Source organism: Carya illinoinensis, chromosome 7 (genome assembly GCF_018687715.1).
Source record: "Carya illinoinensis cultivar Pawnee chromosome 7, C.illinoinensisPawnee_v1, whole genome shotgun sequence".
NCBI lineage: Eukaryota > Viridiplantae > Streptophyta > Magnoliopsida > Fagales > Juglandaceae > Carya > Carya illinoinensis.
This window is the reverse complement of record NC_056758.1, coordinates 7,519,470-7,591,558: the sequence shown is the minus strand read 5'-3', so window position 1 is coordinate 7,591,558 and position 72,089 is coordinate 7,519,470. Positions and strand designations below refer to the sequence as shown.

Below are 72,089 nucleotides of genomic sequence, written 5' to 3'. Positions count from 1 at the left end.
ACTTTTTAAAACCCATACCTCCCCATAACTTCCTGACACACATTTTGTTTCAGCTCAACTAAATGTATTCTCCTCTCGTTTTCCTTTTGTCCCCACTAAAACTGAGCCATTATATCCTCCAATTCTACACACAAGCTTGAGGGGAGAAGAAAAAAACCCATAGTATATGAAGGTATTAAAAGGGCAACAACCTTTAACAACACTTCCTTACCCCCTGTGAAAGCAGCTTTTCCTTCTAAGTTTGTAATTATTGCCAAACTCTTTTTTTATAGAATGAAACGCTTGAGCTCTAGACCTTCTTATGACTAGTGGAAGACCAAGGTACTTTTCATACTACTGTATATCTGAATTTTTTCACAAATTTTTAATCTCCTCTCGAACCCCCTAGACACATTGCCACTAAACACCATGGCTGTTTTTTCACGATTAATTCTTTGACCTGAAACCTTCATACTTCTCTAAAAGAGCTTGAACCCTCCTATTCTCCTCTATCTCGACCTTGCAGAAAACCAAACTATCATCTGCAAAAGGCAGATGAGTAATATTTGGGGCCCCTGTACTGATTTTTATACCTGAAATGTTCTTTCTCAACCTAGCATCCTTCAATAGAGTAGTTAGCCCCTCAGTACATAGAAGAAATAGATAAGGAGACAATGAATCCTCTTGTCTAAGTCCTCTAGATGGAATGATGGGACCCTTAGGCTCACCATTAATAAGCACATGAAAAGACACAGAGCTAACACATAGCATGATCATCCTAACAAAATCCTAGCTGAACCCCATCACCTCCATAATAGATTTCAGAAAACCCCACTAAATTCTATCGTATGCCTTACTCATATCTAATTTCAAATACATAAAACTCTTCTTCCCTTTTTTCTTAAGCTTCAAATAATGCATTAACTCATAGGCAATCAGTACATTATCAATAATTAAACGCCTAGCACAAATGCACTTTGAATTTTCCCAATATTAGCAGATAAAACCATTTTCAGCTTATTTACAAGAACTTTGTTAATTAATTTATAGGTCACGTTACACAAACTTATCGATCTATAATCAGCAACTCTAAGGGGACACTTCTTTTTTGGGATCAAGGTAATAAAAGTGTGGTTCAAAGATGAGGGGAAAGAACATGAATTTAGAGTATGCAAAATAGTTGCAGTGACAGAACTCCCTACCACATGCCAATATTTTTGGAAAAATATCAGAGACATGCCATTTGGGCCTGGAGCTTTAGAAGGATTCATTTGCTGCAATGCTTCCCTGACATCATCTTCAATATACACTCTACTTAAATCTTCATTCATTTTTTATGTGACTTTGCTCCTCAGAACATTCAGAAACTCCAAAGACTCACTCAGATTAGTAGCATTGAATAAATCTCTAAACTAGTCGAGAATCACATTGTCTTTACTGGACCCTTCATGCCACTGCCCACTATTATCCTGAATCCTCACCAATCTATTCTTTTTTCTCCTTTGCGAGGCTTTCGCATAAAAGTATCTAGAGTTTTGGTCTCATTCTTTAAACCACAAAGCCTTTGACCCATGTTGCCATACTGCCTCATCCCTCTCTAACTAGATCATTAGCTCTTCTCTAGCCAATTTCAGAGCTGAAATATCAATTACATGGTTATCCTCATATAGCTTTTTTAATTGCAATTTTGGTTGCTGAATTTTATTATGAACATGACCAAATCTATTTCTATTCCATGTATTCAGGTTTGCCCCACACTCCTGAATCATAACCACTGGCCACTAAATCCTCCATATTCGTTATTGTTCTTTTATAATAGCTTCACAATCCTTATTTTTCACCCACATTTCGTCTAATCAAAATGACCTTTCTACTTTAGGAGGCTCAGTGTCACCCTCCAACTCAACCCAAATGGGTAAATTGTCTGAATATGCTACAAACTCATGACAAACTATTGCATTTGGAAAAGAATTTCACCAAACTGAATTGGCAAGAAACCTATCAAGTAATTGTAATTAATCTAGAACTCTAAATCCACATGGTGTGTAGTAGGACATGTGAATGTGGGCATCCATTGGTCCTAGCCATGGTGGAGTAATGCCTGATCGAGCTTTTCTTTGTGATTTGTTGTGAACATGATGATCCTCTCGTCGCTACAACTCGACAAAAGCCCATCAACGAAATTTCTATAATATTTAGACTCAAGAGTAATATTGTCACTACAAAAGTAGTTGGAGGACATTTTTTTGGACTAGAAATGCTTTAATTAAAAAAAAAAATTTACAAAATAAATTCACAAATTATTTTACCTTAATATATATGGTGTGTTAAATTGTAAAACTACTTTTATTGTAACGTAGATTTAACATACCATACAAAATCAAGTGATCAGTTTGTGAAGTTACTATTGTGAGATCTTTTTGTGACTGTTAATTTTCTCAAACACAAAAAGGACAACTCTAAGAGCCGATTGAATTGATTGAGACCCTTTTGCAATTTCTTGACCAAACTAAATAATTCCATATAATGATAGTTACAATATTAAATGTTTATATGAGATTTATACTATCTAAAAGTCTTCTACGAAGAGCATTAAATGTTGCAACACTTCTATGTAATTGTTTCTTTCCATTTAAAATTAATGTGTGGTTTAGATAGTGAGTTGAGATAAAAGTTGAAAGTTAAATAAAATATTATTAGAATATTATTTTTTAATATTATTATTGTTTTAAAATTTTAAAAAATTGAATTATTATTTATTATATTTTGTATAAAAATCTGAAAAAATTGTAATAATAAAATGAGATAGATGAAACACTTTTTATATCCAAACTGGCCTTAAGTATTTCTAATTTAGTGACATAATTAGAGACCATTTAATCAAGCCAACAAGTAATTGATATTTCATGCATGAGTAATGGTAGATATAATATTAGAGTTAGGCCTACAACCCGTCCATGTTTTTGGCTTGACCCAACCTAGATGTTGAAGGTTTCTAATCAGACCCCCAACCAAATTAATTCGAGTCAGGTCAAACACTTTTTTTTTTAATTTATTAATTTTTTATTATTATTATTTTTTTAGATGAAAATAATTTCTTTGTGACTCATTATTACACCGATTTTTCTAATATGTGTAAAATTAAATCATCTTACAATTTACTTATAATTCATGAGTTGAATGAATATATGCAGTTTCAAATTAAAAAATGTCTATAAAGGAAAGATATCAGTTAATTTCTACAAATGAAGTTTCAGATTTAGGATTTTTTTTATTCTTTTCTCCTTTGCTTTCTCCTCTTTATTTTTTCTTTGATCTTTTTGCTATAGTTTACTTCTTTAAATGCAATAAAAATAGTAAAAAACTCAGTGAAATGAATGGAAGTATGAAACACCAAAATGCAAAGAATGAAAATGCTAAAACTTAGTGAAAATTAATTTGATTACTAACAAGATTTCATGTGGGGGCCAGCCATGTTGCCTGACCAAAATGCAACTTGAATATGCTCAGAAAACAAACTTGTAAAAGAAAAGGAAAAGTTAAGGTTCTCTTAATCTAATAATAGCTACCAATGCTTTCATTTACAGATTATTATGATAAAAAAAAGAAGAAAAACAAATCATAATTAGAGAAAATAAATGCAAACCACCAAATAACTATGAACCACACTAAAATCGATAATTTCAGGATTGCGACCAAACAACCTGTCCCATGAAATCAAGAACAAGAACCGTGAATCACATTGAGTAAAAAGACCCTGAAAACCTATAAATGCATGACAAAAGTTTGCCAAGAAAGACACCATCAATATTGACCTTATTGAAACATGAGCAATTATCGATCTAATAAATGCACAAGCATGCTAGTATTCTATCATGATTATCCAATCGCACAGATCAAAAGCAAAAATTCTTATAAAACAAACTGCAAGCCACGAAGTTAAAGAAGGAATCACTGCAAATGGTTTAAATACCAGAATTTTCCTGTTCTAGTCAGCTCATCTTGAAACAAGATATCAACTTCATAAACACGAACGTACTGGACTAAATTATATTGTACATCATCCACAAGTATTTACTATTGTTCTAATCCTGGATTAAAGTCTAAAGATCATGAAGATCACTTGAAATTTATGTGGAAATCTAAAAGCTAAAGTAAGAAGGACTTATAAAATCTATCTTTTTCTCCTTATTTTAGAATTTGGTCCAAAATATAAAAATATTTGTTTAATTGGTTGGCATATGATCAAGGATGCATGTGAAAGTGCCTCCTTTCCTTGATCTTTGCATCATTCTTTGAGTCTTTTTAGGCTAAAGAACCTCTCTTTTAATTAAAAAGGTAGAAGCACAACAATGGAAAGTGCCTCTACACTCACATGTGCATGTCATACAAATACAGAATACGGTAAAGCAAAATTGGGTTCAAAATTCTAAATCTATATCTACAAAATCAATTCATAATCCTACAAAATCAAATTGAACCAAACCATGTTGTCTATTATAATATTTTGAAGTAAAATTAATAAATAAATTACACAATGCATAGTACCCACGGAAACCTTGAGTACACTTAACACCAATATTTTCTAGATCAAGGCATGTACACTTTATCTAGCATTACTTAGCAATTCAACATATTAACAAAAGAACCATCCTGTAGATGGTGATAGTTGAAGCTCTAAATAAATAGCATGCAACTATTGAAAAGGAAAAAAGAAACAAGTTTTATCCTTGTTAAACGACATCAAGAAAAAATGTATTTCATGAGCAAGAAGAAAACTGCCAATTAAGTATGATCGTTGTTTTCATACGCGAGATGTTCAGATTAAGCATGTGTAACAAAGCAAGAAGACCCATCTTTCAATGTATCATCGTCTTATTCAAAATGTAACGAGGTGAAATAAATTAATTTCTAAGAGTTTTAACAAAACCCTAATATCAATGAAATTAAAACCCAGAAAAAGGAAACGAGGTAAAAAATAAAGGAAACACAGAGACAAAAATACTAAAAATTGAACATCGAAAGGAGGAGAAGAGAAAAGAAGAGAAGTGGATGCAAATCGAGTGATGCAAACAAAACGATCCATTGTTTCTCTCCAAGTAAAACTTGTAGCTTTCGCTACATGTTATTTGTTACTAAGGACTCTCAAGTAGTGGATGATGGCGTTGTGGCGAAAAGAAGTGGGGGGAGGGGGGGTGGGTGGGGGGACGGAAGCTTGCTAAGGTTTCACTTTCATGTGCGCAAAGTGTAGGTGTTTTAAGAGGTATATTGCTTGAAATTTATGGGTTGTACGGGTCGATCACAAAATGTAGTTAAAATTGATTTTTTTAGTGTGGGTTGAGTTGGCCAAGCTGTTTTTTGTACAAGCCTAATTAGTGTTTAAATTTTGTATATATATATTTTTTAAAAATAAGATTTATTATTAAAAAAATTAATTTATTCAAATAAATCGTATATTTATTTATTTTTTTAAAAAAATTTTTAAAAATCTTTTATATTGTATAATTGTGTGGATAAGAAACTACAAGTACTAGCATCGTGAAAGGAAGCAAAAAAGGCCCGATGATTGGCTTGCAGCATGTGTATGTTTTGGTAATGCCAATCCCTGTCAGGTAAAATGTGCTCTTTACACCTACACCTGCAGCCAATTTCAAGTAAGTTGGATGTTTTTATCATCTGGGGCTGAAAATAATGGCAAAAGCCGAGTTCCATTAGTTAGAGTGTCGGATCTTGCCACCTGTGTTCCTGATTGACCCACCATCTGAGTGATTCTGACTCATCACAAATCGCCAGATGACAAAAGTCCGTACCTAAATCGAACCTAACCCTAATTTATTTATTTATTTTAACCCATCTTAGAGACGTTGGGAGTCGAAAAGGTCCTCGACAAATTAATTAGAAGCTTTCATCAACCAACCATAGACAAGGAATCTTTCATAAATTATTTGTATTTTACCATGAAACGCGTATGTCTTGTCTTCCCGTTTAATTAAAAAACTCTCTTTTACCTTTAAAAAAAGAATTTTGTTACCTAAATTACTTTCAGGTATTCTTTATATATTTAATTGATTTATATATTTAATTGATGTGGTGATTATGTCAATTTTTTTTAAATATACAATTAATTATATTAATGAATTGGTAAAAAAAAGGTAAAAATAATTATATATAAAATTTTTATTAAAAAAAGCAAGGCTTGAAAGATGAATGGGTATAGCTGCATGCATGTCCAACTGCTAGCTAGGAGGGTCTATATTATATAGACATCATAGATATTTTTATTTAGAAAAACCACGTTGTATATATAGAATGAACCTTAGGATAAGGTGATAAGGTCATGCAAGGGAGACCACAGAGGGCCACGGCATGATAGCAGCTCTAAGCATGTAACCGATTAAGAAAAAATACAACTAGATCTTTAATTCTCATATATAGAGGGGATATCACTTTCAGGCGACCAATAAGCTAAAATTATTAACTTAATTGAGGAGCATGCAGCATTGTTTATGCCACCATATATTGTTTCATTTAGCTATCATTCAGCGATGATTTTTAGGATTAACATTAACACATACTTTGATGTCATCCTTTTTTTTTTTTTTTTTTTAAAGTCAAATTTGACTTGTAATTTTATTCCATCAAAGCATCAGAACAATCATTACAATTCTTTTCCCTAAAAAATGAACAAAGAACTTGGTTAGGACATTCCTCAATCTATAAACTCTCTTCACATATGGTTAAAGCTAACTTTGCAAGTGTGTGAACCATTGAATTTGTCTATTTATGGATGAAGTTCAACCTCCATTGTTCCCTATCAAGCAGCATCCTCGTAGCATCTTCTATATATCAACACACCATCTTGAGTGCATATGTCTTCCTTACTTGTTATAGCTTTGATAATAACCTAGGCATCTGCCTCCAGACACACTTGTGTCATTCCCAACTCAATGCAATAGCTTCTGCAACTGTTGGCTTTGAACAATAATTGACAATTTCACATAGACAAGCCAAAACATCACCATATGCATTTCTTATGATAATTCCAATACTTGCCTTTCTTTCCTTAATATATACAGCTCCATCTCAATTGGCCATCACATACTTTCCCGTTGGTTTCTTCCATTTGACCTTTTGTCTCACTGTAACCTTGTTTTGTGTATCACCTTGCACCTTATCTTGAGCTTACTGGAAGTCTAATAATCTTTATTTTGCATACCTGTATAATTGCCTTGGATTCTCAAAACTGTCATCGTAAATAAGAGAATTTCTCCTTAGCCATAACCTCCTCATCACACATGCCACCACTTCAACTTCATCAATCGTCAGTTTCTCAGTAATCTTTTTCCACAAACTCATAAAATCTACCCCATTTGTTGAGAGCTTCTATATAGGTTTAGAAGTTTCAATCCATACATCTGTTGCAATGAGGCAATTTCGCAATACATGAATTGTAGTTTCTTCTTCTCTTTGACGTAGAGGATATAAATTTGTGTCAATAATCCTCTTCTTACATATGTTACTTCTAGTTGGCAGAATTTTATTAGCAGCCTTCCATATAAAGTGCTTAATTGACCTAAGCACCCTTAGGTTCCATATTAACTTCCAATCTATTTGTTCTTCATAATATCTCGAGGGCTCCCCTTTTACCATTCTATCTCTATTCCATTCAACATGATAAGCATTCTTTACTGAAAAAAATACCTTTTGCACTTGGACCCCATATTATAATATCTTTAGCTCCAGTCATACTCAGTGGAATGTTCCTTATAGCTTTAGCCTCTTCATTGCTAAATATTTCATTCACTAGACTAACATTCCTTTGCCTTGTCCCTTCATCTATCAGTTCACATACCCTTACCCTTCCAAAGATCACACAGTTGTCAGTGAACAATAAATGATTGAGTCTTGTGCCCCTCTTGTAATAGCAACTCCTTTTGTGTCTCCATTTCTTTCTTATGCCTTTATTAGTGAACTTAGCTTCAACACACAAAATAAAAAGGTAAGGGGAACTAGGAACCCCTTGCCTTAAACCCTTGATGGTTTGAACTCCTCTCTAGGCTGCCCATTCACCAATATAGAATATGATATAGAAGTAACACACTCCATGATCAAAGCTATCCATTTATCACCAAACCCAAGCTTTCTCAATATTGCCTCCAAGAATCTCCACTTAATTATGTCAAAAGCTTTTGACATATCAAGTTTAAGTGCCATGCTTCCTCTCTTGGACTTCCGTCTGCTCTTCATTGTGTGTAGAGTCTCATAAGCAAGTATAATGTTATCCATGATAAGCTTTCTTGGGATAAAAATACTTTGGCTATAGAAGGCAGGATCTTTTTAACCTGTTTGCTTACACTTTCGATACAATTTTGTAAAGTACATTACATAAGTTTATTGGCCTAAATTCACTAACAACAGTAGGACATTTAACCTTAGGAATTAAAGCTCGATAGGTAAAATTAATTCCCATGTCTAACTTCCCCCGAATTTAAAATACTTAAAGTAGCTTGACATACCTCCCCACCTACTATGTTCCTGTAGGTTTGATGAAAACAAACTTCATATCCATCAGGTCCAGAAGACTTTAGTGGTGACATCTGCTTCAAGGCGGCCTCCACCTCTTTTGTTGCAAATTCTTTAACTATAAGGGGACAGAGGACAAAGGGTCCTCTTGTCTAATTCCCCTTAATAGTTGAAATGGCTGTTGAGGAGTTCCATTAACTAGCAAGGAGTTCCATTCCGTTCTGCTTTTATACATTCCTCATATATATACGATATCGTATCATATTAAAGATGCTTACTGAAATTATATCGAACAATAGCGTATCATTTATTCTACTTGCATGTCAACATCTTATTAAAACGACAACATTCATATAACTCATAGATGCTGTATCACTTCCACTTTTAATGAACTAAACCACCATCCTTCTCTTGCATTTCTTCTCACGATCAGCAAACCATCTCCTTTTCAATCAATATTTCTCTTTTGCCATTGCTTCCCAACACATGACATACACCTCTCCTTTAAACTTTTCTTCTGCGGTGTTGCAAGATTGCTTGAGGCACAGGCATAACCTCATCGTGAAGACCTATTGGGGGTAAGTTGAAAAGTGGAGAAACATGATAACCAGCCTTCTTCTTCAAACATGAAACATGGAAGACAAGATGCAATTGAGACTGTAGGGGAAGATTCAATTTATAGGCCACTTGGCCAATTTTATCCACTATTTGAAATGGACAAAAAAATCTAGATGACAGCTTCAGATTTCTCCTTACTACCAACGACCTCTGTCTATAAGGTTAAAGCCTTAAATAAACCCAATCCTCCACTGCAAATACTCTTTTGGTGTGCTGTTTATCAAACTGCAGTTTCATCCTTTCTTGTGCCACTACCAAATTATGCTTCAATATATCCAATATTTGCTCACGATTCTTTAGTGACTCCTTAATAGCTTGATTAGAAGAAAGTCCCGAGATGTATACTTGTAATCGAGTAGGTGGTACACCATAAACAACTTCATATGGTGTAAGCTTGGTAGACTCATGGAAGGTGGTATTATACCTTTATTCTACCAAACGTAACCATTCAACCCACAGCCTTGGTTTGTCACCTGAAAAACACCTCAGAAAGTGTCCCTTACAGCCTTAGTTTGACCATTACTCTGAGGATGGTAAGCTCAGGAATAGGAAAGATTAACTTCTTACAACTTAAAGAATTCCCTCCAAAAGGAATTAGTGAAAGTAGCGCCTCTATCATATACAATTCTCTTAGGCCTGCCATGTAGCCTTAAAATATTATCTAAAAATAAGGAAGCCACTTTGGATGCTGTGAAATGATGCTTCAAGGCTAAGAAGTGAGCATACTTAGACAACTTGCCAACCACCACCATGACGACATAATAGCCCTTCGAGATAGGCAAACCCTCCACAAAATCCATTGATCAATTTGTCCAAATTCACTTAGGAATTGGCAAAAGTTGTATCAACTCAGCTGGATGCACATTTTCAACCTTGTTTTTCTGACAAACCTCACTCTCCTTAATAAATCGCTTGACTTCAATCCTTATATTAGGCTAATAAAAATATGATCTGGCTCTATGCAAGGACTTGTGTGATCTTGACTGACCTGCACCAGCGTTGGCATGCACAAAATGCAGTATCTTAGCTTTCAACTCTGCATAGTTAGGGATGTAGATCCTTCCCTTTTTAAATAGTACACCATATCTCAAGGCAAAAGTTTTACTTGCTAAAGGATCTTGTTGCAAAGCAGCAATTTGTTGCTGAACTACCTAGTCCTGTTCATAACCTCTTTTAATTTCTTTCAGCTAAGTGGGATTTGGTATAGTAATAGCTGATAAAACCCCATCACCTTCATCTATTTCTTTCTTAGACAAGGCATCTACCGCCATATTCTCGATGCCTTTCTTGTACTCAATATAAAAATCATATCCTAACAGCTTCGACAACCAATTCTATTGAGCAGGTGTGCTAGCTTTTTGCTCCAATATACTTCAAGCTGTGGTGGTTAGTTTTGACAATGAAAGAGTTCCACACAAGTAAGGCCTCCACTTCTTGACTCCTATCACCAATGCTAAAAATTCTCTCTCATATGCTGACATCTGCAAATTCTTCACTTTCAATGCTTGACTAAAAAAAGCCAAGGGTCTTTCTCCCTGCATTAACATAGTTCCCACACCATTAAGACAATCATCACATTCAATTGTTTGAGTAAAATCAGGTAATGACAAAACTGGTGGGTTTGGTCACAACTTGCTTAAGCTGTTCAAATCCCTTTGTTGCTTCCCCATTCCACACAAAAGGCATACTTCATCAATAAAGCTGTTAATGGGGCAACTATCATGCCATAATTCCTAATGAACTTTCTGTAGTACCCAGCCAAACCCCCTTAGTGCTTTCATAAATTTGGGAATTGGCCAATTGATCATGGAGCTCAACTTCTTTGGATTTTCCTTCACCCCCTCTTTGGATATAAGATGACCTAAGTACTTAATCTCAGCACATGCAAAGTGACATTTAGATATCTTAGCATACAAATGGTGACTCTCTGAAGTGTGTAACATAGCAACCAAATGCTCTAAATGAGACTAGAAATCCTTGCTATAAATTAGTATATAATCGAAGAAAATAATGACAAAATTCCTCAAGGGTCTAACTACATCATGCATAAAATCCTAAAAAGTGGAGAGTGCATTAATGAGTCTAAATGGCATTACAAGGAACTCACACCCTCATGTATTCTAAATGCTGTCTTAGAAATATCATTTTTCGTCATTCTAATATGATGGTAGTCTGATATGAGATCAAGCTTAGAAAAGATAGCTGAACCAAAAACCTCATCGTGTAATTCATCTACAACAGGTATAGGATACCTATCCTTCACTGTAGCTTCGTTCAATACCTTATAATTTATACACATTCTTTAAGAGCCATCTCCTTTTCTCACCAAAAGCACATGTGAAGAGAAAGGGGACTGACTTGGTCGAATTACACCAGATTTTAGCAACTCTTTAATTATCTTTTCAATTTTAGTCTTTTGGTAGTATAGATATCTGTATGGTCTAACATTAACTGATATTGTCTCTTTCTTTAGAAGAGTTTGATGATCATGAGATCTCTGTGTTGGTAGGCCTCTTGGCTTATAAAAAACCCTTTGGAATTTGTTTAACATATTCAAGATATTCTAAGGTATATCTTGCAACACATTCTGAGACTGAATAGGCATTACTTGTAATAATAACCCTTTATGCTCCACTGTAGAGAGTTTAGCAATCTCAGCATCATCAATTAAATTGCTAGGTATAGAGGACAATGCCTTCAAACATATCAAACTGCCTTGATATGTAAACTACATATGTAACTTACAAAAGTCCCAAAGAATAGGCCCTAGTGACAAAAGCCATTACACCCCAACACCAAATCATAACCTCCTAAATCTAAAGTAAGTAAACCAGTTACAAAAGTCGTACCTTGTATGTGCAAAGCAACATCATTACGTTTCCCTTCACTTCTCACAACATCACCATTTCCAATTCTTGCCTACATAGGCTGAAACTTCTGTACAGATAATCCACATTTTAGTTGTATTATAGTATCTACAAAATTGTGAGTACTACTAGTATCCACTAACACAGTGACTCTTCTTTTCTTTATCTGTCCAAGAATCCTCATAGTCTTGGGGCTTGGTGCTCCTACCAATGCTTGTATTGAAATTGATGCAACTCCAACACAATCTTGTATATCAACTTTCCCAAAATTTGTCAATTTTGGCATCACTTTTTGATTCCAATGTCTCAACCTCAAGTAACTCCATTCATTTGAGTAAATATAACTTTAGCTTAAGGCACTTATAGCCTTGGTACCACTTCTCCTAAGAGAAATAACTTTTTTCCTTCTATATTGCATATGTGCTTCTAAGACCCTCTGATAATATACTTTAGCAGCAAGTTGTACTTTAGGAGTACCCAAAATAGAAGGAGCTTGGCCAAGTCTATTCAAATTTAGCCCTGATGATTGAGAACTCAAGTCAAAAGACCCACTCTTCCATGCTTTTCTTGTACTCCAAACATATTGTTCTTGGACCTTTCCAATCTAAATGCATCATTCAAATTTGTGGGGTTTAGCATTCTAATAGGGAGTCTTACCTCATCTCTTAGCTCACTTAAAAAAAAAACTTGGTTTGTTCTTTTCATATATGCCACAAATTCTATTGGAAAGAAGTTCAAACTCAACTTTATATGCAGTCACAAAACCAACATGTTTAAGCCGAGTGAGTGCCTTAATATGATCATTATATGGAGATGATCCAAACCTTATTTGGACAGCCTGAACAAATTCTTCCCATGAATGAAAAGTTCCCCTTCACTGGCATCTTGGAACCACACTAACGCTTCCTCATCCATGTGAAATGATGCTATGAAGATCCTTGGCACATGAGGAACTTGGTGATACAAGAAATATTGATTTGCCCGATAGATCCAGGTTGCTAGATTCTTGCCTCCAAATCTTGAAAATTCAATGCTGATGCCCTTAAGAAAACCTTTGTCACATTTTTATGATGAACTTCACCTACACCCTCATTCATATCAACATTCTAAGCAAAAGTTTGGGCTTCATGAAAATTCCTTCCCACCTGATCATTACCTACAGACCCATTAAGTGAAATCCTTGAAATCTTTGTTGAACCATTTCATTAAATCTTCGTTGAACCATTTCATTAAATCTTCTTTCTTAATTTCTTTCTCCACATGAGCATTTTCTTGTTGCTACACAAGAATGACAATCTTATTTTCTAATTGCTTTTGCTGCCTTTCCTGTTTCTGCTTCAATGGGTTCACAAAATCAAAAACCTATGCTTAAGACCTTGTACCCTCTACTATAGTGTTGGCTCTAAATTCTAATTGTAATGGACCCTTCTTACCAATGATTGCATTTGAGATAGTTAGTCTCTAAGAAGATGAGAGAGAGAGAATTAAGAAAGAGAAAGAAAACATAATTGTATAATCTTTGTTTTTAATCTTCTTCTTTCGTTCTACTTTTATACATTCCTCGTATCTATACGACATCGTATCATATTAAAGATGCATATTGAAATTACATTGAACGACAGTGTATTTCTTATTCTACTTACATGACAACAACTCTTATTAAAATGATAACGTTCCTTTAACCCATAACCCAGAGGTCTTAGGATCGGAGCCTGACTCTAATACCAACTATAATAGACCATTCTTACCAATGACTATATTCAAGATAGTTAGTCTCCAAGGAGGTGTGTGTGTGTGTGTGTGTGTGTGTGTGAGAGAGAGAGAGAGAGAGAGAGAGAGAGAGAGAGAGAGAGAGAGAGAGAGAATTAAGAGAGAGAAAACTGAATTGTGTAATCTTTGTTGTTATTTTTCTTCTTCCGTTTTGCTTTTATACATTCCTCATATCTATACAATATCGTATCATATTAAACATGCCTACTGAAATTACATTGAACGACATCGTATCACTTATTCTACTTTTGTTTTTTTCCTAATCAAGCATGCATATATTAATAAAATATAACATATTACAAACTATCTGGTGGGTCTTTTCCACTATCTAAAAGCAAGATACTAGGAGGGATAAAATCTAATGGAATGCTACCAAACAAAAAGTTCGTAGTTGCCCATTGCGTAATTGAGTGCGCAAGTCGATTTTGAGATCGATCTATCTTGTTAAAGCACCATCTAGAATGCAACTTTAGAGAATTTGCAATGTTCTCAGAGATTGTGGATATTTGCCAAATTACCTCTGTTTTTGAAATAGAGGAAATTACCAACTGGGAGTCTCCTTCTAATGAAACTTGAGGAAAGTTGTGAATTCAGCCATTTTGATAACTACTTGTGTAGCAATAGCTACAGCGATGACTGGAGTTATAGTAGGATGCTTCTCAGTCCAGACTTCAATAACATCACCTTTTGAGTTTCTACAAACTGCTGCAGCCAAAGAATAAGAGTTTCTAACCGCTGCATCAAAAGATATGCAAATATGATTTGTTGGAAGATTTTGCCACTTTTTTCCAGGTTTGAAGATGGTATGTTCTTTCTAAGCCTGCAGATTTTCTTTATAAGAGATTTAGCTGAGAAGAGAGTTTTTGGAGCGAAAATCCATTTTGGTTATGAACTGAATCATTTCGAAGGCGCCAAATAAAATCCAAGATCAAGCCAGCGAAAATCTTGAAAGGATGCTCTTCTTGGGATGAAAGTCTCAACTTTTGCAAGAGATATAAGATGAGCTGTATCACTTATTCTACTTACATGACAACCTCTCTTATTAAAATGACAACGTTCTTTTAACTCATACAACGTCATATTAGTTCCACTTTTAATCAACTAAACTACCATCCTTCCCTTGCATTTCTTCTCACGATCACATCAGTAGACTAACGCCTTGTCAATCACTACTTCTCTTCTGCCATTGCTTCCCAACACATGACACATTAATCTTAGAAAGTAAGCCACCACCGGCGAGTGATGACAGTGTTATTATAATTCTTTCAAATTTATTTGTCCCGGATTTTTTAAGAAACTAGAAGGCTAGCCAAGAGGGAAATAAATGTTTCATGTTCTGTATTAATCAAAGTTAATTCATTCTGAATCCAAAATTGGTGATTTATGGAGGAATAGACGGCTAATGAGTTTACAACAATCTGGGCTGGGTCCAAGAACAAGGAGATTCTATCATGAATGTGGACTATGTGATATGCTCCTCTCTGGAGCGGAAGTATAAATGTATTATGTGTACGTATAAGAAAGTTTATGAGGTTAAAGTAGGTCCAAGCTGTAGATGATGTATTTAGACTTCGTTACTAATATCAAGACTCTTAATGGAATTTGCTTCCATATGTCTCCTCTTGGAACTGTAACTGTGGCTTGATTCATCTTCACCTGTACTCCTAATTGAGGCCTTCTCCATGTGCCTTCTCTTAGAGCTACTTTTGACATCCTCTTCCTTTTCGTCTATAAATGTAAGAAATGTCTGAACACGTCCAGATCCCGAGCTTCTACCAGAAGGCTCGAGTTCCTCTGAGTGCCTGCTGAACTGGCGCAACATCAGAATTAAGTATATACAGAGAGCGAGCAAGCAAGCAAACCCACATGTCACAAAAAGACCCCAAAAGCTCTTGAGCTGAAGACGATCCACTTCAAGCTTTGTGCCTTGTTGTGTGCATGCACTCCTCGTAAGCCATTTGTCATGCATTCTCTGGAGGTCTCCGCTCTCAGACAATCTTAAAATCGCAGTTGACATGTCAACTGCTAAAGGTGAGTCCCGTGGGAATGCCTGATGAGAATAGAAGAACAAAACCATGCACGTTGTTACTGGCCAACAGCACTAGGGAATGAAATGTACGATTAATTAAACGCTTCCTTATCTGTCTAGAGCCACCTACAGTTTACTCTTTGGTGAAAACACGTGAATAAACCACTTAGAAGACATTTATATGTGTTCAAAGAACGTTGAAGAGGAGAAAACAGATCAATCTAAAACCGAGCAGTGCAGGGGAGTATGGTTTCATTGATAAAATCAGATACTTACAAATCCCCACCCGGCTTTAGTGAACTGTTGACCAATGATGCTGAATTCACATCGAGTTGAGAGGAAGAGGTCTACGTATGCACGCTCATCTACAACTGCAGCAACACCTCCCCCATGGGGACCGTCTTTTAAGGCTCTAGCATACTCTTCAGGAGAGTTAAGAGGAATGAGTCTGGACTCGCGGATGCCAAGTTCCTCCACTAAGTAGTCTCGTGCAAATGAACCTTGCTGGTGGCCAATCGGATCATTGCTGCTAATTAGAGTTTCAATCCCTTTGACGGGAGAAGAAAGTTGCTGCACTGTAAGGATTGAGGTCAAACTTGCAGTATAGCTCGAGTTGATTATAAGAACCACAAATAGCCATATAATTAGCACCAGGCGGCCAAGGGTGCTGATCGTATTTTGCTCTGCAAAGTAACAGAAAAAGGTAACCTAAGCTATACTCGTGCTGCCACTATCATCTATGGCTATGAGAAATTAGAATCAAACTAGAGCCGATTCACTTACTATGGGCAAAAAACAAAGTTGAAAGGCTAAACCTACAGATCAAACAAAGCACAAACGTGAGTGATTGGTGAATTACACCAAGATGATGCAATACAAACATGATTAATTCATCAGAGACACATTATGCTAGAAAGAAAAAAATTCCTAACAAAACGATCTCGATGCAGTTTTCAATAACTCTTAGTGGTTTGCACTTGTGTCATCATAAACGAAAACCCCATCGAAAATTCCTAATAAATTGCAATTTTCACATTAGTACTTTGATCTCTAGATCTCTGCAGCAAAGAAGAGTAAGGAGTTCTCTTCCCTAAATCAGATCGAAAAGATTGCTAGTCATTTTCGTCATCATGATTTTATGTCCACAAAGAAGGAACAGAAAAAAGAACTTCAAAGCAAATTGATGATAATATGTTTACACTAATCATGTAGTAAATCTAGTAGGAAGAAACTTATCTTGGTGGGTTTACACTAAGCAAAACAGAAAGCATTAGGCGGTTTTCAGTTTTCATAAATTTGATATGTTCAAGACCTCACCATAGAACAGTGACGACTTGTTTTTTAGGGGGACCCCGGAAATCATCATTGATTCTATGCTCCAAAATCCAAACTACTACTCCAACAATGAGGAAAAATATAGCTGTAACGCACCACAATCCTGGAGTAAATGGCCTTAAAAATGCCCATGCACTAGAGTTTGATTTCCTAACAGGGGCCACTACTACTAGCCCAGATTCAATGTATGGTTGTGTAAAATCCACCATTCTGGTCCGGTTAGTGATGATTGCGATGTCACCTATTGCTGCATCATACACCTACATGGTTGAAGAAAACCAGAGAATCAGAAAATTAAAAGAAATTCTTGGGAGTTGTTAGCAAGATTGTTTTGTTAATACTTACACCCGTTGTGATCAAACGCACAAGTTCAGTGTCACTTGGGTTATTACGACCATCACCAAATGGGACTAATTTATATGGGACTGCATATGGCAACAAGTTCACTGCGGCAGTAAATACATCAATGCAGTACCCCTTGAATGTGTCAGTGCCTTCTACTTGTGAGACAATTTCAAGATAACTAACTCTTTTAGGCACTCCAATTCTCAATTGCCTTCCATTGTTTGGGAAAGCCCACCCACGAGGCCGATCTGTTGTTTGTCCAGGCCAAATCACGCTGTTTAGTCGTTGGTTTGCACTGGAACGATTGGGTGGTTTCGTGTAAAGTATTTCCGGAGGCAGGACAGATAGCCCAGAATAGTTAGACCAATACCCAATCCTCCTATATCCTACGCCAATGACATTGATTACTTCAAATGCAGGATGAATGAAGTTCCTATCTGATGTAAAATTAATGGATCCTGTTACACCGGTCATATTGACCTGTAAGATGTTCTTAAGCAATAGGTTCCCTCCATTAAAGATGCTCAAAGCATCAAGATTCATGCTTCCTCCTTTTAGCTCAGTTAACCTTGAATCATTTGAGAATGAGATGATTCCCCCCTGATTGAAAAATGCATCAATTGCATGAGCGAGAAGCCAAACAGTGTCATAGGCATATAGTCCATAGGTACTTAGTCCAAAAGCGCCATTGATACTCTTTCCACTAGACAAGTTACTCCACCTAGAAACGAATTTTCTTTTGAGTTCTGAATCTGGTGTGTACATACGCAAAGTAATAATTCCTTCAAAGTTTTCCGTTGCATCTGAGGTGAGCTGAGGATCTGTATCCAGGTTAGTAGAGAGCCAGTTAGTAGCTATCCACACATACCCAACTCCCATCATCCCAAGAGACTCTGCAACCTTGATAACATCTGGACCAGAACCGGCATAAGTGTGAAGAACAATAATCCTAGACTCACTTAAAGCAACTTTAACCAGTACATCAGTTATTTGATCCCGGTTCACTTCAGCAGGCATAGGTGCCTTGAATGAGATCTTACAACGTCTCTCGGCAAGCTTATCCCCCAATGCAGCAATTCCATTTCTGCCATGGTCATCGTCAACGTAGACTGCAATAACCTCTTTCCATCCATAGTAGTCCACAATTTCTGCTATCGCAGCCATCTGAAAAAGGTCACTCTGGGCAGTTCTAACAAAGAAAGGGAACTGAAGTGGAGACAGGGTGGGGTCTGTCGCTGAATATGATAATAGAGGGACTTGAAGCTCATTAGCAATATGAGATATTACGTGAGCTGTTACAGAGAGTTGAGGGCCAATTATGGCCACAGTGTCTTTCTCCATGAATTGTAAGGCTGTTGTGACATTAAAAACATAGAAAATCATAACCCATTTCCGATTCTTAGTAACGTACTACATGAGAAGTTGACAAATGGAAACAACAAAGAGAGGATGATTAATGAAAAAACAAACAATGGATATAAGGAATAAACATACCCTCAACAATGCCCAGAAATCCGCTGTAGTTGGAGTCCTGCATCGTAAGATTTATCTTGGTTCCAGCAAGAACATCTGGGTCAGAGTTCACATCTTCAACTGCAGCTTCTATGGCTACTTTCGCAACCTTGCCAATAATAGAGAGGTGAGAGAGAATAGCCCCAACATTTACAACATCCGGTCTGTTAGAAACATTAGTAACAACCCCATTTGAGGAGGTCCCATGGTAGAAAACTATCAGTACGAGAAGCCACAACATAGCCATGGTACAGAGCACCCTTTTTAATCACAAATCCCTACCCAAATTATCACCTTTATCTGCAAAAAATTAAAAAAAAAAAAAAAAAATCAAGGAACGATAAAACTGCATGGCAACCATATTTCCAAACACATACACTCCAAAAAGATGTTAGATTTAAGGAACACCTGAAAGTATGTCTAAGCAACATATGAATGAATCATCGCAGAAGATGAATTAAGGAGTGGTGATATAGAATTTGCGGATTTAAGCTCAAATTTTTAAACTTTTGCGATGAAAAGAAAGCCGATAAATTGAAAAAAAAAAAAAAAATTGTCTAGATATAAAAATGATACTAAAAATAAGAAGCATGGAATCACGGACTGACATGATCACAGAAACATGTGTGTTTTCTGCTCAATTATCAAGACCTAACAAGACCCCGGATAAGTAACAATAAAAATCCAACCAGGCATAAAACATGACAAAACAAGTAGCAACCTCCAGAGCCAAGGAAAGAAAAAAGTAACAACCGTTAAGAGCAGCAGAAGGAAGCAGGGACAAAAGTTTAGTAGGAGGGGAAAATCGACGAAAAAAGAAACTCCGATTCCAAACAATTAAAAACAATAGGCAGGATATACATGTGGGGTTACAAAAAGTGCTGATTTTACAGAAAATAAGGAGATAAGGGAATCTCGAGAAGTGATAAGGGAAATCTCGAGAAGTTTAATACTATGGGTGAAGGATAAAGGTTTTAACTTACAAAGTAGCATATTTAGCAGTCAATTATAACGCGTTACAACTATGCTTATAACCCTGGATATATATATATATTTTAAATTTTTGTGGAAAAGAACATGAGGAACTGCAGAGAAAGAACAAACAACGAAGGAGAAATTAAGGAGGTCGTGGTCTTAAACTGATATATACAGTGAATATAAATTAAGTGTAACCAGTTGGTATGCAACTTGCAACTGTCATGCTCATGCCGTTCGATCAGCGAGGCGGCCGGATATCATATCCGGATTGTCGTCGGTATGCTCATGTACACGCATGTGATGCGGTGGATACATGGACTTTTAACAAGAGAGACAGAAATTAAAAAGAGAATTTGGTGGAATCTGGGAATGATGGTGGTGGTGGGGGTGATGTCCAGTGCTCAAGTGGTTGGCAGTGGTCATTTCTCTTTCTATTATATCGGTCGCAATCACAAGAGGCGCATAATTTTCATGTGGATGAAACAGAGAAAAAGGTGCTTACCTTAGCTAAGGCAATGATGCTTACCTTAACAGATCCCTTCTTGTTTTCAGATGACAAACAATAACGTTTGATCTATTTCATTCTCATTAGTTAATCTATTAATTGATTATATTTAGTTAAAATAATTATAATAATAATGAGAAAAAAAGGAAGTACCGTTAGAACGTGACAACCCCGGAGTCCATAAATAAATGAACTATTGGTCCCATATATATTACCTACATAGTGTACGAGGAATGAAGGAACAAAATATGTAGGACCCCCTTGCATGCTTAATTTTGTCTTTGTTTCTGTTGGCCGGAGGACCACCCATATTGCATTATTATATATATATACATACTATATGAGTGGTCTCTGTAGTCATCCCTGCCAATAAAAACGTTGTAACTTTATGCTTTTATATATGACCAGGACGTTCTTTTTGGACAATATATATATATATATAATAGCCACTTCCAAACTAAAAGAAAATTTTAAAATTTTGAGGAACAAATAGAAAAAACACTTTTGCGTATGTCCATTAGATCGAATAAGATAATCTCCATTCTCCACCACATGAGATATATATATAATAATAATAATAATAATAATAATAATAATAATAATAATAACATGAGCAGTATATATACTTGTATGCATATATATATATATATATATATTGATGATCACGTCCAGCTTGTACGTATAACGTACATATAATATCCATTATTATACATGACTTTGTAGAGACCCAACGTCATTATCACGTCACGCAGATAGCTAGGGAAAGTTAAAAAGTTATTAATTAATAGCTAGAGCTAGTTTGATCCAGAAGTAGTAAAAGGAAGTAATTAAGCTACATATATATATATCCAGCATAAAATTTAAAAACTAACATGCATGGGAACCGTTTACTAAGGAGCCATCATGATCTCTCCATGCACTCTTCCATTACTGTGGACCCTCTGATCCCTAGTTGGCCTTGAGCTTTTGGACTTTTCCCTTCTGCTTCCTCATGATGATGATCTTCCTTTTCTTTAACAAATGAAAGGAAGGATCGGAGACGCCCAGATTGGGGGCTGATCTGCCTGGAATGCCTCGTGTACTCACGTATCATCTTGATGAGATAAAAAAGGAGAGCAAGAAGACAAACGGAGCCACAGAGTATGAAGAGTCCCCAGAAGCTTTGGAGTTGTAGGCGATCGACGCCTTGCTTTGTACCTTCAGAGCTGCATGCACTTCTTGTGAGCCATTTGTCGTGAAGCCTCTGTAGAACCCCGTTCTCTGACAGTGTTAGGATCGCTGTTGACATGTCAATTGCTAGTGGCGAGTCTCGTGGAAATGCCTAATTAACCACATGATCGCTTTATATATAAGAATGCATGGCATATTATATTCTTAATTATAAGAGTGCATGCATACATGGCCTTATATATATATATATATAAAAGAAATTATATTTGAGAGAAAAAATTAATAATTAATATGTGGATCGATATTCATGTATTGTGCTGAACATGATGCAAATTCTATAAGCACTCATGCATGATGGTCATGAACGATTAATTAATGCTGACATGGAGATCCGATCCCGTTTTGTGTGGTTCTCCTGGTTTGCAATATTCACTACTGCATGATCGAGTTAGCGACTCAAAGTAATTGGATATATACCACTACTAGTAATATTAATAAATCCTTCCACTTGTGTGCAGGTTAATTAATTGAAAATGCATGCGCATTAATTCCTGCACTTCATGATCAATGTTTTCTGCAGTATGCCGCGCTTGTTAGTAGCTCAACCAAGTAATGATGCAGAGTAGTTCATGCGCGCAGCACAAAGCTATATATTATATATATATAGGTTTATAAATAACTAGCTAGCTAGATTATTATTATATATATATATATATATGTATGGAAAATTCTATACTTACAAAACCCCAGCCCATTTTGGTGAACTCTTGACCAACTATACCAAATTCGCATCTGGTGGAAAGGAAGAGCTCCATATATGCACGCTCGTCAACCACTGCAGCAACTCCACCCTTACTGGGACCGTCCCTCAATGCTTTCTCATATTCTGCTATCGAATTCAGAGGAACTAGTCTGGACTTGTGTATGTTGAGCTCGTCTGTTAAATAATTTTCAGAAAATGAACCTCTCTGGAAGCCGATTGGTTCACTGCTTGTTACTAAACTTTCGATCCCTTTCACTGGGGATGATAGCCGTTCCACTGTCAGGATTGATGTCATGCTTGCTGTGTAACTCGAGTTCAGTATTAGGACTACAAACAGCCATATTATCAGCACGAACCGACCCAGAGTGCTCGCGATCCTCTCTTCTACGAACGTACATGTATATATAATATATTAATTATGTATAATATATAGCTAGCTAGATGATCAGCTGGCTGCTAGCTAGAGCATTATAATAAATAATCGCTACTTACTGTGAGAGAAAAACAATGTTGAAAAGCTAAACCTGCAAATTAAGTACACCATGCACCAGATTAGAATTTGGCCGGGGGATCATATATATATATTAGATCAAGATCAAGATTCATGAAGACTATACATATGAGTACTCTATTTTGTATCCAAACTAGCATCACCAATTAATGAAGGAATTTTAATTTCTTGACCTTTCATTTTATATATACAGCTTCACAATATCTATCCATCGTCAAGATCATGCATGATATACAAGTGGAGGAATATATATATTTATATATATATATGGACTCACCATATGATGGTGACAAATTGTCTTCTGGGAGGTCCCCTAAACTCATCATTCGTCCTGCGCTCCAAGATCCATAGAACTGCTCCCACAAGAAGGAAATATACACCTGTGGCACACCACATCATTGGAGTAAATGGTCTCAGAAAAGCCCAAGCGCTAGAGTTCAACTTCCAAACTGGGGCCACTACTACTAGCCCAGACTCGATAAATGGCTGCGTAAAATCCACCATCTTTGTCCGGTTTGTGGTAATTGTAATGTCGCCAACCACAGCATCCAAGGCCTAAATATATATATATATATATATGTGGAGTTCATTAAAAAGATCATCAGGAAATTAAACCAGTGAAATAGCAACACAGCTAGAGCTTCATACACATGATCTATATCTATATCTATATGTATATAACAAATTAAGCTAAAGAAACTTCTTGTCATATATTAATTAATTTCTACTTACACCAGTTGTGATCATGTGCAAAAGATCCGAGGTTACTGGATTCTTATGTCCATCCCCATATGGAACGAACTTATATTGGACTGCATATGGTAATTCTTCCTTTGCAGCATTAAATACATCAATGCAAAAGCCACCATACGAATTATCAGAATTCTCTATCTGCGAGACAAACTCAGGATAATTAATACGGTTTGGCACTCCAACGCGAAGTTGCCTTCCGTTGTTGTTTGAGAAAGCCCACCCACGAGGCTTTTGAGTGGTTTGGCCAGGCCAGATTACGCCATATAGTTGCTGTTTTGAGTTGGCATTGTGTTTGTCTGGATCAGAAAAATTAACTGATAAGCCTGAAGAATTGGACCAATAACCAATTGTCCTAATTCCTGTGCCAATGACATTGATGACTTCGTATGCAGGGTGAACAAGGTCCCCCTCCGAAGTGAACTCTAGTTTTCCAGCTACACCTGTTGTATTAACCCTTGAAATGATATCACGCAACTTGTTCCCTCCATCAAAGATACTCATAGCATCAAACTGCAATCTTCCTCCCTGAAACTCGGTCAAACTTGTATCGTTTGAAAAGGATATGTTCCCCCCCTGATTTAGAAATTCATCAAGTGAATGAGCAAGAAGCCAAACAGTGTCATAGGCGTACATACCATAAGTATTTAGTCCAAAACGACTGTTTTCTGTATAATTTGATGCAGTCAAAATATTGTTCCACCTAGAAAAAAGTTTTTTCTTGGGTTCTGAATCCGGAATATGCATGCGTAACGTAAGAACCCCTTGAATACTGTCCATTGCCGCTGAAGTCAGGGAAGATTCCGTGTCAAGTACTGTGGAGAGCCAATCGGTGGCTATCCACACATATTCTCTTCGCATCATATTCATTTCCCGGGCCGCATTTATAAGTACTTCTAGACCCCAGGTAGCAGAAATGTGGAGGATAAAAACCCGAGAATCCATTGAATTAACCTTCACAAGTGTTCTGGTGATTTCTACACTACTTAATTTGGGGCTCATAGGTGCTTTGTAAGAGATTTTACAACGCTTCTCGGCTAGCTTGTCCCCTAATGCAGAAACCCCATTTCTGCCATGATCATCATCAATATAGATTGCTATTACATCTCGCCATTCGTAGTAGCCAACAATATCTGCCACGGCTGCCATCTGGAAGCCATCACTCTGAGTTGTTCGAACAAAGTAAGGGAACTGAAGTGAATTCAGAGTGGGGTCTGTTGCGGCAAAGGATAATAGAGGGACTTGGAGCTCATTCGCAATATGCGAAATTACATGAGCCATAACTGAGTGCTGGGGGCCAATTATAGCGACTGTTTCATTCTCCATAAACCGCGAAGCTGTAGAAGAAAAGAAAAGAAAAATTCTGAATCAGATGCTCTGACAGCTTGTCTAAAAGAAGTAATGAAAAATTATTAACAACAAACGCGCGCGCGAGATGCACGCTGAAGATCAGGATGCACCCTCAACGATTCCCAGAAACCCGCTAGATAGTTTTGTATCCTGCATCTTAAGATTCAGCTTAGTTCCATTAAGAACCGCTGGATTGGAATTCACATCTTCAACTGCAGTTTCTAATGCAACTTTTGCCACTTTGCCGATGGAAGAATTGTAGGACAAAAGAGCTCCAATGTTAACAACATCTGGTCTTGTAGAAACAGTGCTACTAGTACCAGTTCTAATGAAAGGCCAATTGCAGAAAAGCATTGCCAGAAGCCACAACATATTCCTGGTGGATTTCACTGTAGCATGCCAAGACACCATTTAAGCATCGATTTTAGCCATAAGAGATGAAAATATGCGGCATATATATATATATATATAATAAATTGGAGACTGATCAATGACATGAACTAATTAAGTTCATGTATATTATTGTGATGTCTGCATTATCATGAATAAGTTATAAATTAATCCCCACCGTTCATACAGGTTCTGAAAATCTTGTACTGATCTTCCTTTCTTTTAATTTCCTTTTCATCAAATTCGCTAGCTATCTTATAATATATATGAATGTAATAGAAAGTGGTAGCATAAATATCAATTGATCGCCAGTACTCCAATGGAATGGACAGTAATATTAGTGTTTCGAATGTTGAAAGTAAGTCCCTAGCTAGCTTATACATATAAGATCCGAAACTCTAAAATCGATCGAAAGGCAACCGTCATGTACTGGCCGGCCGGAAAGAATTATGCATCGATCATGAACGAATTACTAAAATACAGTATTAATGAATTATTAATACCAAGTACCTGTATTTGGCCGGTGGGGAATTAATATTGGTACGTAAGGAGCTGAAGAGCAAGGAAATCTAGGAGGTCGCCGTCGATTCATGATATAATACGCAAGACGAAGGCTGATGATGATGATCAATACTGCCTGTTATGCTCGTAATATAAGTATTTCTTCTGCATGCAATATTAATACTGGCAATAAATTAGCTAGCTGCCCGTTAGCTCATGGTCCTACACTCATGTAATGAACTTGCGTAGGCATGCATGCAGCTGGGTCCTTTCAAATGTTCCTGTGGCTGTGCTTGGTTTATTTTTCATGATTGACAGTACCACTATTAATTAGTAGTGGATATCTATGTTGCTGAATGCTATCCTCCCATTCAAAGGTCACATTAATACATATGAAGGTAGGTCAAGGTCCTGAATCTCCTTATCTCCAAATTAATTACTCACAGATATATGTCAGTTTGCTTTCAATGCTTTATTGTCGATATATGTGTTTGTGGTTGGGGATCAGGTCATGTGGATAAGACTAGAGCTGCGTTTGCGCTCGCTAGCTGAATGCCGATCAAGACGTGTATCCGGAAACGTCTATTTCCGAAGACGTGTGATCGATGTATATATAATTTAGAGTATGAATTCCGAATTTAAAGTTAAGAAATGATGCATGCAACAAGCTGATCATTATATATATATATATAAATATATATAACCATTCATGATTAATTCAATTAATATATAGCAATGAATCGTGATCAGCAGATATGGCAAAACGTGCCCTGCATGTGGTACTTTATATGCTTTCATGATGAGTTGTTGTGATATTCTATATTGGAAGGACAGAAATACCCAAGTGATCATCAAAATCTCCATCATCGGTTCCTAATAATTAAAGGATTAATCAAAAAGTAGTACGTGTGATCGATGTTAGAAAGGAAATTGACAAGAAATTCTTACATAATATTGATCACCGCAATTAATTAATCCATCTCATCCGCTAGCTCTTTTATTTCCAAATTACCAAAATTATAAATTTGCAGCCTACATAAATAAACCATTTACACGTACGCTGATCGGTTAATTAAGATCGATCTAACGTAAATTAGACTCATGATCATGTGCATGCATGCAATCCGTAGGCTAGCTAGAATTTGATCTTTTACTTTTGGGCTTGGACGAGTCATGTATGTTGGAGGAATTTTTTCCAAGGCCCAGGAGGACTGGCCGATTAGACATACGGGGAGTTCCTCACAACCCAGAGGACTCGAAAAACCTGGCACATGAAACACGCATTCTCTCAGCGACCGGGACCTGTGACCCGCGTAAGTTGAGCATGTTTGGTTGGGTTAGAATGGAAAGTTAGTTATACAAAGAGCGCGGAAAACTAAACCAAGGGAAAGAAAATGAAACACGCTACAGGAAAGGGACGTCTCTTTTTTTTTTTTTTAAATTTATTTATTTATTTTATTTTATATTTTTATTTTTTAAAATCATCATGGGCACGTGCACCAATAATATTGGTGATATTTGGTAATTGAATTCCAACGTCAGCTAGCTAGCAGGCTGCAGGTTGCACTTCTTTTTCTTTTTCAGAGATTAATTGTGTGAACTCGCACCAATAAACAAGATAAATATATAATTCAGGGCAATGCATGCCAATTAGCTGCACTCACATTATTATCTCCTACAAATGAAAATATTTTATAAATCTTTATTATTGGTAAGCTTCACCTATCTATATATATAGTTGCTACCATTATTATACATACGTTCGATCACTCTAATATAATAACATAATAATAACATAATTAACATAAGCATTCGTTAATTTATATAGGAAACTTCACGTCCTCGTGACTCGATTGCAATTCGATGTAACTACGAGGCAGGCCTACCTGTCGAGACCCCAACAAAAGTTGCCCTATGACATGGTCCTAGACATGTATGGACATCCGAAATTGGACCTCATATGGGGTCAAGCCTAGCTTTAGAGGACTTCTCTAGGAGTCTAGTGCAGACTCTAGGGAGATTGCAGGAATGGCACGGGTCAATTGGAAGATGATTCACATCTTCCCATTTGAATAAGCCATGACTCAGCCCCAATAGTCCATTGACATTCTTGTTGGCATGCCCTGACAGCCCTACGGGCCTTGCATTGACACTGTCACTGACATGCCTCGACAGCCCTGTGGGCCACCAGCATGGCCAGCACCAACCACTCCTCAGCACGCCCACAGGCATGCCACGACCCCAGCCTTGGCACGCCCCTGACAGCACCACCATCATGCCATGGCTCCTGCCATGCCACATGCATGATGGACCCACAAATAGGCCATGGCCCCCACCATGGCACGCACTTGACAGCATCGCTAGCATGCCATAGCCCATTGCCATGGCACACTCATGTCAGCCGCACAGACATGCCGTAGGCATGCCATGGCACGCCCAGGACATCCCAGCTAGTATGCCATGGCACGCCCAGGACAGTCACATGGCTAGCTTGCTTGCATGCCTTGGCTCATGCCTTGACACGCAGCAAGCACCCATGGAGACTACTGGCAGCGTGCACACCATGCATGTAGGCCTACGCACTCCCTTGAGTGAGCACCTGCGCGCATGCATGCGCGCCCCAGCACCACTTAGCAAGGATAGTAGCATGCCCTCACAGGCACACCATCTAGCGCACGGCTCCAGCCCGTGCCTTGTAGGCAAGGCTAGTGGCATGCCCACCAGGCATGCCATCCAGCACACGGCTCCAGCCCATGCCTTCCAGCCCTAGCGCCCAGACCATCAGCTTGGGCCATGCATGCTCATCACCTAGGCCACCAGCCTGGGCCATGCAAGACCACCGCCCAAGCCACCTGACTGGGCCTCACAGCAGTAGCTCGGCATCACCCTGTGCCCACCATCAGGCCAAGGCTTGGCACCATGCCGTGCCCACCATCATCAGGCCATGCATAGCACCATGCCATGCCCACCACAAGACCAACGCATGGCCCATGCAATGCCATGCAGTCGTGCCACACGACAGCCCATGCGTGACACCATGCCACGCCCAACAACAAGCCATGCACGGCCCCAAGCCGTGCCACCCATCGAGTCATACACGACACCATGCCGTGCACATCATGAGCCACCATGGCCCATCCATGGGCCATGGCATGCCACGGGCCACCATGGCCCATCCATCACTATCTTATTGCTTTTAGTTTATTTCTTAAATTATTTATTTAATTTATTGTGCTAGGGGCCTTTTGGGAGTTTCCAAGTTGTAAGCTCTATAAATAGGACCCTTAGGCATTTCATTTGGATCTTTGATCATTTGGCATATTTTCCTTTGTGGAACGGTTTGGTGTGTTCTTATGAACACTTTTGGTGCTTTTGCACTTGGGCTCTTTTGGGTGCAATTCGTGAATCCCAAGGAGAGGATTAATACCTTGCAATTCGTGAATAGGTGTTGTCCATTTATCTATCTTTGATTCATCATCTTGCAATTCGTGAATAGATGTTGAATCTCTTTATCTATCTATCGTTGTTCTTGTTTATTTTCCATTCAATCTTCATATCATCCATTTATCCATCTTTTGCATGTTTCCATTCTCTATTCAAAAATCTAAAAATACTTTTATGTTCTTATATTTTCTAGTTGTCATATTGTTCGTGTGTTCTTCGTGTTCTTCCATCGTGTTTATCATTTCTCTAGCTTTAATCTATTTTCCAAACACCACATGCCTACCACCTTGTTTCCCATAGTCCATATTCGGCCAACACTTTCCAAAACACCCTCCTTCCATTCTCACAAGCCCTAGCCGAACCACCAAGATCCCCACAAGATATTTCCTACATTTTAGGAATCCTCATCTCATCTTCCAAATCCCATCATATCCCGACATCTCCATTTTCGGCCAACCACTTTCCCAAATTCAAACTCAAATCCAATCCCAACATTTCAGGAAATCCAATCCCTAAACTCCCTCAATCATCTCTATCTTTTCAAAACCTACCAAATACCCTCATCCGCTTGCCATATCAAATCCCTTCATTCTAGGAACTACCCAAGACTCACTCAAACTTTAAATCCCTCACTCCACTCTTGCCTTAGCCAAACTACCCTAATCCCTAAATCATTTCCTACCTTGTAGAAACTCATCTTCCATCTTCCAATCCATCCAAATTCGAAATTCATACTTTGCCTTAGTCAAACTTCAAGTTCTAAACAACTCCCATCGATCTTATCATTTAGGATCGCACCCTAGCCACCTTATCCATCATACAAACCCTATCTCCCATCTCCAAATCCCTAAACTCTAGGAACAACCCGAGACTTATTCAAACACCATCCAACTTCATCCTCTTACCATATTCAAATCCTACCTTCCTCATCTTACCTTAGCCAATCACTAAAGTCAAGGAGTAACCCTAGACTCTTTCAAACATCTTCCAAACCTTAGCCACCCATCCTAGACTCCAACCCTAATACACCACTTCCCAAGTTCGTAATCCCCTTTAGCCACCACCCAAAACCCTAGCTACACTTCATCATACCAACCCCAAGCACCTTCCAAGTGGCGCCAACATCAAGGGCAACCATCAAGTCGTTCCACATTGCATCAAACACACAAACTCACCACTTAGATCACCCGAACTCATCATCATCATCAAATCCATCACTAAACACCATACCTTCATTAACCTAGGAACCCTTCATTGCCATATCCTAGCCGAGTCTAAGCAAGACGACAAGGAACATTCGGTCATTATAAGGCGACACGAGACCTGTGGACCCTTAATGTTTGGGGACTAGACCGAGGTCCCCAACACTACCATCGTAATCACACTGCATAGTGGACCTCATTCACATTGCCACTACAAACAGAAGCATGATCAGAATCGTTTATAGATTCATCTAATTCACGCACTCTTCCAGTTGAGACTATCTTTCTTCGCCATCTCTTGGACCCACTCTGTCCATCCTCTAATTCCATTCTATTATCATCCTCTTCTTTTTCTTTAACAAAAGCTAGAAATGATTGAATAGCTGCAGATTACGATTGTGAGATTTGCCCAGAACGCCTCATGTACTGGCGGACCATCTTGATGATATACAAAACCAGAGCAAGCAAGCAAGCTGACACGCAGAGTAGAAAGAGTCCCCAGAAGCTTTTAAGCAGAAGGCGATCTACATCTTGCTTTGCACCTTCTAAACTGCAAGCTTTTCTTGTAAGCCACTTGTCATGAATCTTTTGTAATTCCCAATTCTCAGACAGTTTCAAGATGGCTGTTGACAGGTCAACGGCCAGTGGCGACTCCCTTGGAAATGCCTATTCAATCAAAAATGTATATCAAATCTTGTATGCTATCCCTCTCTAATCAATCTCAAGTAAAGCAGTCCAAACCTAATTATATATTTGTATGTATATATATATAGCTAAATTCTGATCGCATAAGAATACACTAATGTCGAATGCCTTAAAAGAGAATCATAGATGAGCAAGAAAAGATGCATAGACATGATTTTGTCCTTAGCGTTGTTTCAGAGGTGTGATTATGCACAAATGCTAATTAAGATGGAGGATTCCCTTTCTATGTTTCATTTGGTTTGCATTCTCATATTGTTTGAAATCAAGCAAGCATTCCTGCTCTATGTTTTCAATTATGTGCCGCACGAGTAGCTCCATAAATGGTCAGTGAAAGACCCACAAAAGCATTTCACAACAGGGGATATTTTTTTTTATACCACCAAAGTCAGGAAAAGATTAATGAGATCGAAAGGAAAGATACTCACAAAACCCCACCCCATTTTGGTGAACTCTTGACCTACTATGCTGAACTCGCATCTGGTGGACAGGAAGAGCTCCATATATGCACGCATGTCAAGAATTGCAGAGACCCCACCCTTCTGAGGACCATCCTTCAAGGCTTTCTTGTATTCTTCTACCAAGTTGAGAGGAACAAGTCAGGACTTCTGTTGCGCACTCCAACCTTTCCAAAATTACAAAAGACGATATTTAAATGGTTCAACAAATTACCTACGTCTACTAGAGCCTCTTTTACTGAATTTGTATGAGATTACAAAACTTTACAAATTCTCTCTCTCACGTCCTCTCCTTCTCTCTCTGTTTTCCCCCCTCACACTCTACACAACTGAGCTCTCTCTTTTATAGGAGAGAGTAGATACAATTTCGGAGGAATTCAGTGCAGCAATTTGCTATAGATTTTGGAGCATCATTTGCTGTAGAAATTGTGGGTGGGTAGTGCCTAATACTCCAAAATAGAGAACGGTGCTGAGTTTGGGGGGGTTGGTTTCACACTTAGGGTGGTTTAACAATCACCCCCACCCAAGTGTGCCATACCAGACTGCTTAAAAACTGATTCATTTTTCAAATGAACGCACCTTATTCTTTTATATGAGAGACTTTCGCTATCGAATATGTTCCAATGCGCTCGAGGGTGCTCAGCAATGTACAATATTGATCAAGTCCAAACAATGTTGAAACTTGATCCCTGTGACGACTTTCGTCAACATATCTACTGGATTATCTTTAGTGCCAATCTTCTGAAATTTGATGTTCTCTTCTTCTAATATTTCATGTACAAAATAAAATCGGACATCTATGTGTTTTGTTCGAGAGTGATATACTTGATTCTTGACCAAATGAATTGTACTTTGACTGTCACAGTAAATGGTAACCTCTTACTGCTTAAAACCCAAATCTGTTACCAATCCCTGTAACCAAATAACTTCTTTCACGGCTTCTGTTATAGTCATGTATTCAGCCTCAGTGGATGATAGTGCAATTGTCAACTGCAAAGTTGATCGCTAACTAACTAGTCCTCCTGCCATAGTGAACACATATCCAGTTGTCGATCGGCGTTTGTCAAGATCACCTGCATAGTCTGAGTCAACATATCTAGTTACTAGACTATCTTCACCTTTCTCGAACTTCAAACCAATATCTACGGTCTCTAAAATATACCGTAGAATCCACTTAGCTACATGCCAATGAACCTTTCCAGGATTATGCATATAGCGACTAACTAAGCTAACGGCCTGAGAGATATCAGGTCGTGTACACACCATGACATACATTAAGCTTCCAACAATACTTGCATATGGGACATTTCTCATGTAGTCCCGCTCTTCATCAGTTGTAGGAGACTGCAATGCATTAAGTTTGAAATATGGGGCCATAGGAGTACTAATCGGCTTTGTCTTCGAGTTGATGTTGAAACGTTTCAATATTCTTTTCTGATACTGCTTTTGAGTAAGGTGAACTGTACCTTTCACCCTATCTCTGCTGATCTCCATCCCCAATATTCTCTGTACTTCTCCCAGATCTTTCATTTCAAACTCATGACTTAATTGAGTTTTTAAGCGATTTATTTTCCCCTTGTTTTTACATGCAATTAACATATCATCTACGTATAAAAGCAAATAAATGAAAGATCCATTTGTAAGTTTTCTAAAATATACACAGTGATCGTATTGACAACGAGTGTATTTCAGATCCATCATAAAGTAGTCAAACTGCTTATACCATTGCCAAGGTGACTGCTTTAAGCCATAGAGAGACTTCTTCAGACTGCATACCCAATTTTCTTTTCCAGCTTCTTTAAACCCTTTTGGTTGAGACAGATAAATCTCCTCTTCTAGATCACCATGTAAGAAAACTGTTTTTATATCAAGCTGTGCTAACTCAAGATCATATTGTGCAACCAAAACTAGCAATATTCGAATGGATGAATGCTTCACAACAGGAGATAATACTTCACTGTAGTCAATTCCCTCTGTCTGAGCATAACCCTTGGCTATTAACCTAGCTTTGTATCACACTCCATTTTTAGCAGTTTGATCATCTTTCTGATTGAAGATCCACTTACAGCCAATTGTCTTCTTTCCATTTGGAAGCGGCACAAACTCCCAAGTCTGGTTCTGGTGAAGAGACTCTTTATTCATTGCCTTTGTCCATTCAATTTGTTCACTAGACTGTATGGCTTCTCTGTAAGTGGTTGAGATCTCACACCTTCAGCTGGTAATGCATATGTCACATAGTCTGCAAGACGTGTCGGTACACGTTTCTCTCGTCTAGGTCTGTAGGTTGCTATTGATTTGGGTTGACATGGAGGTACTGTGACTGGACTATCAACTTCATCTTGCCCGTGCTCTCCATTTGTTTCGCCTGAATCATTTTGAGTGGCAAACTCCACCTTTTACGAATCACCAAGTGTTTCGCTATCATGACGTCCTTTATTGGAATCTTTATGCTTATGTGAATTAAGCATCTCAGACTCATTGAATGTTACATCTCTACTGATGATCACCTTTTTGGATTATATGCACCAGAGTCTATATCCTTTTACACCAGTACTAAAGCCTAAGAATTTTGCTTTCTTCGCTCTAGGATCAAGCTTACTTTCTTTAACATGATAGTAAGCAGAACATCTGAAAATGTGTAAAGAGTCATAATTAGTAGCATGTGTACCTCTCCACATTTTAGTGGGTGTCTTCTAGTCATTGGCTGCTGCGGGTAGTCGGCTGATGAGATGGCAGGCATATGTCACAGCTTCAGCCCAAAATTATTTATTGAATCCAGCATCCAGTAACATACATGGCACTTTCTCTAGTAAAGTACGGTTCATCCGTTCTGCCACACCATTCTGTTGCGGTGTACCTCGTACCATGAAATGTCTGACAATTTCCTCTCTCTGGCATACTTCCATGAAGGGGTTTGAAGTGTACTCACCTCTATTATCAGATCTAAGCTGCTTGATCTTTTTGTCGATCTGAGTCTCAGCTATTTTCTTCCAATCAAGGAAGATTTTCAACACTTCATCTTTATTCTTCATCGTATACACCCACACACAATGAAAATAATCATCCACAAAAGTTACAAACCAATGCTTACCTCCCAAAGATGCATTTTGGGTAGGTTCCCAAACATTGGAGTGTACATAGTCAAGTATCCCTTGTGTATTGTGTACAGCGATTCCAAACTTGATCAGCCTATACTTCCCCGATACACAGTGCTCACAGAAAGACAGTTTACCAGTCTTGGCACCTTTGAGTCAGCCTTGCTTCACCAGTGTTTGCAAAATTCTTTCTCCTGTGTGTCCCATACGCATATGCCAAAGACTGGTAGTGTCGGCATCAATCTCATCTAGCTTCTCACAGCATGTGGAAGCTCTTCCATCAACAGTACTTCCTTTCAAGAAGTACAAGTTTCCTCGCCTGAAACCCTTCATTGCCACTTGAACTTCCATTAGTATTTTAAGAGTTCCGTCTTCAATGGTGATTCTGAATCCCTTTGAATCTAGAGATCCCAGTGAGATGAGATTCTTCTGCAAGTCCAGAATGTACTGAACTTCTGTCTGAGTCTTGATGCTGCCATCATGTAACTTTAACCAAATGCTACCTATTCCCTGAGTCTTACAGGCACTGTCATTGCCCATAAGTACTGCTCCACCCTCAATCTTTGTGAAATCAGTAAACCAGTCCTGATTGGGACACATGTGATAGGTACATCCGAAATCCATAATCCATTCATCAGAATGACAAATGGATGATGAACTTGTCAAGGCAAAATCTGAATCATCATCTATGTCCACGACATTGGCTGTGGTGGGTTGATTCTGCTGTTGTCCCTTTAGCTTGGGACAATCCTTTTTTCAGTGTCCTTTGTTGTGACAAAATGAATACTCGTCTCTGGTGAGCTTTCTTTTGATTGATGAACCAAGTAATGTGGCTCGGGTTTTCGATTGAAAACCTTTCTTCTTTCTGGGATACCTTAACTGTGGTCTCCCTCTTGCTGTTAGCGCTTCACTTGATGTATCTTGTTGTACCTGCTTGTCCTTTTTTAGGTACTAATTGCTAATTAAAAAACTAGATACATCGTCAAAACTAATCTTTTCCTTTCCATATAATAGAGTAGTAATTAAATGCTCATATGTATCAGGCAAGAAATTTAACAAAAGTAAAGCTTTATCTTCATCTTGGATTTCAACATCCAAGTTTAACAAATTAGCAAGAATTTGGTTATAACTATTTAGATGTTCAGACATAGAAATACCTTCACGAAATTGGAATCTAAAGAACTTTTTATTCAAGTGCAAATGGCTTTCAATGCTCTTCTTCATGAACTTATCATTTAATTTCTGCCAAAGTTTCTTAGAATTTGTCTCTCTCATGACAAAATACTTCTGTTATTTGGTAAGGCATAACCGGATTGTACTACAAGCTTAGATATTAAGTTTCCTCCAATCCTTTTCAGTCATGTCATCTGATTGTTCTTCCAACGCAATATCCAACTCTTGTTGGATCAAAACATCCATCAATTCACATTGCCACATGCCGAAGTTTCTTGTTCCATCGAACTTCTAAACTTCAAACTTGGCATTTGAGACTGTGTACCGACGCCCAGAGCTGCTGGCATTTTCAGAGCTCCTATCTCTTCCAGATATTTTCATTTGAATTTAGATTATTGAAATACAAAATTTCAAAATTCTAACCATACGAATGAGTCTGGAATGATCTAAATAGTTGGAAAGCATTATTTGATCGTTGAAATCGGACTCCAAATGGCTTAAATCAAGCCTGACAAGAATCTGGAAAAATGGAAGGTCCTGATTGTTTGGTGCATGAGATGCACGCGCTACAGTGGCGTTTGTGTGTGCGTTGGCACGTGGCTTACACGCGCTGCTGTTGTTGGACGTGTGGGAGAGTGATTTACACGTGCTAAAGACCTCTAGGGCGCGTGGGGAAGTGGACTTCACGCCTCTTCCTCCTTCTGGGCATATGAGGGCGCATGAGGTATGTGTAAGTCACGTGTCTTTAAACACCGGGCGCATGGGGCGTGTTTCTGTGTGTGGGGGCACGTGGAGCATGAGGTTCATTCGTCTTCAACCTCCAGATGTGCGTTTGGTGCGTGGATGCATGCTCCAATCTTCTTGGGGCGCATGTGACCTCCTCTGACCTCTGTTTTTGATTTCGTTTGAGGCAATGGATTCATCTCGATGCGAGTAACACCCTGGAGTTGTCTAAATTTGATTTCTAGACAGTGCGAACTAAAGCTCTGATACCAATTGTTGCGCACTTTGACCTGTCCAAAATCATAAAAGACGATATTTAAGTGGTTTAACAAATTGCCTACGTCCACTGGAGTCTCTTTTACTGAATTTGTACGAGATTACAAAACTCTACAAATTCTCTCTCTCACGTCCTCTCTTTCTCTCTCTGTTTTCCCCACTCACACTCTACATAACTGAGCTTTCCATTTTATAGGAGAGAGCAGCTACGATTTCGGAGGAATTCGGTGCAACAATTTGCTGTAGATTTTGGGGCGTCATTTGCTTCAGAAACTGTGACTGGGTGGCTCCTAATACTCCAAAATAGAGAACGGTGCTAAGTTTGGGGGGGTTGGTTTGACACTTAAAGCGGTTTAACAAGTTCTGTCTGTGGTACTCTTCTATTAAATAACTGTCAATAAATGTACCATTCTGGTAACCAATGGGATCATTGCTTGTCGCTAAACTTTTGATCCCTTTGATGGGGAAAGAAAGCTATTCCACCGTAAGGATTGAGTTCAGACGTGCAGTGTAACTCGAATTCAGTATGAGAACCGCAAATAGCCATATGATAAGCACTAATCGACTGAGGGTGCTGTCAACCTTTTAACCTATGTAAATCAGGAAATTTATAAGGAGCAATATTAGAGTAAATTCTTGTGCTATAAGATGCTCTATATAACTCTAAATCTGTGATTAATCAGTGAAGATAAGCTAGAAGATTTGACTTACAATGAGTAAAAAAATGGTTGAAAAGCTAAACCTGCAAATTAAGTGATGCCCGAGAGAATTAGTAATTAGCTAGCTGATGCCGGGCAGAATAGTGATTATTCTGCAGGCTAGTTCCAACAAATGATTCACAGGGAGGAATAGAGAAAATTTCCCAAAACCAGAGAGAAAATTCTCCAGGGTTTAACTGAATATTATCAAATCAAGTAATGTCGAAAATCAGTCCACAAGCTGGACTGTATAGCCAAAAATCGGGTTTATATGAATTTTGCTAAAAATAGCAAAATCCTGAAAATCACTCCAAATTGAAATTCAAAATAAAATAAGCAATTTTCAAAAAATTTGGCCCAAATCAGGTTTAAAATATCTTCCTAATTGACAAACGAAATATTACTATAAATAGTAAAAAATAACTAAAACTAGTGATTCGGAGGGGGAAACAGTAGAATTTGAGGTCAGAAAAGGTCACATGGAGCCATGCTCGATGTGAATAGCGTGTGCGCCGAAAAGAGCTTTTCGAATTGGGGTCTTATGCACGATTCCGACGCCCGTAGCCAAAGTTATGGCCAAAAGACTAAAACGCACTCAAAACGGCCCCAATTAGGAACATATCACAATCAATTCCCGCCTTTGCGCTGATCTGCCAACTCATGGTATCTCAGTGTCATCAAGGTACAATCTGATAGCTTAGCATCATCTGTCCCAGATCCCCCTGCATCAGTCGCCCCGGGTTGGAAAGAACTCGTTCTTGAGTCCAGAGTAATGTCATAAGAATATATCCACAAAACAAGGACTTAGGTGCTTCACATTAAAGACATCAGAAGTCTTTAAGTGACTGGGAAGGCGTAACCTGTAAGCATTATCATTGATCTTCTGCACTACCTCACAAGGTCCAATCTTCCGATCCTTAAGTTTATTATTCTTGCCAACAGGAAAACGATCACGAGTTAATACAGCCCAAACAAAATCACCAACATCAAAAAGTACCTGACGACGATGATTGTCAACCCGAGTTTTGTACTTGGTATTGCTCTCATGAATGGTCTGTTTCACCTGCTCATGGATACCTCGAAGATGCTCTGCCATCTCATCTACTTTAGGACTGAAACGTCCTATACATGGAATAAGGGCTAAGTCCAGCACCCCAGATGGGTTCTGACCATAGACAATCTCAAATGGGTTTAAGCCTATGGTTCTGTTTTTCGATCTATTGTAGGCAAATTCTACTTGAGGCAATGCCAAATCCCACTGCTTCGGCTTAGTTCTTGCCAAACATCTCAAAAGGTTGCCCAAACTCCGGTTCACCATCTCGGTCTAGCCATCGGTCTGGGGGTGGTAGGTGCTACTAAAATTCAACTGTGTTCCCAGTTTCCCCCACAGGCTCTTCCAGAAATGATTGATGAACTTGGTATCACGATTTGAAGTGATGGATTGAGGAACACCATGTAAATGCACAATCTCCCTGAAATAAAGATGGGCAATCCGGACAACATCCATATCTTCCTGCAAGCTACAAAATTTGCCATCTTGGAAAACCTATCAACCACAACAAAGATAGAATCCGAGGCCCTTTGGGTGTGGGGTAAACCCAATACAGAATCCATGTTGACATCGAGCCAAGGAGCTTCAGAAATAGGTAAGGGAGTGTACAAGCCCACATTGGTGAGAACTCCCTTAGAACGCTGGCACACATAACAAGGGTCCACATAATGGGCCACATCACTAGTCAACTTGGGCTAATAAAAGTCAGAAGAGATAAGGGCCAATGTCTTATCTCGGCCAAAGTGTCATTCATTATGAAGCTCACTTATAATTTGTTGCCTTAATGAACAATCTGGGATGCACAACTATAATCCATGAAATAGAAATTGCTATTTGTATCGAACACTAAAATTGCTAAGGGAAGATAGGAAACCTATTTGTATCAAACACTAAAATTGCTAAGGGAAGTAATGGTACCATTATCCTGAAGGGAATATATGAGGGTTGACCAGTTGCTGTAAAACATTTGGTTCATGCTCATAATGATGTGGCTTTTAAAGAAATTCAAAATTTTATATCTTCTGACTACCATCCAAACATTGGAGCTGTGTGGAATATGATCAAGATTTTGTCTATCTCTCTTTGGAGCTGTGTACTTGCAGCTTGGATGATTTGATCCAGGTTTACTCAGATTATTCACAATACCTAGCATTCAATGAGAAACAAGCTACGAGAGCTATGATCGATTATAAAGCCCGTCTAGAGTCCATGAAGAGTAGAATGTCGGGTATCAATTTGTGGAAAGCAAATGGTCGTCCATCACCTTTATTGTTAAAGATGATGAGGTTGGTTGGTATGTCTGTTTATTATTTTTGCATGATAGTATTTGTTGGTTTATCAAAAGGAGAAAGAAAGAAAGAAAGAAAGATGAAAGTAGCCTTTGTGTTTAGCTCAGATAATTCCTATTATCATAACCATAACGTCTATTTATGTGTAGCTTTGTTTTCTTATTCTTTGTTCCTATATGGCATAACCAACTATAGATCTTTCTAGTGATTTTGCAAGTTTGCCCACTTAGTTGCAAACCCGGTAACGGTTATTAGTACCCCTTGACAATTAAGTATAACTCATTAGGCTTGGCTCATGTATGTTTGCACTAGTGTTGTCTAGTTTTTGAATTTCATTCATTTATTTGGCATAGAATCTAAAATGACTCAGCCTCATTTATGTGTCAAGCAGTTTTGAGGATTTTGGATATAATAGCTTCACAATGATTTACTGTTATTTGTAACAAGGCTGTATAATAATGAAAGATCCATCCAAGAGGTTGGATTGTTGTCATTAATGCATAAGAAAGATGAGGCAAAACTCCACACTCGTGGGACTTAAACATACATCTTTGGTAGTCATCATCGTACAACCTTGAAAAGTTTTGAATTGCCATACTAATACCCCAAGTTTTCTATACTAACCCCAAGTTTTCTGTACTACCCATAAGTTTAGTTATTAGGCTGGTGAAATGCATATTTGATTTGATATTGATTTCAATGCTTTGAATGTGACCATTGTGCCTGTCAAGCCCCACATGAACACAAGTGTAGGCTAACTGCTCCTGTATGATTTTTAAGTTCAGTTTCCATTTTTGGATCAAATAATTTTGATTTTTGTTAGCATCTTCTTAACCCCTTATCTTGCGTTTGACACAGGGATGTGGTTTCTGGGCTAGTGCATTTGCATGAATTGGGAATAATTCATCGCGACTTAAATCCTCAAAATGTCTTGATAGTCAAGGAAAGATCTTTATGTGCAAAACTTTCTAACATGGGCATTAGCAAGTGCCTTGTTGGGGATATGTCTTCCTTGAGTCATCATTCATTCATGCCTACGTTACTCTTGGTTCAACTGACTGTAGGTAATCTGCAATGCATTCTTCAGAAGGGTTTGTGGACTTGAAAATCTCTTCAAAGCACTTAGTAAAAGCCTTTGCACTTTCTTGTTGGTCTTCCAAGCTTCTGCCTTGTGAATTTGAGCTTCTGTCTAACTTTGATCATTTATAGAAGAAAAATTTTGTTCTTAATTTTAAATGTCGACATTTTCAATTGCATTTGTTGACAGGATTTATTTTAATTAATGGCAGATTTAGTATACTTGTAACTCACTTTTATCAATGTGTCACACCAAAGACTACAAAATCCAAGAAAGAAATTACTAGGAAGAGATATAGTCTCAAGTTCTTACTCGAATTTAATTACTATAAGCAAAAGATGAATGCATGTAGTGGGTTCAACAACATTTATTAGTACTCGTATAAGTATGATAGATAACATTAAGTGTATGTTTGGTATTGCAGTGAGCAATATAACTTTTAGTTTTAGGACTTTTAGATGAAAAGTTTAACTAATAAACTTTACTATTAAAAAGTTATTTAATGGTTTGTAACCATAAGCCTAAAATACACTACAACAAAAATTAGATTTAGTGACAGACGAAACTGTCACAAGAAATGGAAAAAATGTCACGAAATACATTAGGTGATGGTTATAAACGGTCACCCCCACCGTCACGAAATGTGCGTCACAGAATACATATTGTGATAGTTTACTGTACAAGCGTCACTAAAAATATTTTTAGTGACGGTTTGTGATGTGCCGTTTTATATAACGTTCGAACGTTTACTTTTCTATGATGATTAGAATCTGTCACAGAATATTACGTTCAAACGAAAAAAATAACATTCGAACATAAAGTAGACAAATTGACATCCGAATGAGAGCAAGTAATGTTTCTTGATTATCATTCAAACGTATTATATTTATGTTCGAACGTTTATATGTTTGAATGTTACGTTCGAATTTAGATTCCAACGTAAAGGAAACAATGTCCGAACGTTCGAATCATAATGTTCGGACATTCTTTCCAACGTTAAGAAACTAGAGTTTGAATGCAAGAAGTACGTTCGGAGGTTTGGAACATTAAAAGTTTAAACATTCGAACGTAAGTTTCAATCGTCGCTGTAAACATTTGAACGTTATGTTATAATTTTGTGTGATTACGTTCGAACGTGTGTTCGAATGTGGAATACTGTTCAAACATTTTTATTTACATTCGAACGTACATGTCAGAAATACTAAACTCATCCTATTAATAAACATACCAATTGTATCATATTACATAACATATTTCACAATCAACAATGTTTGTAATTGTTTTCCAAGTAAATATTAAAAATTTAATACACTAATAAAATTCTTTTTTTATTAGTGTATTAAAAATTTAATACACTAATAAAATTCTTTTTTTTTCTTTTCTCGTCCACCACGATTATGTTGCAATGATATAACACTCCATTTGCAGCATCATCTCCCGCTGCACTTGCTCTTGGACCTCACTACCTATTCTTTCCTCCTGGTCTCTTTGTTGATCCTGCAAACGCGTCTCTAAATGAGATTGTCGCTCTAAAAGGGACTCCAACTCTTGCTGTCTGGACCTCATATACTCATTCTTGGGTCATGCAGCTTCTAACTCTTTGCTAAGATTATTAATTTGTGAAATCGATGAGGTTGAGGAGGATGAACCGGAATGCTTGAAAGATCGTCCCAAATCTCTTGCCATACTAGAGTTGGGCCCGAGCACTTGCGTGAAAATGTCGATGTCACTAGTAGACGATTCCCCAGAAACTGACTACAACTCTATCATTTTTTCCTGCAGTTTGAAAGATCAAAACACACAAATTAATAAAGTATTAAAAGAAATACAAATAAAAAAGAATTTAACCATATGTTGCATAATTTATTTAACAAAATGAACACCGCTTACACAATTAATTGCAGCGGCAAGATCCATCTACTCACTATGCTCGTTAGTGTGAGCAACAGCATAAACATTAACGATGGAAAAGTTTTCAGGATCATCACATTTCTAATAAAATAACATTAGCAAATTTAAAAAGATAGTGTTAGTACTTATATAAAAGAATAATAAGAAAATAAATGAATTATATAGTTTATTAATTACCATTTTTTTAGCAAGACGATGGAATGATCTTGAACTAGCATGATGATGAATAGTCAGAGCGGATCTATTATGTGCATTTGTAGAACTTAAGTGCTACAAATGCATATTAAGAATGTTAATTGTAATATATATATATATATATATATATATATAAAAGATAAACAACAAATATTAATGTAAATAATTAATGGAAAAAAAATTAGAATACCTGATATTTTGGAGATGCAAAAAGATCACAACACTTTATCTAGTCATCTAACTTCATCTGCTGGAAAGGTGACTGTGCAGCCTCTTCAAACGACTCAAATTTCTTGAAGTGGTCGTGACATCGTCCCTTGTGACGTCGAAATAGTGTAGCCATTAACTCATTCACAATTCTTAAATTCTTGCTACGACCAAAGTCGAGGTCAAATTCATCCTAATTATAAATTAATTAGGTAAAAAATATGATATACTAATGTAGGTGAAAGAAATGAACTGTCAAAATAAACTCACCAGCACACGACTCCGAATGTGTTCCTTAATCTCATTTGGCACATCTCGCCAGGAGTGTACATAAAATTGAGCATAAGCTTGAACTACTGTACCAATATAGGAGGAAAGCGCTGCTGTACTATCATCTACTCCTCTATTAGAATTATCAGGAATTGTGACTTTCGGTTTGCCATGCCTTCGGTTTTTCTCAAATGAGATGCTGCGTGTATAGCCACGACCGCGACGAGCGAATGCATCAACTAATATAGATATTGAGACAAAAATATTAAATATATAAATAATTTTCAACAACATTTCCTTACTAGTAGGTGTCAATTTGGCATCGTTCTCTATAGTGTTAAATTCATCTTCAAGAACGGACTCTTCAGGTGGGGAGTCCTCAACGGGTTTAGGACTTGGACTTGGTGGAGGAGGCACATTTCTTCTTTGTCTTTTTGGCGGCATACTTGAAATGAATTATATATACCAAAAAAATTTAATTAGATGAAATTAATTATTATTATTATAAAATTATATACTCATATATGAATAAAGTTTTTAGTACTTTTAGTCTTCATCTTCGGATGTATTTTCCATGCTTGTTTCAGAATCTCTCTCTATAACATCTTCATCATCATCATCAATCTCTTCTTCGTCCTCCTTATCCACTTCCCCTCCGGATTCTTCTTCGTCTTCTTCTTTTGACTCTTCTACTTCTTTCTCACTTTCTTGAATTGAATGATCATTTAATACAGACGGATCGAAATGGATGAGTGGGACGTCATCTCTACATAAGGGGAGCAACTCGAGTGCACCGAGGTCAACAAATAAGTTAATAACCCCTCCATCTTCCTGGTAGGCCTCTACATTCGGAGTGTCATTTTCATCTCCATTTGTATCGTAATCTGCATTCATTCCTAGTTTATATATATTTCGAGGGACAAATTTTTGTACGACTCGCCAAGTTATCTCTTCACTTTCTTCTTCAGCACTTTTCATTGGATCAATAAAGTAATAGATTTGAGTAGCTTGACAAGCCAATACAAATGGATCATCTTCGTACCATTTATATGCAGTATTTACACTCGTAAAATGATTATCCCTATATATCAAAACCCGACCACTGCCTAGATCCCACCAATCACATTTAAAGACATGTGTTATAGACCCACCAAGATATTTCAATCCGATAATATCACGAATGACACCATAATAATCAATATCATTTGTTCCATGACTACCCTCAACCAACACACCATAGTTTTGAGTTTTTCTATTACGTTCACGGTCCAGAGTATGGAATCTATAACCTAAAACCGTGCATGCAGTGTATCGAAGTGCTCTATTTGAAGGACCACGGGCCAATGCATACAATTCAAAAGAGACAGATTCGGAATCACGAGCACGTTGTTCCAAAATCTAACAATTGAAATAATGTTATTAATTAAATATTACCTAGAGTTAAAAACTTTTATAATCTAACATATCAAGTAGAGTTTAGTTCATACACGTTGTTCAAACCATCCAGAAAATTCTTCATCGTGTCTTGCCACTATATTCTCTATGCCTTCCGTCTTAAATTTGTCCATATGCTCACTGTATATATATATATATATATATATGCAAAATCATATAATTTTATGTCACAAAAGTTATAGTTAACCTCATTGAATCTAGAAATATTTAAACCTTTTACAACGACATACCTGAGATAGTCTTCAATCTCCCGACAATTATTTAGCACGTACCATCGAACTTTACCCAACTCTGTATCAAGTAAATCGTAATCCATTTGTGCACCCAAGGGTTATACATTCTGAGAAAATACTGATAGCTCACGAGGAGGCAGAGCAAGAAGATCGGCATTTCGCTCTTGACGATTAAATTATATATTTTATTATAATTTGAATTATATTAGTTCTTAATCTAGTAAATTTTAATTGTTATAGTATAATTATATTATACTATATAGTATTTATTTATATTATATTTACTAATACTACTATATATTAGATTATAATTTGTATTAGGGATTCTTAATCTAAAAAATCTTAATGTTATTATATAATATAATTATATATTATAGTACTTATTGATTTCTTATTTACTAATATTATACTATATATTATATTATAATTTGTATTATATTAGTTCTTAATCTAATAAATTTTAATTGTTATAGTATAATTATATTATACTATATAGTACTTATTTATATTATATTTACTAATACTATATTATGCATTAGATTATAATTTGTATTAGGGATTCTTAATCTAAAAAATCTTAATGTTATTATATAATATAATTATATATTATAGTACTTATTTATTTCTTATTTACTAATATTATACTATATATTTTATTATAATTTGTATTATATTAGTTCTTAATCTAATAAATTTTAATTGTTATAGTATAATTATATTATACTATATAGTACTTATTTATATTATATTTACTAATACTATACTATATATTAGATTATAATTTGTATTAGGGATTCTTAATCTAAAAAATCTTAATGTTATTATATAATATAATTATATATTATAGTACTTATTTATTTCTTATTTACTAATATTATACTATATATTTTATTATAATTTGTATTATATTAGGTCTTAATCTAATAAATTTTAATTGTTATAATATAATTATATTATACTATAAAAAATCTTAATGTTATTATATAATTTCAAATATAATAAATATATTGCATATATTGCACAACAAATAATCACACTACATAAATACTATAATATATATATATATATATATAAATTCTTTAATCACACATATTAGACAATAAACAATCCTTCACACATATTACACAAATAATCCACAATAAACTATATATCAAAAATTTCACAATAACAATCCTTCAACAAAATTGACAACAAAATTTAACAATAGATTTTAGTATAATATACCTTGTGCTCACAATATCCTCCTCTTGCAAATCACAAGTTTTCAACAATCCACAACAAACAATCCTTCAAAAAATTCACAAAACTAGGTAGTTAGATATATATAAAACAAATTGACAAATATAATATAAATTGTAAATACATTTACATTTGAAAAATTTACCTTACTTTCTCCTTTGGGAGGAAAAAAAAATACACAAAAAAAAAAAAACACAAAATCTCTCCCTAACTCAATATATCTCACTCTAACTCTCTCTCACTCTAACACTCTCTCTATCCTCTCTTGCTCTAAGCCTCCTCTTCTTCCTCTCTCTCTCTCTCTCTCTCTCTCTCTCTCTCTCTCTCTAAAACTCTGTGTTCAGCTCTTAAATCCTTCACGCACGGAATGAAGCAGAATGGATCTAGTTTCCTGTGTGTGAAAGTTTTATATTCTGCTTCTAATACAATAAACATTCGAACGCTCATGAATAAACGTCCGAACATTTCAATCTCTTGCTAACGTAATATATTGTAAATTCGAACGCTAAGTTATCCCGCCCAAATTTTGAACAATACGTTCGAACGTATTTATAATCCCGCCCACGGCATCAATTTAACGTTCGAACGTAAATACAAAACGTTCAAACGTATAACATGTATGTTCGAACGTATTGGGACAAAAATATATATATTATTGTATATATATCACCCGCGTCTTATTGAGTAATAAGATGTGACTCATTTATTACCATTGGATGATAAAAAAACATGTAATAAATGATCATTCAATGATGATAAATGTGTTATATCATACTGAGTGTGATAGTAGTATGGTATATAGAATTTTCCTTGATCACAAATGCCACTCAAAAAGACAAAGCGACAGGCTTATTAAAAGAAGAATATTCACTTAACTTCATGAAAAAATTACTTATAATTATTTTTAAAATAAAAAATGTCTGTTGAATTCCCATACCATTTCCATTCATATTTACAGAAGGATATATACATAATGATCAAGTCTTGCAACCCTCAAAAGTTAAAGTGCACTTTACATAACGACCACCTTTCTCTAGAGTCTCTCTACACAACCCAATGAAAATCCACTCCTCAATGGAGTACTTATTTTCTCCATAGTATCATCAACCAAGATACAAATCTCACACCACAGAAGCGCATGGACTCTTTGATTTCACAAACGCAAGCTCTTTCCTTGAAAGACCTTAAGCTTGAACTTGCAGCGGAGAAAGCAAAAAAACATCAGAGCTTGATTTAGTAGGATGCCTGGTTGCAACTTGCCAACTAAACAAGTTTTCCATCCATGCGTGCAAGTATCAAAGCTGCATGGAAATTTCATATAAAAATTTCTAATTGAGAACTTGGAAGAGTCAAGTAAGTGGCACCTAAGTTGTCACACTCCAATGTGGGTGGACTTTTAAGAAACAAGCCAAGTTCATTCAAAAGAGATTGTAGCCAGAGAAGTTCACAAGCTATGTTAGCAACAGCTTTGTATTCGGCTTCAGTGAAAGATTGAACAATTGTGGGTTGCTTTTTAGAGCCCCAAGAGATGAGATGGGAATCAAAGAAAATACAAAACCCACCAGTGGACTTACATTCATCAGGGCAACCGGCCCAGTCAGAGTCGGAGAAAGCAGATAATTGTAATGAAGAATTAGAATTGAAATTGAGACCAAAATGCTATGTAAGAGTGAGATAATGAAGAATGGGCTTGGCGAACACACTTTATTAACAACTAATGAGATATCTGGCCTAGTGAAGGCTAAATATTGAAGGCTGCCCACTACATTGCAATAAAGTTGTGGATCCTAGAAAAAGAACCCTTCGAGTGCAGTGAGTTTACTCAATGAAGACATGATGGGCGTTGAGACAGATTTTGATCTATGCATATTTGTACGCAACATATTAGAAATATACTTTGATTGTGAAATAAACAGAGCTTTGGAATTTCTATTAACTTCAATACCTAAAAAGTAGTGTAAAGGACCAAGGTCCTTGACTAGAAAATAGGAACAAAGCGCAGTAATGAAATCGGTAAGAAGCTTGTTATTAGAACCAATCACCACAATATCATCAACATATACTAAAACATATATACACTCAGATGCAATACGAATAATAAACAAAAAGGAATCGGATTTCAAACCATGGAAGCCAAGAGAAATTAGTCAATCAATGAGCTTTGAAAACCATGCTATAGGGGCTTGTTTCAACTCATAAATAGATTTTTTTAACTTACAGATGTGGGAGGAAAGATCTAGATTAACAAACCCAGGTGGTTGCTACATTTACACATCATCTTCAAGGTCACCATGTATAAATGCATTCTGAATGTCCAGTTGGTGCAACGTCCAGTCGGAAGCTGTTGCTAGAGAGAGATTGAGTTGTATAGAGAAGGGCTTGACTACAGGATTGAAGGTCTCGGTATAGTCTAGCCCAGGTTGCTAATGGAAACCCTTGGCTACAAGACGAACCCTACGTCACTCAAGGGTTTCATCAGCCTTATATTTGGTCTTGAAGATCCATTTGGAACCAATGGTGTTTGAGCTTGAAGATGGAGGAACAAGGACCCATGTATTGTTTTGAAGGAGGGCTTGGAATTTGGCTACCATGGTTATATGCCACTCAGGATATTTAGAGGCCTCAGTATATAAAGAAGGTTCTTTGGGGATGGAGTGAGAGGATGAAGTGGTGATGGACAAAGAAGCCTACGAGGATGGCTAAGGCATAGTTCTGTCAGTTTTGATCAACGGACAATGTATATTGGATTTTTATCTCATAACCATGGGATGGTGGGGAGGGGAAGCCAAGATGTTAGGGAGAGGGGAAGTACTTGAAGGAGAGTCAAGGATGGCAGGATTAGGAAGTGAGGGTGAACCAGTAGAGACATTAAGAGGGGATGGAGGTGGCAGATAGGGATCAAGAAAATTAGAATTAGGTCTCGGGGATGAAGGGGAAAGTAAAAAGGAAGGGGGCCAAGCTAATGGACTTAGGCTAAGTGGGAGGGATGAGATGGTTGAGTTGAGATGTTGTGGGCCAAGAGAAGGTGAGGGGACTGGCCCTATTTGTTCATTTGATAGTGAACTGGGTATGTGAGATGAAGGAGAGGTCAAATTAGTGAATTGAGGGCTGGACATAGGAGATGTGATGGACTTGAATGGAAATTCAGTTTCAAAAAAAATAATGTCTCGGGAGATATAGTTACGACCTGTAGGTAAGTGAAGACAGGAGTATCCTTTGTGATCTAGGCCATAGCCAATAGAAACATAAAGGTGATACCGAAAATCAATTTTGTGATGGTTAAAGAGCCTCAAATTGGGCCAATAGGCCACACCAAAAATACGTAAAAACTTGTAATCTGGAACTTGATTAAATAAAATTTGAAAAGGAGATGAGTATTGAAGAATAGGAGTTGGCATTCTATTAATTGAGAAAATAGCTGTTTGAAAGGCATCTACCCAATATTGATGGGGGTAATATCACATATGCTAAAAGAGACAAGTTAGTCTCTATAATGTGTCGATGACATCTTTCGACAGTGTCATTTTGGGCATGAGAATATGGGCAAGTTATCCTATGAGGAATACCAAGTGATTTAATTAACAAATTAAGAGGGTGAAATTTGCCCCCCTCCCCCTTCCCCCCCCCAAAAAAAAAAAAAAATCAGACTGAATGGCAAGGACATTAGTAGAAAAGTTATTACTAACATAGTGCATGAAAGCCAAGAAAATAGATGAGACATTTGATTTTGATTGGATAGAAAATAACCAAATATATAGACAAGTATTAACTAGAGAGAAATAAAAACGACATCCTAGTGAGGCTAGCACATGAGCTGAAACCCACACATCTAAAACAAGAAGTTGAAATGGGTGATTAGACTGAGATGGGGACGGGGAGAGAGCATGAGACTCAGTTTAGGCACAAGCATGACATGGGGGAAGTAGCAATTTTTTCTTAACAGGAAGCTTATAATGACTAAAAGTAAATGAAGTGGTTCTGGAAGATGGATGCCCAAAACGAGCATGCCAGATTTGAGAGGTAGTCCACTCGCTTAGTTTGGGCACAAGCATGACATGGTGGGGGCAGATTGCAGAGCTTCCAAATTGGATGAAGACACCGGTAGAGCATAGAGACCATTGTCAACGTGGCCCCGAAAAAGTTCCACCTGAGTGTAAAAATCCTTCACAACAAAAAAATGAGCATGAAAATCAAAATATACTAGATTGTCTAAACAAAATTGACAAATAGAAATTAAATTCTTTGTAATTGATTGAACATGTAGAATTTTATTGAATAGATAATTTCCAATATTAGATTGTGATATTACTTATTTACATTCTTTACATGTGTAGTGTATGTTTATTTTATTCTTTTGTATAGAGTACCTTAGTGAAATATAAAATGTATAAATAGGGGACTTTGAGTCTTGTACAGATACAGATATTATTTTTCTAATACAATGGATTACATTCAGTGGAAAGCAAAGAGCTTAATATGGTATCAATGATTTTTTTTTTTTTTTTTGCAATTACCCTTACTTTCCTTTTCATATTTCCAGTCTTTCTTTCCTTCCGCGATTTTCTCTGTTTCTCACATCCTTCCTATGCAATTTCATCTCTTGATTTCGTTCGATTATTTTTTGTTTGGCTTCTGATCTTATTGTTATGTGAATTTGATTTCGAATTCATCTCACATTTCCAGAGCCTTTGATTTCAATTTCATTTCCTTGATTTCGATTTTGCCTAAATCATAAACACTAGAATCATGCCTGAGATAGATTCATCCTCTTCTTCCCCTCACGTTCTCAACATAGAAGCCGATCCTCACAATCCTTTCTATCTAATGACTGTGGATCATCCTAGTGTGCTCCTCGTAAGTGAGAAACTCCATACAAGCAATTACCATTCCTAGAGCTGATCTACGTTTCTTTCTTTGAAGGCGAGAAACAAGTTAGGTTTTATTGATGGATCTCTTCATCCTCCTACTCAAACTGATTCGTTGTTTTCTTCGTGGAGCAAATGTGACACTATTGTCCTCTCCTAGCTCCTAAATTCCTTGTCTCCTAAAATTGCTCAAAGTGTCATTTATATTGATACTTCTCGTGCGATGTGGCTCAAATTGAAGGAGCATTTTTCTCAAGGGAACAGACCTCGTGTATTTGAGTTGCAGACTGCCATCTCTGCCCTACGATAGAATCAAAGTGATGTAAGTACTTACTTCACTGAATTGAAGGTGCTTTGGGATGAACTGTTGAATTATCAACCTCTACCAATGTGCATCCATCGAGGATGTACATGTAATTCATCCAAGACCTTTGTTGCATATCATCACCAGAGTTATGTGATGACATTTCTCATGGGGCTTATTGATGTATTTGATGCCGTGAGAGGTCAGATTTTAATGATGGAACCTCTGCCATCTATTAACAAATTTTTTAGTCTTGTTATACAAGAAGAATGCCAAAGGCTTCTTTGTCAGAGGCATACTCCTTCTGTATCTATTGAGTCTGTTGCTTTAGCTGCTAAGCCAGACACTATAGCTAGGAATTTTAAACTTTCTACACATAGCAAGGTCACCTGTAGTCACTGTGGCATTTCTGGCCATACAATTGACCGGTGCTACAAAATCCATGGATATCCTCCTAACTATAAATTTCGAGATAAGACTAAAGGTGTTAATGCCACTGCCAATGCTGTTTAGAACACTGATTTGACTTCCTTGTCACTTACTGCGGATCAGTGTTAACAATTATTAGCCTTACTCAAACCAGCTGCTTCCTCTCCACCTTCTTCAATAAACATGACTTCAATTCCCAATTTTTCAAGTAAATCTAATTCTGTTTGTGCCTCTGTTGATTCATTTCACTCGAATTCTTGGATAATTGACAGTGGTGCATCAGACCACATGATTCATTCTCCTTGTTTCTATACCAGCAAGCCTGCTATTATCTCTCATTCTGTCAAGTTACCTAATGGTACATTTGCTCAGGTCACACATATTGGTGATGTTGCCTTAAGTTCCTCTCTTATTCTCACCAATGTTTTATGTGTACCTAGTTTTACGTTCAATCTTCTGTCAGTTAGTAAAATTACTCAAACATCACAATGTTGTTTGATCCTTAAATCTCATCATTGTTTCTTGCAGGACCTAGTAACCTCGAAGATGATTGGGATGGGTGAAATGCAAGATGGCCTGTACAGGTTGACTTTTCCTCAGTCATCTATCATTTCCAGGGAATCTTCTACTCCTACATCTTGTTTTTCCATTCAATCTAATGTAGCCTTGTGGCACTTTAGATTAGGTCATCCATCTTCTTCTAGATTGCAATCTTTACGACAGTTTATTCCTGTTTTGCATCCTAAATTTGATACTTGTACCACTTGTCCAATTGCAAAACAGAAACGTTTATCTTTTCCTATTGATCATCATAAATGTAATGCATCATTTGATTTGATACATTGTGATATTTGGGGACCAATGGCCTCTTCTACTTATGATGGTTTTAGATATTTTCTCACCATAGTAGATGATTATTCTCAGGCTACATGGGTATATCTAATGAAATCTAAGTCTGAAGTTGCATTTTTACTACAGTCTTTCTTTCTGCATGTTGAAACACAATTCAATCTCAAAATCAAAGCACTTAGGTTTGATAATGGTCTTGAATTTGCTTTAAAATCTTTTTTTGCTTCCAAGGGAGTGTTTCACCAATTGAGTTGTGTTGCAACTCCACAACAAAATTCTGTTGTGGAGCGTAAACACCATCATATTCTTAATGTGGCAAGATCCATTCTTTTTCATGCTAAACTTCCACTTTGTTATTGGGGAGATAGCATCCTTACTTCTGTTTATTTGATTAACAGAATTTCGAGTCCTATTCTTTTAAATAAGACTCCTTATGAGCTTTTGTATCACAAATCACCATTTTATACTCATCTTAGGGCGTTTGGCTGTTTATGTTTTGGCTCAACACTCTCTCATGCTCGCTCTAAATTCTCTCCTAGAGCTATAAAGTTTGTTTTTCTAGGTTATTCTTTTGGTGTTAAGGGTTACAAGTTGTTAAACTTAGAAACTCATACTTGCTATGTCTCTAAAGATGTAGTATTCCATGAAGAAGTATTTCCTTTCAAATCTTCTTCATCAACACCATCCTGTGCTACAGATTCTTCTCTTGGTCCTCTACCCATCCTGCTCCTGATTGTGATTTTAATATTACTACTCCTTCACAAACTGAGATCAGTAATATTAATTCAAATTCTTCATTACGTTCTCTTAGAAGGTCATCTAGGACTCGACATCCTCCTTCATACCTTCATTCCTATCACTGTCAATAGGTTGCTGCTTTGCATTCATGTGATGACCCGCTTTTACGTGTATTTTCACTGAAGGGTTGTTTTTAATTTAATTAATATATTGGTTTATTTATTTTAAATTATTGTATTTTAATTATTTTTTAATTTATTTGATGTTGTGTTTAATTTATTTTAATCGTTTTAAGGTTTTAAAATCGTTTTTGGCGGATCTGTGTTTGGTTTCCGGAGTGAGGATTGGACCTCATTTCTTTTCTTTTCTCTTTTTCTTTTTCCCTTTTTCTTTTTCTTTTTCTTCTTTTCTTTCTTTTCTTTCTTTTTCTTATTCTTTCTTCCCCGTTTCCTCTCTCCCGCACGCTGCCCCTTCTTTTTTCCCTTACCGTCACTGCCACTTCGGCAGCCCATTGCTCTGCCGTTCGGCGGTTGTGTTATACACCACCCCTACCATTCTCTTTCCCTCCCACCAGAGTTCATCTCAACCAATTTTCAGAGCCATCGGACCAACTATTAGCCGCCACGAGCCCCTGGAAGTCACGACACCTGCTCTATTTTTTTCCCTGTCGCTGGTTGCTTTCGTAGCCCAGAACCGCCGCTCGCTAGCGGCGTGGCCTACACCACCCACCCAGTTTTCTTCCCCTCTCACTGGTGAACATCCCCACCAAGTTTCACCTCCATCCGAGCCACCGTTAGCCACTACGAGCTCCTCCAAGCCACAAGGTTTTTCACTGATTCCGGCGCCGTCGCACCACCTCCGGCCACCATCTCTTCACAGCTTCGGAGGCCACCATCTCTTCACAGCTTCTTCCCCCACCTCTTGCCGACCTAAATCACCCATTTCCGGCCTCGATCCGTTGCCGAAGCAGCTCCCACGAGCTCAACTCCGATTTGAGCTTTTTCCGCTTCCTCTGCCGTTTCCACCACCACCGACGGCCAAAACTCATTTCTTTTAACTTCATAAATATCTCAAAATCTTTCCCTATCAATTTCGTGCCTTGGTTTGTTCCCGTTCAAAAGTGGGTAATTTATTACCCACAGCAACAGTGTAAATTACACTGTTACGTTGCTTTTCCTCCACCGTTTGCAACGTCGTGAGCTTTCAAAAAATACCATATAGCGTTGTAAGTATTTTTCAAACCCTACTTTTAGATTTAAATATATTTTGCTCATTCAATAAATATTTGCTGTTGGTTGGCTGATTCCGGACTGAGTCCGAGGAGTTCGAGGGTCAGATGAATGGAGGACAGAGTTGCTTGATTTATTGATTTATGGTTGGTTGGTTGTTTTGTGCATTGAGTTTACATTTACAAGGTGCATGCACGTGTGTTTTATTTAATTGAGAAAAACCCTGTTTTATTGGCGTAAGTGGATTTTCGGGTGCGTGTGTCTCACGAGCCCAAGCCGGAATGGGTTATTATCCCAGTGGAGCTCCTCTGGTCACTCGGGAGTGTAATATACTGAGTGACATCCCCTGAGTTGTCGCTGGACGACGACGGCAGCGCGGGCTAGGGGATGCTTGGCTACGAACGCGTCAGGCGCAGAACTGGGCATCGCTCTACGCACCGATTCCATGGCCCTTCACTGGTGAGGACTAGAGGATGCTTGGCTACGAATGCACGGGGCGCGGAACTGGGCATCACTCGTTTAGGTGTCACACGTGTGGTCGTTACCTGCGGTGTGACACTAGAGTCAGGGTGTGCGGATGACGCCTAGGGGAGGTCATGGTGCATACGGATTAATTGGTTAATGGTTTGAGTTGGATAAGGGCCAAATGGGACTTTTAGCGTGATATTTGGAAAGGATATATTTTTGGGCCAAATGAGATTTTTGGCGTGCGTGGAAAAATTATGGTTTTATGGGACATGTGCATTGCATTCTTCCATGCATGTTGTTTGAGTTTATATGTTTTTATCTGGTGGTGTTTAGATTTTACTTACCTGCGGCACCATTTTTGGTACCGTAGATTTTGGTGCAGAGTTCGAGGAAGAGGAGGAGGCCGAGCCCGAGGATGCGGCTCCGCCAGGGTGCTGAAGTTAAAGTTTAAGCTTTGTTGTTTGGTTTAAAAACAATATTTGTGCTTTGTAATATTTTATCATATATGTTTTGAACAGCCTTGTATTAAACAAGAAAAATTATGGTACTTAGTTATGACTTTCGTTATCCGCTGCGCATTTCTTTTTGCACATTTGTTGCTTTTACACACACTTGACACTCGTCGATAGGGTGGTGACCCGTGTTGTCATCATCTGGACGTCTCGATTTCCCCGTGTCCGTGCGTGGGGATTTGGGGGCGTCACAATTCACCTTCTCCCACTGATCAAAAGGTTGCTGGTCTTCCTTCCTCCCACATTTCTCACCCAATCAGTAGGTATTTGACATATGATAAACTTTCTCCATCTCATAAATCTTTTTTTCTCTCTGCCTCTATTCTTGTTGAGCCTAAATCTTATTCTCAAGCTGTCAAATATCCTGAATGGAGGGAAGCTATGCAAGCCGAAATTTCAGCTTTAGAGCAGAATGGCACTTGGGATTTAGTCCCTTACCCCTCGGTAAACACCCAGTTGGATATAAATGGGTGTACAAGTTGAAGCTGAAGTCAGACGGGAGTGTGGAAAGATATAAGGCTAGGTTAGTAGCCAAGGGTTAAACCCAGTTAGAAGGAAATGACTACTATGAGACTTTTAGTCCAGTAGTCGAACTCACTACTGTGAGAATTTTTCTTTCAATCACTGCTGCCAAACAGTGGCCAATTTTTCAGCTTGATGTAAACAATGCCTTCTTGAATGGTGAGCTTCAAGAAGAGGTTTACATGTCATTGCCATTTGGTTTTGACAGCAAGGGGGAGTCAACACTTATATGCAAACTTAAGAAATCCTTGTATGGCTTGAAACAATCATCAAGGCAATAGTTTGCAAAATTCTCATCGACTTTGTTGCTTAATGGGTTTACTCAATCAAGATCAGACTATTGTTTTTTTAGCAAGCAAGAGGGTACTTCAGTTATCTTTCTTCTTGTGTATGTAGATGACATTTTAGTCTCAAGTAATGATATTGCTGCTGTAGAAGCCTTGAAGTCATATCTGAACAGTCATTTTAAGATGAAAGACCTAGGTCCTTTGAAATATTTCTTAGGCCTTGAAGTAGCTAGATCTTCTAAGGGAATTCATCTGTGTCAGAGAAAGTATTCTCTGGAAATTATTGAAGATTGTGGCTTGATAGGTTGTAAACCAGCATCCTCACCCATGGAACAAAATTTGATTTTGAATGCTGAAAGTGGGGTTGAGTTAGAAGATCCTTCTCAAGTTAGGAGATTAATTGGTAGGTTGATTTACCTAACCATTACAAGACCCAATATTGCTTTTTCAGTGCAAAGATTAAGCCAGTTCATGCATAGGCCTTGGGTACCACACATGGCAACAGCAAATAGGGTGGTTCAATATGCCAAAGCCATAGTTGGCTTAGGATTATTTTTCTCATCTGCTTCCACTGATTTCCAGCTCAAAGTGTACACAGATTCAGATTGGGCAGCATGCCTAGATACCAGGAAATCTGTCATTGCTTACACTGTATTTTTTAGGGATAATTTGGTTAGCTGGAAGTCAAAGAAGCAACAAAAAATTTTCAGATCTTCAGTTGAGTCAGAATATAGGGCAATGGCAGCTGGGGTTTGTGAAATACTTTGGCTGAAAAATTTGTTAGCAGATTTTGGGATTTCACGCTCACAGCCAGCTTTAATGTACTGTGATTCACAAGCTGCTATTCACATAGCTTCTAATCTGGTATATCATGAAATAACAAAACATATTGAGATAGATTGTCATCTTGTGAGGGAGCAGATGCAAGCTGGTGTGATCAAGATATTCCATGTCAAAACAGGTTGTCAAATTGTTGATATCTTGACAAAGTCTCTAGGTTTAAATCAGTTTAACCATCTCATTGGCAAGATGGGACTATTAAATATATGTAGTCCATCTTGAGGAGGAGTATTAGATTGTAATATTTCTTATTTACATTCTTTACACATGTAGTGTATGTTTATTTTATTTTTTTTTGTATAGAGTACCTTAGTGAAACATAAAATGTATAAATAGGGGACTTTGAGTCTTGTATAGATACGGATATTATTTTTCTAATACAATGGATTACATTCAGTGGAAAGCAGAGAACTTAATATCCAAAAGGAGTAGCGAGTTGACTGGAAAAGATATTTTGGATGGGAAGAGTGGAACCGTCGCCAATGCTAACTCGATTAGTGCCACTGTAGGGTGTAGAGTCTAGTGTAAGGTTTGAAAAATCTAAGGTAAAATTATTGGTAGCAGCGGTGTTAGGAAATCAAGAAGTGGGGGGAGAATTCATAGGATTTGAGTTAAAATTCTTAGGTAAGGTAGTGTAGTTGCCAATGAGGGATGCAGGGGGAGGGGCTTGATAGGTTGGTTGAAATGATGATAGTAAGAAATGGCAGTGTGTCTATGTTTTTGACACACTTGACAGAGAGGTCATGTATCTGTATGGGATGAAAAATAATTGGAGGTTTGGCTAGCACGACCACGACCACCGCGCCCCCCTCGGTTTGGATTTCGACCTCTGTTGGAGGGATTGGTTGCTTAGAGGGTGGTTGCATGTGCTGAAGTGTGATACCTGAAAGCAACGATTGATTTTGATAAGTAAAATGTGATTTATGATTCAAAAGGTAACTATAAATCTACTAAGAAGAAAGAGCATATGGAGGAGTGGTAATGGCAGTGACCACTGACTCATAGTCTGAGCCGAGGCCAGCCAACAAGTAAATAGAAAATTGGGAGGAACAAAGGGGATGTCCAGTAGCTCCAAGAGCTGCTGCCAGAGTAGTGGCTTTGTGATAATATTCGGACATTGACTTGTAAGGTTAGCAAGCTGAAACTAAGTTTGATTCACATGGGGTTAAGGACTGGGTAGCGTATAATTCCTATAATGTAGTCCAAACTTGCCATGATGTTGTGCAATCAAGCACATGAGAAAGAATAGTATCTGGTAATGAAGATTTTAGAGCAGAGATGATAAGTTGGTCTGGTAAGAGCCAATGGGAGTATTTGGGATTAGGTTGATCATCCAGAGTAGGGGAGGGCATGGGGATTGATCCATTAACATGGCCATACAACTAATGTCCTTTAAGAAAAAGGAACAATCTGAGCACGCCATAAGAGATAATTGTTGATAGACAACTTGATGGTTACTAAATGGGATGCAGAGGTGACAATGGAGGGATTGAGGGGTAGTGATGATCAAAGGGGCGATGCTGTGTTTGTATTTTTGTCACTGGTGGCCATTGGAGAATTTGAGAAAGGAGAGAGTAAGGGTTAGAGTGATTCTTTGTTGGTGATGCTGAGATGGAGAGAAGAAATTTGAAAGCTGAAGATGAGAGGTTTTGACGTAGGTCCTATCGGGCTTTTGATACCATAATAAGAAAGGAAAAATGCAAAGCAAGTGCTTGGAAATATTCCTCTATAGAATTCTAGATTCTACCGAGTTTTTTTTGTATATTCTTTTCCTCAAATTTACATTGACTCGTAGGTCCCATTTATATAGAAGGTAGCATTTACATGAAATTTCATTTGAATTTACAAACAGATTCGGGACCACTAGTAACGATTCTGTTACTGTAGGTGCACTAGAGTCTATTAGAAGTTTTTGAGATGCTCTACTGAGTAGATATTTCAGCTGCCTTAATACAATCCCACATAAATTTACTAATAGTCACTTTCTTAACTATTAAGTTAAAAGAAAACAAAAAACGATCAATCAACTTTGTCGATCATGTTTATCGATCCAACTAGCATTTTCATTACAAATTAGGATGGTGCTACCAGACCGCCCAACACTTACCGTAAGGCATATCACTAGCACAAATCTGAGTATTTTTTTTTATCATTTTTTTGTAAAGATTTTTTTAACATTCTTAATCATTAAGAATATATTTTTATATATATACAACTTCACTAATATTCACTTTCTTAATTATTAAATAAAAAAATTAAAATATATAAGCGATAAGATTGAGCGATAAGAATGAGGGGCTCCTTAACATTTTCCTACAAATTAATTAGGCGATCTTGGAAAGAACTAACTACGTACTAGGACCTGCATTGCATTGATCACAAATTAAGTTTCTTTAAAAACTTACGTACTATGCCTACGAGAAGATCAATTTGTATTATATTGAAGCTAATTTGGAAACTTAGCCTTGTAATGGCAGAATGATCTTTTACAATATTGGCATTCAACTTTCTTCTTCTCGTAATGGCTAGATAGTTAGCCTCTAGATTGATCTGATCATCCTATAAATTAGTGAGCCTCCTCTAAAAGAACCTTAGCCTTAGCCTTAGCCTTGAGCAATAAAGCATAGCCTTGATCATAATCACTCTCAACTTTTTCATCTTCCACACTCTCGACTTTTTCCGCACTTTGCTTTTGGGCCTTAACTTTCTCGTTGTCTTTCATTTTCATATTGAGGAACTCGATTAATCCCTTGAGCACCATGTCAGGATCCTCATTCTTAATGAGCTGCTCAGCTACTTCAGCTGGTGTTACTTTTGTGGTTTCAATGGACTCCAAAATCTCATCAAATAGTTGGTGATCTATAGTCCCAAGAAAATTGGAAGCCAGAATTCTAAATCCGCATGGTGTGCAGTAAGGCATGTGAATGTTGACGTCCATTCGTCCCGGCCACAGCAATGCCTGGTCGAGCTTTTCTTTGTGGTTTGTGGTGAACACGACGATCCGCTCGTCGCCACAGCTCGACCAAAGCCCATCAACGAAATTGAGCAACCCTGACAATGTCACCTGTTATTGCATGCAGTAGATGATCAAAATCATGAGCAAGACAAAAAAATAATTGACTGTATTGATATTTAAGAGTGATACACTAGTCATTGCAAAAGCGCTAAAATTCTGTCAAACAAATACTAAAAAAGTGAGTAACAACTTTTGAAACACGTAAATAAAAAAATGAAAAATCCTATTAATAAGCCTCATACACTACATACTACTCTTTTTGTTATTTTTTTAATTTTTTTTCTCTTACCAAATGTGTGGTATGTAAATGATTAGTAGAAGAATTCAATTATTTTAAGAAGAATAAAACTAAATAAAATTTAAAAAAAATTTAGAACTTAAAAAATAAAAAATTATGTGGTATGTGGTGTAGGGGCTTATGAATGGAAAAGCTCTATGAAAATAAAACATTACCCAAACAAGTATTTAAATGACTAATTTGATATATTTTAAATGAATTTAATATGATTAAAAATAACAAAATCCAAATAAAAAAATAACATTGAATGAACTATTTAATTTATGAAGTGATCAAGAGTTGATTTATAAAAGTGAAATTCATTTACAATAAGGTAATATGATTAATGTAAGTGCATGTTAATTGTAAAAGAGTAATGTTACATAAAGTCGTGGAATGTGTAAGTGCTGTGTAATTATTTTGAGAAAGAGAATAGTCTATTATTAAAACTTCAATTATTTTCATATTAATTTCATATTTATTCAATTTTTTAAAAATTATTATACCACGCTTCTTTAGCCACGACTACAAATATATTTCTCATTGCAAAACAGTGGTCATATAATATGTCTACAAATTATAAATTAAAAACGACGTAGAAAACAAATCAAGAAGGTTGGAAAAAGGAACCTGTCTTTCATAGGGCAATTGTTTTGATGTTTGATCAGCCATTCGGTCCTGAAACTCAATGGAACAATCGATATCCTCCACCACTAGAATCGACCGATTCGCCATCGTAATGAGCAATCTCCTCAGCTCCGAGTTGCACTGAAGCTCCGTGAGCTCCAAATCATAGATATCAAATTTCAAATAATTCGCCATTGCAGCGATCAAGCTCGATTTCCCGGTACCCGGAGGACCATATAGCAGGTACCCTCTCTTCCAAGCCTTCCCAACCTTCCTGTAATACTCTTTTCTTCTCACGAACCCCTTGAGATCCTTGAGAATGAAGTTCTTGACGTCTGGGTCCATAGCGAGCGTGTCAAACGTCGCGGGATGGTCAAGGATCGTGCCGGTCCACATGTTCCCCAGATCTCCGAAAATTCTGTCGTCGCTGACGGTGAAGATCTTCAAGGTCTTACTCTCTTGCATCATCGACTTGGCTTCCCTCACAATGTAGGGCAAGTAAGCGTTCAGCACCATGCCCTTGTGCTTCTTGTGAAAACTAAGCTGGAAGGATCGTAACTCAGAGCGCAGCGTGGAGGTGAGGTCGCGAGGGTTGTGGAAGTTCTCGGACTCGACATGGCGACAGACGAAAATCCAATCGAAACGGACCCCAATAAAGACGTCCGAGGTTTTTTCGTTGCTTCCCATGGTGACCGTAAAGTTGCGTTCTTTCGCTGGCTTGCTGACCTTGAGGGTCTGCGTGTTGGGCGAGACTTTGCTGCCCAAGTAAATCTCAGCGGCAAGGTAAATTTGGTTGTAGACAAGGCCGTCAAACTCGTCAATAACCATGGTGAGCTGGGGCGAGAAGCGGTTGAAGAAGCTTCGGATGCCAGAGAAGAAGAAGGCTTGGATTTCACAGGGCAATAAATCTCGAGCAATTGACCGAGCGACCATCGCAGTGGCGGCGAGGGAAGCTGCCGTTGAGATAACAGTCTTTGCTGCGGCCATATTGCTGTCATCCGGCGAAGAATCTGCCATTATTCTAAGCCTTGGAAACAGTAAGCTTTCCAATGGGGTTTGTCACCTCGTCTGTGGTGGTGAATGAAGATGAGATTGTGCTCTAGATTTATGGGAATATAGTCTGTGTCTTGTCCGGTACAAATGGAGGAAGAAGATAGGCCGATCTGCGTATGTGTTTGGGGGCCGAAAAAGAGGTTGGACTTGATGCAAGACTCCAAATGGGTAGGACGCTCCTCGGTTCTCCCTCCCTGACTCGGTAGTGAAAGGACTTTGAAAGCTTCGTTAGATACCATTCTTCTAAACTCCTGGCACTATGTTATTGGCCTGGTTAAGGTTCAAGTGAATGAGGATTTGGATTAAATTAAATTAACATATATGATTAAATTATATATATTTATACCATTAAAAAGTTTAAGTAGATACTAACTAAAGCATATAATACATGCTGATAACTAATATTAACAGCTAATGATAGTGCTTTAGTGACCAAGCTTTATGAAATGTCAATGTTTCTGAGTTTTTGCTGACATGTATTTATTTAAAGGTAAACTACAGTTTTAGGGTGAAAGTACGCATTCAGTTTTATTATTATTATTTTATTTTTTATTATTTAAATAAGGCCACTATTATATATATAATTTTTTTTTTTTGTTTTTTTTTAATGTGAGTTTAGATTTGATCACTTTTATCAACAAATGAGCGTAATTTGTACATTTTAAGACTATATATAAAAATCATTTTCTTTATATTATTTATGAAAAAGCTAACTTATATTTATTGATTGTATATGCTCACACACAGTCAAATTGATTTTTTTTTAATTTAATTTAATTTATTTATTTATTATTATTATTATTTTATGAATCTCGTTGTGAATAGACATAATTAGTATAATTTTTAAGTATAAGATATGTGATTGTGTTAAATGTTAATTAGGTCCAATCAAAAAAAAATTCAGCATCTTTGTATTAAATAAGTCGAAACCAATTCGAAAGGATCGAATTGAAGTCAAATGAAATTTGAAAAATTGTATTATAATAATATTTTATTTAACTTTTTAATAAATATTGACTACAAGTCAAATTAACCTTATTGGCTCGAAATTTTAAAAAAATTGAATTGTTTATTATATTTTGTGTGAAAGTTTTAAAAAGTTATAATGATTATATGAGATGAGATGAAACGAGATAGGTTTTGTGAACCAAACTAGCCCTTAGCTTTCAAGTATTTTACAAATAAATTTAAAAGGAAGTATAGCTATATAAAATTAAAATTATTTTGTAATAAGTGTCATAATTACATTACTTTTTTTTTTTTTTTGATAACAAAACCGTGGAACTTCATTAATTAACAAAAATGATTACAGAAACAAATCAAACCACAAGGTTTGAGATAAAATGTATGGAATGCAACCCCCCCACATAATAAGTCTATCAACCCTTCTCGCATATTGAGCAAGACAATGAGCAGACATGTTAACTTCTCTATAAACATGTTGAAAAACACATTCCCTAAAACAAGAAGACAACTATTTAATCTCTGAATAAAAACCACCCAGCATTGAGTTTTCCATGCTGCCCTGTTGCACTACTTCAATTGCTAAGAGACAATCACTCTTTACTTGAATCTTTTCTATACTCATACTTGCACACAACTGAAGGCCACGAAAGAGAGCAATCACCTCAATGTGCTTTGGATCAGCAACATCCCCCTTTAAACAGCTTGCAGCCATAATAACATTACCCATGCTATTCTTTAGAATTGCACCCATCCCAGCTTTACCCAGTTCGGCAAACACAGCACCATCAACATTCAACTTGAGCATTTTCTAGGTCCAGCGACTGCCATTTATACATATCTCTCACTTGCTGCCTTGATTGTTTCTGAACTCCTCTATAACTTTTCAGAAGTGAGATTGCATGGGTAACAACTTGATGAGGAGGAATGAGCAGCTACTCATGAAAATGCTTATTCCTCCTATGCCAAAACCCCCAGGCCAAAGCAAAAAAAGTAGCCAAAATGTTATACTTTTTAGCATCACAAAGAGAAAATGCCACATAAAAAAAATCAAATAATTATCAATAGCAAAGGTAGGAAGAAATCTATCCAGCTCCTCTTTAAATGCACACAGCTTACCAAAGCATGGTATAAACCTTCTCTTTCAACATTACACATGCGGCAAATCCCATCATTTGGAATATGCTTCATTATTAGACTCTCTTTTGTAGGCAAACCATCCTTACAAGCACGCCAAGCAAAGGCCTTAATCTTATTGGGTACAGGGATTTTCCATAGCTGTTGCCACGCTACTCTTTGGGCACTTGCAGATGAAGGCTCAGCTTCTAGTGAACCCTGTTGATCCAATATAAGCATGTAGTAACTCCTAACAGTAAACAAACCACTTCTCTCACAGCCCCAAACCCTCATGTCAACCCCATTACCAGCACACAATAGTTTTCAGAACATCCTTCACAATACTTGGATTAAAGAGAGCTTTAAGTGTACTCACATCCCAAGTTCTTGAGTTTGCACAGAAGATGGAACTCATACAATCATGCCTGCTATCTTCACCAATCACATTTCCTTCTTTAACTAAAGCATTATGACCCGAGATCCATTTATCAAGCCAGATGTTAACAGAATTCCCACCACCTATCCTCCATCTACAACCCTCCACCACCCATTTTTTAGCCTCCCAAATACCTCTCTATGAATAGGAAGGAAATCTGCCCAAACCCCACATTAAAGTTGAACCTGAGAAGTACTTGGCTTTGAACAATCCATACGGTAGAATATTTTCCTCTTGAAATGATCTCCACCCTTGTTTAGCTAACATTGCCAAATTGAACACCCTCAAATTTCTAAACCCCATCCCTCCCACGACTTCCTTATACACATTTTGTTCCAACTCAACCAATGAATTTTCCTCTCATTCTTCTTTTGCTCCACCAAAATCGAGCCATCATAACTTCCAATTCAGCACACAAACTTGAAGAAAGGAGGAAACAACTCATAGTGTAAGAGGGTATAGAAAGAGCCACTACCTTTAACAACACTTCCTTACCATCCTGTGAGAGTAACTTCTCCTTCTAGGTTTGTAATTTTTGCCAAACTTGTTGTTTAATAGATTGAAAAGCTTGAGCTTTTGACCTCCCAATGATTGGTGGAAGACCTAAATACTTCTCATACTGCTGGACTTCAAAATTGCCCCACAAATGTTTTATATCCTCTTGAACTTCCTTAGGCACATTAGCACTAAACACCATGGCTATTTTTTCACAATTTATACACTAACAGGAAATACCCTCATACTTCTCCAGAATAGCTTGAACTCTCCTATTCTTTTCAACCTCAACCTTGCAAAACACCAAGCCGTCATCCGCAAACAACAAATGGGTAATGTTTGGAGCCCCTCTATAAATTTTAATGCCTGAAATATTCTGCCTCATACTAGCATCTTTCAAGAGAGTAGTAAGCCCCTCAGTACACAAAAGAAATAGATAAAGGGACAAAGGATCCCTTTGTCTAAGTCCTCTAGAAGGAATAACTGGACCCTTAGGCTCACCATTAATCAGTACAGAGAAAGACACATAACAAACACACAACATAATCATTTTTACAAACACTTTGGCTAAACCCCATCACCTCCATAATGGATTTCAAGAAGCCCCACTCAACTCTATCATATGTCTTACTCATGTCTAACTTTAATGACATAAAGCCCTTCTTGGCCTTTTTTTCTAAAACTTCAAAAAATGCATTACCTCATAGGCAATCAAAACATTATCAATAATTAAACGCCTTGGAACAAACGCGCTTTGACTTTCCCCAGTAATGTCGAGTAACACCATTTGCAGCCTATTCGCAAGGATTTTAGCAATTAACTTATAGACCACGTTACACAAACTTATAGGTTTGTAATCAGCCACTTGAACAAGAGACTTCTTCTTAGGAATTAAAGTAATGAAAGTATGGTTCAAAAATGAAGGGAAAGAACCTGAATTAAGAGCATGCAAAACAGCTGTAGCAATTGAGTTCCCTTCCACATGCCAATCTTTTTGGAAAAATATTGGAGACATGCCATCAGGGCCTGGGACTTTAGAAGGGTTCATTTGCTGCAATGCTTTCTTGACTTCAACTTCAGTAAATTCTCAGCATAACTCCTTATTCATGTGTGATGTGACTTTGCCTCTCAAAACATAAAGAAATTCCATGGAAGCACTTGGGTTGGTAGTAGTAAACAAGTCTTCAAAATAATCAAGAATCACCTTATCTTTACTAGGCCCCTCATGCCATTGACCACTCTCATCTTGAATTCTTACCAACCTATTCTTTCTTCTCCTTTGTGAAGCTTTCATATGAAAATATCTCGAATTTTGATCTCCTTCTTTTAACCACAACGCCTTTGACCGTTGTCACCACATGACCTCATCCCTCTTCAACTAGAGTTATACCTCATCTCTTGCCCTATTCATCACAGAAAAATCAAAACCATGACTATCTTCATACAGCTTTTCTAAATGCAATTTTGCTTGCTGAAGCTTGATCTGAACATGAGCAAAATTATTCCTATTCCAAACACTAAGTTTCACCCCACACTCTTTTATCATCCCCCCTACCTCCTCCATAGTTGACTGGGAGCTACTCCTTCTTCATTGCTTTTTAATAATTTCTTCACAATTTTTATCTCCCACCCACATTTTCTCAAATCGAAAGAGTCGTCTGGTTTTAAGAAATTGAATCTCCCCCTCCAATTGAACCCAAATGGAAAGATGATCAGAATATGCCACAACACTGTGACACACTTTAGCATTAGGAAAAGAATTGCACCAAGTCGAATTTGCCAGAAACCTATCAAGTCTTTTGCTGATACAATGAATTACCTCCCTTAGATTAGACCAAGTACAATTATAACCAGTAAAACCCAAATCACATAGACCACACTCCTCTACGACACCCTAAAAAAATTCTAACTATCTCTCAGGTCTAGGTTTGCCTCCCTATTTTTCATGTTGAAACAAATTTTCATTCAGATCCCCCATCACTAGCCAAGCCTCCCCATTCGATTGACACAGACCCCTAAGGAAATCCCAAGTTCTATAATGTAAATGAGTCTCAGGGAATCCATAAATAGCGGTTATAAACCATTTGCCCCCATCCATTACAACATCACTAACCACGACATCAACATGATAAGAAAAGTAACTAACAATCGTTAAATCAACATCCTTGCCTCATAATAATGCAAGATCCCCCTTCCATTCAATAGCACTACCTGCCAGACAATTTGAAAAACCTAATTGATACTTACATTTTTCAACTTCATGAACGTTGAGACGTGTCTCCTTAGAAACATCATAATGGGCCCTTCCTTCTTGACTAAATCACAGAGGTTATGAATGCCCATGGGTTCCCAAGCCCAGGGCATTCCAACATAGTGTTTTCATGGTTGTTGGCAGTGCTATTCAACAGCCACCGTCGATAGCACATAAATCTCCTCAGAATGTGCATCATCACCATTGAAGCCACTGTCCGCAGCACACTTTCAAATTTGAGCTTCTTCCTAATTGATCATAACGCAGCACCTTCTCCTTTCCTTTGTTTTCGTTTCTTAGACCCCACAGAAGAAAGACATTCAAGATCAACAATATTAAGTTTTACCTCACCATTACAAAATGACAACACTCTATGCCATTTACTACAAGCTAAAAGATTGGGTTTTGATAGCAGGCCCTGGCCCACCATTAAGCCAGCATTCAAAGGTTGTTTAGGCCCACTAGGCCCTACCTCTTCCCATTTTGATCCCAATCCATCATCTAACTGGTTATCACCACCAACAGCCCCCATTTTAGTTGAATGTAATGTATCCGTAATTATCCCTGAAACTTCGCTCCCATCCACCGTTGTACCAGATAACGGCTCCACCTGAAGACCAACCTCCACTTTCGTATCTTTTGACTCCATTAACACTGTTTCCGTTACATGTTGTGCTTCCCCCTCACTTCTACTACTTGTCTCGGTTAAGCTTCCTTTGGTCGCCAGGGTGTCACCTCCCCCTTCCATATGCATGGAACTAACCTTTGAATGAGATGGCATCCCCTCCCCCTTCCTATAGACAGCTTTATCAAAATCCGTTGCACGAGAACGCCCCTGATATTTGTGATCACTAAAACTTCCTACTCAAAGCCAAACTCCATAAGGTTGAGTCATCATATGCTTCACCCCAGAATCTTGCTCCTGAACCATCTTTGTCTATATGACCAATCCTGCCACACCAATAACAGAAGTTTGGAAGGCGCTCATGAGAGAACCGGATCCACACTGATTCACCTCCACCAATAGATAACTTAGAACCACGTTGTAATGGCTTTGTAACATTGAACATAACCCATACCCTCATATACTCACCCCACTCCACCTCTCCCTTCCCCAAATCCACCTTTTCAATTGAACCCAACTTTTCTCCAAACTTTTTACCAACAAATGCATTCCTCGCCATAAGGGGTAAGTCATGAAGTCATACCCAACACGTAGCCATTGTCATCTGCACCTGTTGTACTTGAAGTCTGCCATCAACTTCCTTTAGCAGAACCAGATGCTTGTCAAACGTCCAAGGCCCTTGTCATAAAACCTTGTCCTTATCTCTACCATTTTCAAACTCCATCAGAAAAATAACTGGAGAAATCTCTCGAAACCTAACCCCCATGTCAGTCCGCCACACTTTCCTCATTGTACCTTTGAAAGCTTCCTTGTTGTAGTATTTTTCAGTAAATAACTTCATAAACAAACACTGCTCCCAGTATGGCAACACATCCTCCAGATCGCCTGGTTCCACCATCACATCTTCATTTTCCTTTTCTGTTAAGGACAGCTTCGTGTATAGGATATGGAGATCATCCTCCATGATCGTAACTAGAAAGGTTTTGTAAACCTGCACCACGGTAGTAAAAAATGCCTCTATAAAGTAAAACCTAGGAAAGGAGAGAGCTTCACCCCTTTTATTATGTTTTATGCATTCTTAATTATTTCTTATAATTACATTAATTGATTTAAAATAACTTGTAAAATAATTATAAATGAATTGGAAATATATCGTTATTCATCCTAAAAGACTAATTGTAAGTCAATAGGAGGACAAGTTTAGATATCCTACTAATTGAATAACAACTCGGTAATTAAAATGAGAATTTTTTTGGGGGGAATGGGTGTTATTTTATCTAAGTTTGCTACTTTGAGAATTTTGAAAAGAGAAATGCCATTATATTCCCTAATTTGTACCATTTATTTTGTCCCGGCCTTTATGTGGGGTGCCATGTATTAACCATAAGTCAGAATATGATATTCGCAAGGATAAAAAGCAGAAACTTCTACAAAGTCCACCTCAGCAGCCCTAGAATATTCACGACTTTTGTCCTTTTCTATTTACTATTGTAACCAACTTACTCTATGTTGATTCTCGTCTCTGATATTGTATGATGTACTGCCTGACTATATAAAGGCAAGAATCCCTCTGTAATTGTTAGGTTGAATATAATGAATATTTGCAAGGCATTTCACTCTCCATTTCAACATGGTATCAAGAGCCAGTATACTAGCAATCCTCTGCTCTTCATTATAGCAATGTCTTCTTCTTCCCACCCACTTCCCCCTACCTCAGTGCCTTCCTCATTCTCTCATCTAGTCTCCATTAAACTCGCCTCTGAGAATTATATGCTATGGAAAGTTCAGATTACAGAATACTTACGAGGCTAGAATTTGTTTTCCTATGTAGATGGCACACAACAACCACCCCCAAAATTCTTCCTCCTGAACTCAATGCACCTCCCAAAATCAACCCCCTATATCTCTTTTGGCAACAAACGGATCAACTCATCTTGAGTACTTTGTTCTCTTCTCTAATCGATTCTGTCTTTTCTCATGTGATTTTTGCAGGTACTTCTCGCGAGCTCTAGACCTCTCTTGAATTCATGTTCAGCTCTCACTCCCAAGCTAAGGAGTTTCAAATCAGATTTCAGCTTACCAATTTATCCAAAGGTGACCGATCTATTTCGGATTATTAGAGCAAATTTAAGATGCTTGTTGATTCACTTGATGCTATTGGGAGCCCACTTTCAAACAAGGAACTCGTGATGTATCTTCTCAATGGTCTCAGTCTTAGCTATGAATCCTTCATCACCTCAGTCACAACCCGAACCAATTCCATTGCCTCATAGGAGCTTTATCACCTCCTCCTCATACACGAGAGTTGAATGACTCATAACTCTTGTTCCCTAGCCTCACCCTTTGAACCATCTGCTAATCTTAGCACCAACAGCCCACGAGACCAACGAGGCCAAGGTTTCTCATGAGGAGGTTGAAATGGCAGAGGCTGTGGAAGGTTTTCCTCCAACAGGGGCCATTCTTACTCACCTCAAAATTTTTCTTCATCCAATCATACCCAACAGAGGCCTACATGCCAAGTATGCAACAAACTTGGTCACGTTGCTTTGTAATGTTATTTTCAATTCGATCTTGCCTATCAATATGAACCTTCCCGATCATTCTCACCATCTAACCCTCTACCAAGTTTACCTCCCCATCTGCCATCCCCAATCAAACATGGTGCCTAGATAGTGTTGCAACTCACCATATCACCTATGACCTTTCTCATCTTAATCTTTCATCTGAACCATACAATGGCCAGGAACAAATTTGGGTTGGCAACGGAATAGGTCTTCCCATACATAACATCGGTGAATCTTTTTTCTCTATTAACTCTACTTCCTTTAAGCTTTCTAATCTACTTCGCGTTCCCTCCATCACAAAGAATCTTGTTTTTGTTTTTCAATTTTGTTTTGATAATGCATGTTTCTTTGAATTCTATGATACTCATTTTTCTGTAAAGGACAAGGTGACTGGGAAGCTCCTCATCAGCGAACTAGTTCTTAATGGCCTTTATCAGTTTTCCTCCTCTCTCCATTGTTATCTTCCTAGTCTGTCAGTCTTGGTGAGAAAGTCTTAATCAATTGTTGGCACAAGAGATTCGACCATCCTTCTCTCAATGTTGTCTCTAGAATGTTGCATTCTCATTGTTTGCCTTATTTCCCAAATCAGTCTTCATTTTTTTTTGTTCTAAGTGTCCTCTAGCTAAGGCCCATTAGTTGCCTTTTTCTTTAAGTACATTTTCTTTTGTAAAGCCCTTGGATCAATTATGGGCCAATGTATGGGGCCCAGCTCCAATTGTCTCAAGAAATGGATTCAAATACTATCTCTCTATAGTTGATCATTTTACAAGCTTTACTTGGTGTTTTCCTCTTAAAAATAAATTGGATGTCTTAATTGTTTTCACCTCATTTATTCAATTTTCTGAAAGATTCTTTAATACAAAAATAATTTCCATACAAACTAATGCCAAAAGAGAATTTCTTCCTCTCACAAAACTTTGCAAAACTCTTGGCATAACCCATCGCTTTTCTTGCCCCCATACTCACCAAGAAAATGGCCTTGTAGAGCGCAAACACCACCATATTGTGGAAACCAAGCTTACTCTTCT

General features: G+C 37.5%; 4 protein-coding genes across 11 annotated transcripts; 1 reads left to right on the top strand and 3 right to left on the bottom strand.

Moving 5' to 3' along the window:
* Positions 1 to 15,074: 15,074 nt before the first annotated feature.
* On the bottom strand, positions 15,075 to 20,355 carry LOC122315902 (glutamate receptor 3.6-like). Of its 7 annotated transcripts, none has more exons than XM_043132213.1 (7): positions 20,129 to 20,355; positions 18,961 to 19,278; positions 17,467 to 18,818; positions 17,104 to 17,381; positions 16,570 to 16,601; positions 16,063 to 16,469; positions 15,075 to 15,807 (listed from the first exon to the last, which is right to left on the bottom strand). In XM_043132213.1, exons 2-7 carry the CDS (start codon positions 19,223 to 19,225, stop codon positions 15,322 to 15,324), a joined length of 2,820 nt encoding a protein of 939 aa, XP_042988147.1. In that variant the 5' UTR covers positions 19,226 to 19,278; positions 20,129 to 20,355; the 3' UTR covers positions 15,075 to 15,321. The 7 variants fall into 7 exon arrangements, with proteins under 7 accessions (XP_042988147.1, XP_042988149.1, XP_042988146.1 ...); XM_043132215.1 differs by having other exon boundaries at positions 20,152 to 20,355; XM_043132212.1 differs by lacking the exon at positions 20,129 to 20,355 and adding an exon at positions 19,962 to 20,111.
* Positions 20,356 to 21,218: 863 nt separating this feature from the next.
* LOC122317549 (glutamate receptor 3.6-like) lies at positions 21,219 to 26,166 on the bottom strand. Of its 2 annotated transcripts, XM_043134682.1 has the most exons (7): positions 25,906 to 26,163; positions 25,116 to 25,394; positions 23,638 to 24,992; positions 23,183 to 23,460; positions 22,887 to 22,918; positions 22,372 to 22,778; positions 21,219 to 21,782 (listed from the first exon to the last, which is right to left on the bottom strand). In XM_043134682.1, the coding sequence occupies exons 1-7, from the start codon at positions 25,985 to 25,987 to the stop codon at positions 21,363 to 21,365; spliced, it is 2,853 nt and encodes a 950-aa protein (XP_042990616.1). In that variant the 5' UTR covers positions 25,988 to 26,163; the 3' UTR covers positions 21,219 to 21,362. The 2 variants fall into 2 exon arrangements, with proteins under 2 accessions (XP_042990616.1, XP_042990617.1); XM_043134683.1 differs by lacking the exon at positions 25,116 to 25,394 and having other exon boundaries at positions 25,906 to 26,166.
* Positions 26,167 to 39,150: 12,984 nt separating this feature from the next.
* On the top strand, positions 39,151 to 41,112 carry LOC122316132 (serine/threonine-protein kinase/endoribonuclease IRE1a-like). Its single transcript, XM_043132667.1, has 3 exons — positions 39,151 to 39,339; positions 39,841 to 40,004; positions 40,866 to 41,112. Exons 1-3 carry the CDS (start codon positions 39,151 to 39,153, stop codon positions 41,110 to 41,112), a joined length of 600 nt encoding a protein of 199 aa, XP_042988601.1.
* Positions 41,113 to 60,059: 18,947 nt separating this feature from the next.
* LOC122317027 (AAA-ATPase At3g50940-like) lies at positions 60,060 to 62,839 on the bottom strand. Its single transcript, XM_043133916.1, has 2 exons — positions 61,562 to 62,839; positions 60,060 to 60,702 (listed from the first exon to the last, which is right to left on the bottom strand). Exons 1-2 carry the CDS (start codon positions 62,573 to 62,575, stop codon positions 60,205 to 60,207), a joined length of 1,512 nt encoding a protein of 503 aa, XP_042989850.1. The 5' UTR covers positions 62,576 to 62,839; the 3' UTR covers positions 60,060 to 60,204.
* Between the last annotated feature and the right edge of the window lie 9,250 nt (positions 62,840 to 72,089).

Bases quoted from the DNA above. Each gene is read 5' to 3' on its own strand.
- LOC122315902 (XM_043132213.1), bottom strand. From the start codon at position 19,225: ATGGCTATGTTGTGGCTTCTCGTACTGATAGTTTTCTACCATGGGACC. The intron at 18,819-18,960 runs GTATGTTTATTC...ATGTCACAACAG, and splicing joins ATTTCTGGGCATTGTTGAGG to CCTTACAATTCATGGAGAAA. The intron at 16,602-17,103 runs GTGAGGTCTTGA...TTTGATCTGTAG, and splicing joins CAAGTCGTCACTGTTCTATG to GTTTAGCCTTTCAACTTTGT.
- LOC122317549 (XM_043134682.1), bottom strand. From the start codon at position 25,987: ATGAATCGACGGCGACCTCCTAGATTTCCTTGCTCTTCAGCTCCTTAC. The intron at 22,919-23,182 runs GTGAGTCCATAT...CTTAATTTGCAG, and splicing joins CAATTTGTCACCATCATATG to GTTTAGCTTTTCAACATTGT. The intron at 22,779-22,886 runs GTAAGTAGCGAT...GTACGTTCGTAG, and splicing joins AACATTGTTTTTCTCTCACA to AAGAGAGGATCGCGAGCACT.
- LOC122316132 (XM_043132667.1), top strand. From the start codon at position 39,151: ATGGGCAATCCGGACAACATCCATATCTTCCTGCAAGCTACAAAATTT. The intron at 39,340-39,840 runs GTGAGAACTCCC...GATTTGATCCAG, and splicing joins GAGTGTACAAGCCCACATTG to GTTTACTCAGATTATTCACA. The intron at 40,005-40,865 runs GTTGGTTGGTAT...CGTTTGACACAG, and splicing joins TTATTGTTAAAGATGATGAG to GGATGTGGTTTCTGGGCTAG.
- LOC122317027 (XM_043133916.1), bottom strand. From the start codon at position 62,575: ATGGCAGATTCTTCGCCGGATGACAGCAATATGGCCGCAGCAAAGACT. The intron at 60,703-61,561 runs GTTCCTTTTTCC...ATGCAATAACAG, and splicing joins AATTGCCCTATGAAAGACAG to GTGACATTGTCAGGGTTGCT.